The sequence below is a fragment of the Ranitomeya imitator genome, chromosome 9 (genome assembly GCF_032444005.1).
Source record: "Ranitomeya imitator isolate aRanImi1 chromosome 9, aRanImi1.pri, whole genome shotgun sequence".
NCBI lineage: Eukaryota > Metazoa > Chordata > Amphibia > Anura > Dendrobatidae > Ranitomeya > Ranitomeya imitator.
The window spans coordinates 10,740,648-10,812,736 of record NC_091290.1 but is presented as its reverse complement, the minus strand read 5'-3'; the positions used below and the strand labels follow the sequence as shown (position 1 = coordinate 10,812,736).

The 72,089-nt window shown below is 45.4% G+C and overlaps 4 protein-coding genes and 1 long non-coding RNA gene across 6 annotated transcripts; 2 read left to right on the top strand and 3 right to left on the bottom strand.

Annotated features, from left to right (window-relative positions):
• The first annotated feature begins 3,412 nt into the window (after positions 1–3,412).
• FGF19 (fibroblast growth factor 19) lies at positions 3,413–8,499 on the top strand. Its single transcript, XM_069738474.1, has 3 exons — positions 3,413–3,753; positions 5,037–5,140; positions 7,483–8,499. Exons 1-3 carry the CDS (start codon positions 3,537–3,539, stop codon positions 7,786–7,788), a joined length of 627 nt encoding a protein of 208 aa, XP_069594575.1. The 5' UTR covers positions 3,413–3,536; the 3' UTR covers positions 7,789–8,499.
• An 11,993-nt stretch (positions 8,500–20,492) lies between these two features.
• Positions 20,493–21,348, bottom strand: LOC138649401 (uncharacterized). Its single transcript, XR_011315304.1, has 3 exons — positions 21,070–21,348; positions 20,919–20,978; positions 20,493–20,810 (listed from the first exon to the last, which is right to left on the bottom strand). It is a non-coding gene; the product is annotated as an uncharacterized lncRNA (long non-coding RNA).
• A 1,646-nt stretch (positions 21,349–22,994) lies between these two features.
• Positions 22,995–33,726, top strand: LTO1 (LTO1 maturation factor of ABCE1). Of its 2 annotated transcripts, XM_069740567.1 has the most exons (6): positions 23,022–23,152; positions 23,348–23,392; positions 27,559–27,664; positions 30,044–30,114; positions 31,626–31,743; positions 32,720–33,726. In XM_069740567.1, exons 1-6 carry the CDS (start codon positions 23,103–23,105, stop codon positions 32,786–32,788), a joined length of 459 nt encoding a protein of 152 aa, XP_069596668.1. In that variant the 5' UTR covers positions 23,022–23,102; the 3' UTR covers positions 32,789–33,726. The 2 variants fall into 2 exon arrangements, with proteins under 2 accessions (XP_069596670.1, XP_069596668.1); XM_069740569.1 differs by lacking the exon at positions 23,348–23,392 and having other exon boundaries at positions 22,995–23,152.
• Positions 33,727–35,499: 1,773 nt separating this feature from the next.
• LOC138649521 (spidroin-1-like) lies at positions 35,500–36,408 on the bottom strand. The gene has a single exon (XM_069739994.1). It carries the CDS (start codon positions 36,406–36,408, stop codon positions 35,500–35,502), a length of 909 nt encoding a protein of 302 aa, XP_069596095.1.
• A 12,345-nt stretch (positions 36,409–48,753) lies between these two features.
• CCND1 (cyclin D1) lies at positions 48,754–70,824 on the bottom strand. Its single transcript, XM_069738668.1, has 5 exons — positions 70,462–70,824; positions 67,376–67,591; positions 66,780–66,939; positions 54,896–55,044; positions 48,754–49,056 (listed from the first exon to the last, which is right to left on the bottom strand). Exons 1-5 carry the CDS (start codon positions 70,651–70,653, stop codon positions 48,898–48,900), a joined length of 876 nt encoding a protein of 291 aa, XP_069594769.1. The 5' UTR covers positions 70,654–70,824; the 3' UTR covers positions 48,754–48,897.
• Positions 70,825–72,089: the final 1,265 nt, after the last annotated feature.

Below are 72,089 nucleotides of genomic sequence, written 5' to 3'. Positions count from 1 at the left end.
TATGGGAGGACCTGCAGCCAACACTGTATATGGAGGGACCTGCAGCCAACACTGTATATAGAGGGACCTGCAGCCAACACTGTATATGGGGGGACCTGCAGCCAACACTGTATATGGGAGGACCTGCAGCCAACACTGTATATGGAGGGGACCTGCAGCCAACACTGTATATGGGAGGACCTGCAGCCAACACTGTATATGGAGGGGACCTGCAGCCAACACTGTATATGGAGGGGACCTGCAGCCAACACTGTATATGGGAGGACCTGCAGCCAACACTGTATATGGGAGGACCTGCAGCCAACACTGTATATGGGGGGGACCTGCAGCCAACACTGTATATGGAGGGGACCTGCAACCAACACTGTATATGGGGGGACCTGCAGCCAACACTGTATATGGGAGGACCTGCAGCCAACACTGTATATGGAGGGGACCTGCAGCCAACACTGTATATGGAGGGGACCTGCAGCCAACACTGTATATGGGAGGACCTGCAGCCAACACTGTATATGGAGGGACCTGCAGCCAACACTGTATATGGGAGGACCTGCAGCCAACACTGTATATGGAGGGACCTGCAGCCAACACTGTATATGGGGGGGACCTGCAGCCAACACTGTATATGGAGGGACCTGCAGCCAACACTGTATATAGAGGGACCTGCAGCCAACACTGTATATGGGAGGACCTGCAGCCAACACTGTATATGGGGGGACCTGCAGCCAACACTGTATATGGAGGGGACCTGCAGCCAACACTGTATATGGGAGGACCTGCAGCCAACACTGTATATGGGGGGACCTGCAGCCAACACTGTATATGGAGGGACCTGCAGCCAACACTGTATATGGAGGGACCTGCAGCCAACACTGTATATGGGGGGACCTGCAGCCAACACTGTATATGGAGGGGACCTGCAGCCAACACTGTATATGGGAGGACCTGCAGCCAACACTGTATATGGGGGGACCTGCAGCCAACACTGTATATGGAGGGAACCTGCAGCCAACACTGTATATGGAGGGAACCTGCAGCCAACACTGTATATGGAGGGACCTGCAGCCAACACTGTATATGGAGGGACCTGCAGCCAACACTGTATATGGAGGGACCTGCAGCCAACACTGTATATGGGGGGACCTGCAGCCAACACTGTATATGGGGGGACCTGCAGCCAACACTGTATATGGAGGGACCTGCAGCCAACACTGTATATGGGGGGACCTGCAGCCAACACTGTATATGGAGGGACCTGCAGCCAACACTGTATATGGAGGGACCTGCAGCCAACACTGTATATGGGGGGACCTGCAGCCAACACTGTATATGGAGGGACCTGCAGCCAACACTGTATATGGGGGGACCTGCAGCCAACACTGTATATGGGGGGACCTGCAGCCAACACTGTATATGGAGGGACCTGCAGCCAACACTGTATATGGGGGGACCTGCAGCCAACACTGTATATGGGGGGACCTGCAGCCAACACTGTATATGGAGGGACCTGCAGCCAACACTGTATATGGCGAGGACCTGCAGCCAACACTGTATATGGGGGGACCTGCAGCCAACACTGTATATGGAGGGAACCTGCAGCCAACACTGTATATGGAGGGACCTGCAGCCAACACTGTATATGGGGGGACCTGCAGCCAACACTGTATATGGGGGGACCTGCAGCCAACACTGTATATGGGGGGACCTGCAGCCAACACTGTATATGGAGGGACCTGCAGCCAACACTGTATATGGGGGGACCTGCAGCCAACACTGTATATGGAGGGACCTGCAGCCAACACTGTATATGGAGGGAACCTGCAGCCAACACTGTATATGGGAGGACCTGCAGCCAACACTGTATATGGGGGGACCTGCAGCCAACACTGTATATGGGAGGACCTGCAGCCAACACTGTATATGGGGGGACCTGCAGCCAACACTGTATATGGAGGGACCTGCAGCCAACATTGTATATGGAGGGACCTGCAGCCAACACTGTATATGGGGAGGACCTGCAGCCAACACTGTATATGGGGAGGACCTGCAACCAACACTGTATATGGGGGGACCTGCAGCCAACACTGTATATGGGGGGACCTGCAACCAACACTGTATATGGAGGGAACCTGCAGCCAACACTGTATATGGAGGGGACCTGCAGCCAACACTGTATATGGAGGGGACCTGCAGCCAACACTGTATATGGAGGGGACCTGCAGCCAACACTGTATATGGAGGGACCTGTAGATGACAATGTATGTTAAGAGGACCTGCATCTGACATGGTCTATGGGAGGACATGCTTCCGACACTGTATATGGAGGGACTTGCACCCAACACTGTATATGGAGGGACCTGCACCCAACATTTTATATGCAGTGGACCTGCAGCCAACAATGCATAAGCAGGGACCTGAAGTTGACATTGTATGTAGGGACGACCTGCATCTGATACTGTGTATGCGGGGACCTGTAACTGACTGTCTATGGAGGCGGACCTGTAACTGACACTGTATACGGAGGGGGGCTTTCATCTGACACTATACATGGGAGGACCTGTGTCTGATATTGTACTGTATATGGGGGTACCTGCATCTATCACTGCCTTCTGGCATCGGCAGCAGTTGTGCAAGGGGAAATGTTCAATTCCGAAGCAAACCCGCCCTGTGGGAACCTACACTAAATCCACGGCGCTGATCAATTTACCCATTGGGGTTTCCTTACAATGTGTTGACATGATTTCCTGGATATCCCATCCACAATCTGGTACTGGAAGTTTTCTAGTTGGTTTTGGAGCAGAAACTCTCCAAATCCTCCTCAAAAACTTGGTCGGTTCTGGTCTGAAAACTGCAAAAAAGACTCAGAGTAAACGTATCCTAAGACAACGCAGGTTTCCATGTGGGACATTGCCCCGGATGCTCGTATCTGCCCTCTTTTATACATACAAGGTGCTGGTGGTGTCATCATTTGGGCTCTTAGCGAAGAAAATGAAGCCTACCTCTAATCTGCTGTGGAGACAGTGCGTCCTCCGCTCTCAGGGTCTTAAACTTCTTTGTTGTCAGCCAGGAGAGGTCTTCCCTGGGAGAGGACAATTAGAGCGTCCATGGAGTTTATTAGGTTTATGAAAGTCCAAACTTTATGCAACTTTTTGATTCTACAAGATAATAAACCATAAGAAAAGTATCAGAATTAGGAACGTCCTGACTCTAAATGCACCCAGATCGTAAATCAGCAATACTGTGACAGTCTGGGTCAAAGCCAAGAGAAAAACTCAAAGAAATTCCTGAGAGTGATGTAATATAATGACGGATCAATATTCGGGGCTGTCACTGTGACTACTATGAATATCTACTGCTTCATCTAAACAGCTGATAAAGGATCTATAAAAGGCAGGGGATTGGCTTTGTATTTACTACAGCCCTGAGGCAATTAGGCAAAAAGCATTACTTGTCTTAGTCTGTGTCTCGTAACGATAGTGTCACACTGTGTCGGGTGTCTTTGAGCTCTCAAATTGCAATTTCCAGCCCCGGAGAAGATGTGGAAGAAGACGCTGCCTCAGATACTGGGATGCCTAGTGCTGGTGGTCCACACGTTGCCCCTTCCTGACGCAGGGCCGCACGTGGCCAATGGCTGGGAGGAGAGTATACGGATCAGACGACTGTCTACGGTCAGGAAGCACGGACAGGAGAGCTACTATCTCAGGATACACAATGATGGCCGAGTGGACGGAGCAAAGCATCCAAGTTCTCACAGTGAGTATGGACGAAAGGGACGTCGTTGTCGCCGCTTATCCCTTTTAGTGGGTTGGGGCAAAAAAAATAAAAAATTGTAGGAAACTTTTTGCATTGCTCCCTCTGTTATAGATCTGGAGAAACACTAAATAGTTTGCAACTTTTTGCACAAGATCAAAGTTTAAAAAGTTTTTGCATAGCTCCCTCTATACTAATACAAAGTAGAAGGAAATCGATCTTGTTCACAAAGTCGCAAAGTATTTCCTTGTACTTTGTATTCGGTATGGAGGGAGCGATGTAAAAAACTTTTTCTACTTAGATCTTGTGCATAAAGTTGCAAACTTAAGTTTAAAAAGTTTTGGCACAGCTCCCTCTTTACTGATACTAATACAATGTAGAAGGAAATAGTTTGCAACTTTTTGCACAACTTTTCAAAGACGAGACATTAAAAAGTTTTGGTGCATCCACTCCATCCTAGACATACGGTGTCAAAGAATGGGAACATCTGGCGAATTTTTTTTATTTTTACCCCTGTCCGTCCTTCAGGTGTGACAGGAGACTAGTTAAAGTATACGACTGTATGGGTTTCATGGGTGACGGATGTGCCAAGAGGGTATTTGCCCCCATGGTGGACTATCAGGGGAGGGTGGGGAACACCAAACAATTGTTGTGTCTTGGCATCTAGATACAGGGCTAGTGTGGTAAACTGGGTGTGTGCCCTGGGTGAATCAATTCTCGTGGGTTCTGAGTGATCTTTTGGGCTGATACTGAATACAGGGTGGGAAAAATATGTCAGATTGCTGCATTAGCTCTGTATCTAATCCTCCGACCATTACAGAGGGGTTTGTAAATAACCTCTCCTTGGTCCCTAAGACCCGTGGCACATGCTCTGCCACCCACCAGATCTACCCCTGCAGGAATGATCTCCTGCTTGGAACATCACCCCCATCATTTTTCCCTAGCATATGATAAAGAATACTGGAAGACTGTGGGGATAGGGCTGCGAGGCACAAGAGGTCAGGAAAGCAATATCATTCTTACTATGACTTAGTACATAAAATATCAAAGGCCAGCGCACCCTACGGGCACCGCCATGTCTGCAGCCCGTCACAACTTACAGCCCAAACATTAGGATTGTTCTCTATGACGCTGACTGCACGGGACTATTGTAACAATGACAGTTTCCCCATAAGGACTCAGATGTTACAGTAAGGCGCCAAACAGCACAAACCCAATGCAAAGTAAGTGAACCCATCCTGATGTGCATGGAGCGTACAGTGACAATTATCTATTTTTGCAACCAGGTTTACTAGAAATCAGAGGCGTCGCGGCCGGACTGGTGGCCATTAAAGGATATCACTCTTCTCTCTACCTGTGCATGGCAAGTGATGGCACGCTTTATGGAACGGTGAGTTTTAAAGGGCACATCCAACACCCCAATCCTGTCGGTAATCATTCACAGGAAGGTTCGATCATTTGGTCAGTTTTTGTGTTTCATGTCTGTACTATCAGGAAGGGCACTAGAGAAGAAGCTGAGAAGACTAAATGCTTCACCTACAGCTCTTTCACATCTTAAAGGGTTATTCCTAACATTTAAAGCTTTGTAAATGGTGGGTGTGCGGCTGATGGGACCCCCAACAATCCTGAGAGCAGGCCTTAAAAATGTCCCATCGACGATGCCCATGTGTACACCGTCAATCTATTCACTGTCCATAGGGAATTGGTGGGTGTCCCGGTGGTCAGACACCTACAGGAGCTGAAGGTGTCTCCTTATGGTAAAAGATGATTACAGTCAGTGCATCCTGCAGCAGGGACCCCCAGCGATCAGCTATGGGGAAGCACGGGCAGCAAGTGTGCAATTCTTCTGCAGCGCCGCCACTGGGGGAGTGAAGAATTACACAGTTCTCATTCAACTCAATGGATGATCAGACCAGTAGTGATGAGCCAGGTCCTCCGTGGTGGGAGATCCTCTTTATACTCCTTGCTTTGGCTTGCTGAACGCTGTGTGCGGTGTCTGTATAGGACACCGGTATTTATAGGGGGTTATTACAGGTGTTGTGCTAGGTTATAATGCACATGTGCAGGAGGGAGTGATTTATGATTCCTTCCAATATAATCAGCACTGCTCTACACTAAAAGGTTATACAAGGTCAATGCGGTGTACTTTATACAGACATATGTCTGACGGCTCCTTATAGCAAGCAGTAATGGGACAGCAGCATGGGGTTCAGAGGTAGAAGCCGCAGCAAGGTCTCTGCGTATAAAAACGCAAAAGTGGTATGGCTGGCGGTACCAGGGGTCTGACCCTTCCAACATTGCACCATATTGTGACTGCATCCTATAGATTACTGTGCATTACACAGCTGTAAGGGGCGCAGGGGTGAAAGTTGCAATCACACCTCAGGGCTACATAGTAGCGGCACAATCAATAGGAGGCTGATAAAATACACACATACAATGTATAAGCCTCTCCATCGATATAGATGTATATATGGGCTGGGTGTGCCCCCCCCCCAATAGGTACACAACCCCCTCGGCAATATTTAGAGAGCGGGTGTGGATTCCGGCAGGTAATGAGTTGACCCTTCCTTTACCTTTGCACGGTCGCACTTTATTTTGGCGCAGGCACAGTAAAGTGAATGAACTCGCGTTCAATAGAACAAGCAGCCGATAAGCAGCTGATAATGTGGCGGCTCCGACAGCGAGAATAATTCACGTCGCTGGGGGTCAGGGATGTCCTAAGCTGCTCAATAGCCGAATATCAGACTCATTCTACAACCATGGAACCTACCAGAATACATTGTAACAGTTACCAGGTTTATGTTACTGTTGAATTGCATCGACTGGAAACATTGTAGCAAACCCTCAGCTGCTGAATACATTACACTATGATTGCATAAAAGCTACCACGTAATTCTGAGGCAGAAAAACGCAGATTTACAGCTCAAGGCTTAAAGGGGTGGTCTCATTTTGTTAAAGAGGTAAAGTGGTTGTAAAACAATTCCCTTTGTCACTTCCGTCTCAGGAACAAAGAGATTTTTATTTATGTGGTTTGATGCAATTTGCCTAGATTACCGCCCACCGTTGCAGTCTAATAGAGGCAGGTTTCCTAGGAAAGGGGCGCGCACGTGCTCCCTCTAAGCTATAGAGCTTGTGAGCGCTGCACTTGGTCAGATTCAGTCCCACATGCAACGTCCGCACAGTTTGGACCTTGAGAGCAACTATGCCGCTGGTCCGAACAGTCAATCATCAGGAGCACCCGTCCTCCCTGGTAAGAGGGACGCCTGGAGGCAGAGGGGTGGTGCACTCCTGAAGAGGAGTACCCCTTTAAATGGATTGTCCCGGGCTTCAATATTAACAGCATATCCTTAGATCTCACACCCACAACCCCGACTAATCATATGTTTGCAGCTTCTGCGGCGACCGGATGTAAAACAGTGTATTGACGCGAAATAGCACAGCTCTTAACACTGTAGAAAACAGCCACTACACAGTGTATGGTTCTCTGCACACTGCATACATCCAGTGACCGGGACCAGGTAGCAGCTCATTAGTGGGCGGGTGACAAGTGTCAAATCCCACCAATCTGATAATTCTCATCAATAAATAAGTCTTTAATCCTTAGTTTCTCTGTAGGAACCCATGCTACTTTTTTCTGGGGGCGCCAAAGTCCCCCCTCCCCCAAGATTTCTTCTTCTGAGTGACAGAATGATGACCGTCCTAATCATTATCATCTTTTCCTCCCCTCAGCATACTTATTCTCTCGAAGACTGTTCCTTCAAGGAGGAAATCGGCCGTGACGGATACAACGTGTATAAATCGCCAAAATACGGGATGGAGGTCTCCCTGAGCAAAGACAAGCAGAGGCAGCAGTTTAAGGGAAAGGGCTTCTTGCCCCGATCCCAATTCCTGCCGGTCTTTCACTGGTCGCCCTCAGACCTGACCCCGGACGTGGAGGAAGGTGAAGAATATCAATATGACAGTAAAAACATCCCTGATGTTGAGAGTATGGACCCCCTGGGGCTCGTGGATATGCGGAGCTATCACAAAAAGTAGCCGAGGGGGGATTTTATGAATTTATGGACTCTTATTGTGATGGAAGATGAAGAAGAGGCAACTGGGGAAAAGACCATAGAAAGATGCATGGAAAGCACTGGGCAGCCACTGACTACAACCACTGCAGAGGCCACGACACTGGGGAAGAGAAAGGTCAAGTCACCAGAAATGTAGGGAAATCAGAAGATGCCGTGAAAGCGACCCAACGGAGATCATGGATTTAATATGCAAAATGTAGTGGCCACTGATCTCTTATAGTCCTTAGGATGGAGATGGGGTCATCATTGTGGGGGGCCGCTTCGGAATATATTGTGTCTTGTGCAGTGTACAGAGTATACAGATCCATATGAATGAGCGCCAGGACGTCCTCCTAATTATGTTACTATACAAGACGACGCTTAGATTCTTCCCACAGAAAAGATGTCAAAGAGAGAGAGAGTATTAATAATGGAAGGGGTTTTATTATTATTTACAGCCAAAGGGAAAAAAAATGTTTGTCAGATTTTGGCATTTTTTTTCCTTTTACTAAGCACTTGGTTCTAAATGCACTATTTATATTTAATTTATTGTATGTGGACAGTTCTTATTTTTTACTTTATTTATATACTGTATTTATATTTGCTTACTTTTCTAAATCCATTCTCAATTATATAAAATGATTTGTTGTATCCTCGTCTTTGTAACTTTTTGTAAATAAATGACCATATGTTCATGGGATGCTCCTGAAAGTTTCCTTATTAAACTCATGAGTCATGGTGACATCTAATGGGGGCCCTCATAAAAACAAGTCAGCGGGTGCAGTGCTTACTGTAGTTCCATCCTGTACACTGCAGAGCTGCACTCACTATTCTGCTGGTGCAGTCACTGTGTACATACATTACATCACTGATCCTGAGTTACATCCTGTATTATACCCCAGAGCTGCACTCACTATTCTGCTGGTGCAGTCACTGTGTACATACATTACATTACTGATCCTGAGTTACCTCCTGTATTATACCCCGCAGCTGCACTCACTATTCTGCTGGTGCAGTCACTGTGTACATACATTACATTACTGATCCTGAGTTACATCCTGTATTATCCTCCAGAGCTGCACTCACTATTCTGCTGGTGCAGTCACTGTGTACATAGATTTCATTACTGATCCTGAGTTACATCCTGTATTATCCTCCAGAGCTGCACTCACTATTCTGCTGGTGCAGTCACTGTGTACATAGATTTCATTACTGATCCTGAGTTACATCCTGTATTATACCCCAAAGCTGCACTCACTATTCTGCTGGTGCAGTCACTGTGTACATACATTACTGCTCCTGAGTTACATCCTGTATTATACTGCAGAGCTGCACTCACTATTCTGCTGGTGCAGTCACTGTGTACATACATTACTGATCCTGAGTTACCTCCTGTATTATACCCCAGAGCTGCACTCACTATTCTGCTGGTGCAGTCACTGTGTACATACATTACATTACTGATCCTGAGTTACCTCCTGTATTATACCCCAGAGCTGCACTCACTATTCTGCTGGTGCAGTCACTGTGTACATACATTACATTACTGATCCTGAGTTACATCCTGTATTATACCCCAGAGCTGCACTCACTAGTCTGCTGGTGCAGTCACTGTGTACATACATTACATTACTGATCCTGAGTTACATCCTGTATTATACTCCAGAGCTGCACTCACTATTCTGCTGGTGCAGTCACTGTGTACATACATTACATTACTGATCCTGAGTTACATCCTGTATTATACTGCAGAGCTGCACTCACTATTCTGCTGGTGCAGTCACTGTGTACATACATTACATTACTGATCCTGAGTTCCATCCTGTATTATACCCCCTAGCTGCACTCACTATTCTGCTGGTGCAGTCACTGTGTACATACATTACTGATCCTGAGTTACCTCCTGCATTATACCCCAGAGCTGCACTCACTATTCTGCTGGTGCAGTCACTGTGTGCATACATTATATATGTTGTACTGATCCTTCTACAATATCGGAAACAGTCAGCAAGCATGCACATAGACATTTTCCTATAATCATCTCTTATATACCCGGGGGAGATGCTGTCAGTTTCATTTACATCCATGACTGTTTGGTAGAATGACTACATATCCCATAATGCCAACATGAGATTGCTGTATAGAATGTGTTCAGAAGCTGACTGACAGATCTAGATTTCCCTCAAAGTCATCAAGGAAAGACGGAGATTTCAGCTATAAAATACGCAGAATTGTGAATACAGCTCTGCAGTAAAATAGTCGATAACCAGTTATCAGCACAAGAAGCCTCCAGAATATACAGTGATTACTAGCTGTAATATCATCATCTCCTGGACTTCTGTGGAGTTACAGAGCTCGATTTAAAGGGGCTGTCCACTTTGGGCAATCCTCTTCCATTATGACGTTCTAGCAGCATTTCATTAAAGGGATTGTCCGGCCAAACTGTGCAGCCAATAATATAACATCGATACAGATGGATCCAGTGGTAGAGCAAGGAGCGACAGTCCTTACACCACAGAGGACGTCAGCGTCCCGGCACAGCAACGTCACAGCATTGCCATACTCGTGCCGGGTGGCTCTATGTGCAGGCGAGAACAGACAAGTCCAGAGTATAGGAAGGCGAGGCATCGAGGCTCAATAAACACCAGGGTCCCAAGGCTGGGAAAAATTGATCTAATGTCATTTTTGGGCGTGCCACCTGCGCAGCTGCATAGGGACCCTCCAAAAAACGAGGTCCATTCCTGCCTTAGGGCTCATTCACGCGTCCAATCATCCAGTGCGAGTGCTCTTTGTGGTTTGCACTCATATCTATGATATTCTATAGGGCTGTGCACGCCTGACGTTTCCCTCGGTCCAAGTGGTGCGTGGAAAACATCGGAGACATATCCGATTTGGACCTGAGGGTCGGATCAAAATCTGCAATGCACATTTATGGGTCCATGAAAAAAAAATTGAGCACTTGGATGACATCCCATTTTCACGGACTCGCAGAATAGAGAAACCTTTTTTTTTCTCTAACTTCTCTATGCAGGAGAAAAGCAGAGACACTCGGACCGCACCCTGATCAGAATAATCGGTCCGTTTTTATCGTACGTGAAAAAAAAAATGGGTGTGAATGAGCCCTTAGGATATTAACAGCTATTCTTACTGCCCACTAGATCTAAGCTGATGGGTCACAGGGACCGGCCCGTGTCCGTATGATGCAGAGATCCCGGGAGCCCACCATGCTTTCAGCTCTGGGTGGCCCTATTAAAGAAAAAAGGGATTGTCCAAAATAGACAAATAGTGTGCGGGCACTATATATAAAGCATTAACACAGTGTTACACTATAACCCCCTTTTTACTGGCCACATGGCCTCTGTACCAGCTCCATGGGGCACCTGAGGGCTGTCGTTACCCGTCAGGACGGTGCCCAGCACCGGCACCCTGTGTTTAGGCACGCAGCTTCTTGTATGTACGGGCTATATCTGTGTTATCGAGGTGTTAACCTCCCGTAAACAACTACCTGAATTACTTATATGGCTGTTTACTTCAAAGCAGAAATGTCTCGTAACTTTCACAAGATGGTACTGACACAGATCAAAGACAGGATAATGAGGAGTGTGTTGCTTTCAGCATTACCTCTAATCATGCGCAATTGATTACAAAGCAATCTCGCTGCCGAGACTTTGACCTCTGCCCATTGCTTTGACTCCATCACTACTTGATTCATCAATTGCCCGGCATTAGAGAGGCGCAGGAACCGCCATTAATCAAATGATTACAGAACAAAACTTCATTGCAAATTTTCCTTTTTTTGCGGTTTTATAAAACAAGAAAATTTGGAAAACTTCCCCAAATAATTTTCTCTGATTAAACTCTCTTAAATTTTTGAAGATTTTGCAGCCATTGCAAGGGGTAAAAACGGCCCGGAAGATGACACAGCCAGATTTCCAAGGTCTGTACACGTCACCGGTACCTAAATGTTTTTAGGTAGTTTGGACATAATTTCTTACACTGTCTCGATACAATTTTAATGTAACACTTCTGGAAAATAATAATCTATAATAATAATAATCTTTTTTTCATATAGCTCTAATATATTCCGCAGCGCTTTACATACATCATTATCGCAGTCCCTGATGGGGCTCACAATCTAAATTCCCTATCAGTATGTCTTTGGAATGTCGGAGGAAACCGGAGAACCCGGAGGAAACCCACGCAAACACGGAGAAAACATACAAACTCTGTGCAGATGTTGTCCTTGGTAGGATTTGAACCCAGGACTCCAGAACTGCTGTGCTAACCACTGAGCCACCGTGCTGCTCAAACACATAAGGGGTAAAGTTTTTTGAGTGAATCCTCTCCAAAATCCTCCTGAAAACCTGCAGCAAAAACTCTTCCAAGTCATTTATATGGGAAATCCATTTTGCTGTTCATACGAGGAGCTTATTTTTTTATTCCTTAAGAGATTTTCAAAAACTCTTGATGGAGAAAAAAGGAGCAGGTGACATCTATCAAACGCCTCCTCAAGGAATCCGCTCCAAACTCCACACTGTCCAATCAAAAGGCTGCAAAAAATGGTTCAGAAGTATGTGGGGGAGGGAAACCCCCAAAAGCACAACTCTTCCAAAACCGCTTCAGGAAAAGAGAAACTAAAAAAAGAAGCATTTCCTAAAACTGTTTCTGCATGAAAAATGTGTATTTTTTGAGTTTTTTTTTTTTTTTTGAGGATGGGAAAAATCGCTGAATTTTCCAGTGGAAACTCCTTCACACATGCTCCTCTCCTCTGGGAGTTTTTGAAAAAGTTTTTGGTTTCCAGAAAACTTTTGAAAGAAGCTGTTTTATTTTGCAGCCTTTTGATTGGACAGTGCCTTGTTTGGAGCAGATGCCATCGAGGGTGACATGCACATTTTTTTTCCCCCAGGAAAAGTTTTTCAGAAACTAAAAGTGTGGAAAAATGGTTATAAGACAGAATAAGAGCTGCAGAGTAGTTCAACATTAGAAATTATTATTTTTTTTTCAAGCACACCTGCTCCAAGAATCTCAGTGTGCACATACCCTTCCAGCAAGGAAACCCTCGCCACTACAAAGCCAACGTGCCGAGCTAAGAAAGGTGGGAAAGAACAGGTCCAAACTGCAGTAATTGCAAGTTGCCAGAAATTGACTTCAAAACCTAATTCCCAAACTAGTACCCTGTAGTCTGGCAGCCCCTCTTCAAAGCCCTGGGAGTAGATGTCACTTCTGGCTATGTAATCACACAGAAGTTATCCAGGTGACTTCACAAATACCTGCTGTTAATGCTATTGTCCGCCGGCTGACAAAGCAGCGCATAGTTCCTCCAGATTAAGGAGGCAGTGGAGGATTTCCCTCCGCTCTGAGCCCAGGAGAAGATGAAACGCTCAGATATATGATCCTGAAACGTGAGGAAGTCATTGTGAGGGGGAATGGGGGATGCAGCTCAATAAAAGGCCTCACAGCCTGCCGAGAGGCAATAAAACAATGGGGCGGATTTATTAAGGGAGAACGCAGAACTCGTGAGGTCAGTACCATCAGTGACAAATGGAAAGTTCTGCAACTTTAGATTATATTTTCATACTTGTTTTTTTGTAGTAATAGGCAGTATTTCTAGCATTCATTTTTTTCTTGTTTCCATATATTCCCTCTGGTACTGCAGAAGTGGATATTGGACAGAGCAGTCTCCTTCCCCCTCTGGCAGCTGCCCTCCCATGATCACTATTGAAAGACCTGGCTATGGGTGTGACAGATTAGACATATCTATCTCCTTCCCCCTCTGGCAGCTAACAATATAGCCTTTTATTCCTTGCAATACTGCCAGGTAGTACTGAGGATCTTCCTATTGGCTGCCCTCGTGTGATCAGTATTGAAAGACCTGGATGAAGGGTGTGACAGATTAGACATATCGATCTCCTTCCCCATCTGGCAGCTAACAATATAGCCTTTCACATCTTGCTATACTGCCAGGTAGTACAGAGGATCTTCCTATTGGCTGCCCTAGCGTGATCACTATTGAAAGACCTGGCTGTGGGTGTGACAGATTAGACATATCAGTTTCCTTCCCCCTATGGTAGCTGGCTACATAGACCCTTACCTCATGCTATACTGCCAGGTATAGAGGCGATTCTTATTGGCTGCCATCCTGTGACCACTATAGAAAAGCCTAGCTGTGGGTTTGACAGATTAAACATATCTGTCTCCTTCCCCCTCTAGCAGCTAACAACATAGCCTTTAACTTCTTGCTATACTGCCAGGTAGTACAGTGGATCTTCCTTTTGGTTGCCCTCCTGTGATCACTATTGAAAGACCTGACTGTGAGTGTGACAGATTAGACGTATTGGTCTCCTTCCACTTCTGGCAGCTGATAATATAGCCCTTTACCTCATGCTATACTGCCAGGTATAGAGGTGATTCTTATTGGCTGCCCTCACATGATCACTATGGAAAGGCCTGGCTGTGGGTTTGACTCCACACTAGGTGGCGCCATACAAAGTGAGTAAATCACTGTTCACATTATCTAAAAATGATTTATGATCTTTACAATCAATATATTTAACACTAGGAGATCCCCATCAATAACACAAGTCTTACTATTTTAAAGGGAATCTGTCAGTAGAATCAACCCTACTAAGTGAACTATATGGGCATGTAGGTCATAGGTAGCTGAATAAAATGACACCTTGATATGTGTGATGTGATGAATGGTTTGTGAGAAATCTACGTTTTTCTTAATATGTAAATGAGTTGCTAAGATTTATGGGTCGGACATAGATCTCCCCGGGGATCCGCCTCTAGTTTATTTTAAATTAAAAGGGGCGTTACCAGTGTGAGATATCTATATCAGGAGAGCAGACTGTTAGTCATTACATGTCTCATACTGGTTAAGGGGGCCATATCATTTAAAATAAACTACTCTGGAGGCAGAGTCTTGGGGAGATCTCTCTCTGGCCCATAGATCTTAACAGCTCATTTACATATAAGAAAAGTGTGGATTTCTCAGGAATAAGACATCGAATTGCAGATATCAAGGTATAATTACATTCAGCTTTCTATGACCTGCGTGCCCATATCGACGGCTCAGGAGGGGTGACCCAATACTAAAGACCAGAAAGAATTCGGTAGGGTAAGTATATTGCACAGTTATATATATATATATATATATATATATATATATATATATATATATATATATATATATATATATATATATATATTTTTTTTTTTTTACACAATTTCTGGAATGGATAACATCACTAATTAAAAAGAGCTGCAGGATAATCCCTTTCCATATCTCAAGTTATGGGTTACTTGATAGACCCCTATAACTATAACTTAAAGGGGACCTGTCATTTTCCATAAATATGCATTTTTTTTAACCCGTGTAAATGCTGTTTTTCTCCTGAATCCGGCGATGTTTTTCTTTTTTTCCTGCGCCTCTCTGTTACTGAGATATGGCCTCCTCATTCTTGTATGGGAATCTTGTGTTTTTAGACAAGTGGGAGGGATCTTTAACTCTTCTCTGTGGGTGTCTCCTTGACTACCACACCCATGATTTACATACAGTAAAGAAGGGGCCATATCTCAGGAATGGAAAGGAGTAGGGACAAAAGAAAAACATCCCTAGATTCAGGAGAACGCCTTGCGCAGGCGTGTACTATGGAGGACAGAGAATGAACTTCAATCCAATATTGCAGCCAGCATGCAGCCAGCGGGTAAGGAAAGGGTGAATCAAAAACCCCCAAACCCCGCCTCCATGGCTGAAGATTGTTCCCTCCAAATTCAGGTGACAGTGTCCCTTTAACAGGGACTTAATATACACTGCTCAAAAAAATAAGGGGAACGCCTAAAGAACAGAATCAAACTTCTGTGAACTCAAACCGTCCACTTAGGAAGCAACACTGATTGACAATCAATATCACATGCTGTTGTGCAAACGGAATAGACAACAAATGGAAATTATTGGCAATTACCAAGACACCGTCAATAAAGGAGCGGTTCTGCAGGTGGGGACCACAGACCACATCTCAGTACCAATGCTTTCTGGCTGATGTTTTGGTCACTTTTGAATGTTGGTTGTGCTTTCACACTCGTGGTAGCATGAGACGGACTCTACAACCCACACAAGTGGCTCAGATAGTGCAGCTCATCCAGGATGGCACATCAATGCGAGCTGTGGCAAGGTTTGCTGTGTCTGTCAGCGTAGTGTCCAGAAGCTGGAGGCACTACCAGTAGACAGGCCAGTACACCAGGAGACGTGGAGGGGGCCGTAGGAGGGCAACAACCCAGCAGCAGGACCGCTACCTCAGCCTTTGTGCGAGGAGCACTGCCAGAGCCCTGCAAAATGACCTCCAGCAAGCCACAAAAATGTGCATGTGTCTGCACAAACGGTTAGAAACCAACTCCATGAGGATGGTCAGAGTGCCCGATGTCCACAGATGGGGGTTGTGCTCACAGCCCAACACCGTGCAGGACGCTTGGCATTTGCCACAGAACACCAGGATTGGCAAAATCGCCACTGGCGCCCTGTGCTCTTCACAGATTAAAGCAGGTTCACACTGAGCACATGTGACAGGCGTGACAGAGTCTGGAGACGTTGTGGAGAGCGATCTGCTGCCTGCAACATCCTTCAGCATGACCGGATTGGCAGTGGGTCAGTAATAGTGTGAGGTGGCATTTCTTTGGAGGCCCGCACAGCCCTCCATGTGCTCACTAGAGGTAGCCTGACTGACATTAGGTACAGAGATGAGATCCTCAGACCCCTTGTGAGACCATATGCTGGTGCGGTTGGCCCTGGGTTCCTCCTAATGCAGGACAATGCCAGACCTCATGTGGCTGGAGTGTGTCAGCAGGTCCTGCAAGATGAAGGCATTGAAGCTATGGACTGGCCCGCCCGTTCCCCAGACCTGAATCCGATTGAGCACATCTGGGACATCATGTATCGCTCCATCCACCAACGTCACGTTGCACCACAGACTGTCCAGGAGTTGGCGGATGCTTTAGTCTACGTCTGGGAGGAGATCCCTCAGGAGACCATCCGCCGCCTCATCAGGAGCATGCCCAGGCATTGTAGGGAGGTCAAACAGGCACGTGGAGGCCACACACACTACTGAGCATCATTTCCTTGTCTTGAAGCATTTACACTGAAGTTGGATCAGCCTGTAACTTCATTTTCCACTTTGATTTTGAGCATCATTCCAAATCCAGGCCTCCGTGGGATATTAGTTGTGATTTACGTTGATCATTTTTAGGTTTTATTGTTCTCAACACATTCCACTATGTAATGAATAAAGATTTACAACTGGAATACTTCATTCAGTGATATCTAGGATGTGGGATTTTATTGTTCCCTTTATTTTTTTGAGCAGTGTATATTTGCCCCACACTGCACTGAGGCCCACAGGTACAATGTTGCCAACACACCCACAGGGACAATTAAATGCATCATAAATGGGACTTCAGGGGTTAAAGACCAGGTAAAAATTAAACCTGAAAAAGCTTTTTTTTTCACCCTTTTTGTCTACTGTGTGTGGGCAGTATTCTTCCCCACTCACAATAGAAGGCTTAGTGCACAAATTAAGAAGGTTAAAGGGTTTATCTCCGTATTACACAGGGAAGAAGCACAAAAAAATGTGCAAAACGAGTCTAAATATCAAACGCAGCGGAAACAATAGAAAAAAAACAGGAAAATGAGATCATATTACACGTAAAGACGGACTGGATATCCTGAGAGGCGCGCGGCTTAACACGGATTACACACCTTTGTGCCGTCCTGCCTGGTTTTACACCTTGATACCTTCTTCTCCCGAGGAGGTCTCCCTCTCTTTGATGGACAGCCACCAGCACACTCACGACTTTCAGGAGCTACAACTTTTTTTTTAGTTTTCCATCGACAAAGCCATAACGAGGGATCGGTTATTTAATAATTTTATTCATTTATTTTTTTTTTTAGAGGTTTTGATGACACTGTAATGGATGTAAAAAAAAAACTAAGGGAATTAGAAATAACGGCGATACTACTAACGTTTTTTGTTTTCACATTCAGTGTATGGTAAAAATGACATTTACTCCAGGGCAGAATTCCGGCAGGAACAAATTTATAATTTTTTTTGTGTATATTTTCCAGCTTTAATTAAAAAAAATTAAAAAAAATTGTTTTGTGTTCCATATTCCGAAACTCATGTCTGTATTTTCGCTTGTCGGAGCTTTAAGGGTTTTTTTTGTTGTTGCTGAGACTGAGATGTCTTTTTTATTGGTATTATTTGGGAGGGGGGGTACAGGTGACTTTTTGATCACACTTTTTGGAGAGGTGATGATAAATGAAAAACCGCAATCAGCCTGCAGTGATCCTCAATCTACTGAACCTCCGCACAACCTGCCCTACCCTCTCCTGGTGTATCCTCACCCATCCCCTGCAGACTGTGAGCCCTCGCGGGCAGGGTCCTTCCTCCTTATGTACCCGTTAGGCTGGTTTCACACTTGCGTTTCAAAACGCATGCGTTTAAAAAAAAAAACGCATGGTGAAAAAACGCATGTAAATGCGTGCAAACGCTGCGTTTTTTTGACGCATGCGTTTTTTGCATGTGGTGAAAAAAACGCAGTGTTTTCACGCGTTTACATGCGTTTTTTCATGCGTTTGCGTTTTTTAAACGCATGCTGAGAAATGTGTGACAGCTGCCAATCATCAAAATAAAGTTAAAAACCCACTATAAACAGAAATAGTTAGGGTTAGGGGTAAGGATCATAACCCTAACCCTAAAGGGATCCCAACCCTAACCCTACCCCTAACCCTAAAGGGATCCTAACCCTAACCCTAAAGGGATTAGGGTTAGGATCCCTTTAGGGTTAGGGGTAGGGTTAGGATCCCTTTAGGGTTAGGGGTAGGATCCCTTTAGGGTTAGGATCCCTTTAGGGTTAGGGTTAGGATCCCTTTATCACCTTTATGGTGGGGGGTGGCATATCAGTGTTTTCTGTTTTTTTTTTTAAATAAAAACGCATGCGTTTTTAAAGCAAACAAACGCATGTGCTTAAAAACGCATGCGTTTCCATTGACTCCAATGTATTTTTTGACACAAAAAACGCATGAAAACGCATGCGTATTTATGTGTCAAAAAACGCCTCTCAAAAATACTACAAGTTGCATTTCTGAAAAAGAACGCATGCAGCAAAAAAACGCATGTGTTTCAAAACGCAACCAAACGCGTACAACAAAAAACGCATGCGTTTTCAATGTTAAATATAGGGGGGGTGGAAACGCATGCGTTTTTTGTGCAAAAAACGCTGCAGACAAAAACGCAAGTGTGAAACCACCCTTAGTGCCTTGTTTTTTGCTCATGTTTAAATGTATTTGTCTACATTTGCCCCTTATTCACATGTAAAGCGCCATGAAATAAATGGCGCTATAAAAATGTATAATAATAATTCCGCCATCTTTTTTACATAATAGTTTAGATTATTACGGACGCAGCAAGACCACATTTTTTTTTTTATCTGATGAGTGGTATAAAGAGGAGTCATTTAAATTACCGTAGATTTTTGCACAAAGACATACCTAAGGGTGTAAACTGACATGACAACCCACTGGAAACCTGCGACAATAGGGTGACAGCTGCCTTCTCCTAACTGCAGAGCTAAACTGCCAGGATTGGAGCAGGCTCAGATCACAGCAGCTACAGACTGGGGTTAGTCTTGGCCCCTGCTATCTATGGAGCAGGATCAGCTTCTGAGTACACACGCCCAGGTACGCTGCATGTCGGGAATGGGTTAACTGGAGTTGAGATGCAATACTAGACAACCCATAGACTGGGGAGGTGCAGCTCCTGGAAGACAGAGCCCATGGGTTTTGTTTTTTTTCAATCCTCCACAACTCCTTTTGCAACAATGTACTAAGGTGGGAAATTATATTTTTGCACTTGGGTGGAGAAAGAACAAACTTGAAGGATATTTAGGGGGGGAGGGGGGAAAGAGTTGCAAAAATCAACAAATAATGAATTACAGCAGCTGAGCGTTGCTGCCCTTTTTCGCCCTATTTATACAGTTTTTGGGAAAACCTCTTTATGGAGCAAAACCACTTTTTTTTCTGAAATTTAACCATTTAATTGGATGCGACTCCATGAAAACTCCTGCCCAGCGTGCGGGAGACGCTGAACTGTGCACTTTTTGATGCTTTTTTTCCCCCCCGCCTTTTAGGCTATGTGCACACGTTCCGGATTATTTGCGGATTGTAAGCGTTTTTGCGCTATAAAAACGCTATAAATCCGCAAATAATCCGCATACTTTAAGCATCCTATCATTTAACATGAATTCCGCAATTTTAATGCACATGCTGCGCTATTTTCCGCGCAAAAAACGCTTTGCGGAAAAATGAGCATGTCCATTAATTTTGCGGAATTTGCGCGGATTTCCCACTGGCTAAGCAGTGAGAAATTTTGGGGAAAATCCGTGCAAATTCCGCAGCAAATCCGCGGTAATTCCGCAGCCGCGGTAATTCTGCATGCAGATTTGGTGCGGAATTCTGGCAGAAATGTCCGGATTTTCTCCAGAAATTTCTGCTAGAATTCCTGAACGTGTGCACATAGCCTGAGGTTTTTTTTCCGTGCAGATTCCCAGATATAAAAAATTATAAAAATCACCAGACTTTTAGATCTGCACCAAGGTTCACACAAGCACCAAACGTTGATGTGAACGCGGCTTAGGCTAGGTTCACATTGCGTCAAGTACATGGCGTCAAACGGATGCGTTAAACGCATGTACAGAAACGGAGCAAAAATATGTGAAATTCGTCGTCACGGTAACGCTAGCGTTAACGCATGTGATCGCGTTTTTTCATTTTGATGTCCGTTTACGAAGTATCCGTTTGTCTGCGTTTGTCACTGTCAATAAAGTTGTTCTTTTTTTTTTGTTGGTAAATATTGGATAGAATATTTCTATTTTATATTTACCACTGGCAGTTGTGGCGACGACAGACGGCTAGGGACCTTTTTTCTTTTTTTGTCCTCCTTGTGCCACAACCTATTGTGTATGTAAAATGTAAAAAAAAATATTTTAACATTAAATAATGTTAACATTCATTGGATCAATAAATTTATGCCTGAAAAATTCAACATGTGTGCTATGTACCTTTGTTGTTTTTGCGTGTTTTTTTGGGGGAGGTCTAACAGCCTTGGGCTCAGAAGACTCCTATTCACAATAAAACAATAAACAGGATTGTTATGCCTAGCTCAATACAATGGAGTTTCACACAACATGGTTTTTTAAAGTGCAAGCCTACCGACTCAGAAGAAAAAATCGCAGACACGCTGCTGCTGCTGACATCTGTATCCGACATCTGTGTGCAACAAAACAATACATTTTTAGTACACACACATCCGACGGACATTACAGACTCCCATGATGTATACAGAGATATATAATATATAGAAATGTACTTACAATTTAGCTACGGCAAAACACTCTGTCACGTGCAGGAGACTTTGTGTGAGTGGGATATTTTAATGGCCGAAGTCACATTTCCTGTCACATGACCACATGTGACCACCTTCAAAAGCTATTAAAACGTGTGGTTCTATTTGGAAATTTTTCATGATTTGCGTCTGACTGCGTTTGCCATAGCCTTCTATGGCAGAATGAACGCTTCCGTTAGTAGTGCGTTAGCTTGGCCGGACCCGAAAACGCTGCAAGCCGCGTTGAAGGTCCGTCAGAAAAAAAACGTTATGTGACAAACGCATACCAATTTAGGGATGCGTCACGATGCGTCAGACAATGCAAGTCTATGGGCGCGTTAGTATGTGCGTTACATTGCGTTTTTACTACTTAAAAACGAGTCCGTTAGACGGACACACCTAGCGCAATGTGAACCCAGCCTTAGGCTAGGTTCACATTGCGTCAAGTACATGGCGTCAAACGGATGCGTTAAACGCATGTACAGAAACGGAGCAAAAATATGTGAAATTCGTCGTCACGGTAACGCTAGCGTTAACGCATGTGATCGCGTTTTTTCATTTTGATGTCCGTTTACGAAGTATCCGTTTGTCTGCGTTTGTCACTGTCAATAAAGTTGTTCTTTTTTTTTTGTTGGTAAATATTGGATAGAATATTTCTATTTTATATTTACCACTGGCAGTTGTGGCGACGACAGACGGCTAGGGACCTTTTTTCTTTTTTTGTCCTCCTTGTGCCACAACCTATTGTGTATGTAAAATGTAAAAAAAAATATTTTAACATTAAATAATGTTAACATTCATTCTACGGCAAAACACTCTGTCACGTGCAGGAGACTTTGTGTGAGTGGGATATTTTAATGGCCGAAGTCACATTTCCTGTCACATGACCACATGTGACCACCTTCAAAAGCTATTAAAACGTGTGGTTCTATTTGGAAATTTTTCATGATTTGCGTCTGACTGCGTTTGCCATAGCCTTCTATGGCAGAATGAACGCTTCCGTTAGTAGTGCGTTAGCTTGGCCGGACCCGAAAACGCTGCAAGCCGCGTTGAAGGTCCGTCAGAAAAAAAACGTTATGTGACAAACGCATACCAATTTAGGGATGCGTCACGATGCGTCAGACAATGCAAGTCTATGGGCGCGTTAGTATGTGCGTTACATTGCGTTTTTACTACTTAAAAACGAGTCCGTTAGACGGACACACCTAGCGCAATGTGAACCCAGCCTTAGGCTCCTGTCCTAGCACAGCCCAGACACAAGGGGTTACACTGCCCCCTACAGCCGAGAACATATATAAAGTAAAACAAACTATCTTTTAAATAGAAAAATATTTAAGAGAGTTTGTTTTACTTTATATATGTTATATCTTTTTATTTATATATTTACTTGTTTTAAAGATATATATAAAAAAAACTTACTTTATTTAAAAAAACATAAAAGGTAAAAAAATTTTATATTTACTTTTAAAAGTAAATATATAGTAAAGTATATGTAAAAATAAATACAGTTTACTATATTTTTATATTATAAGTTTACATATTATTTTATAATTATCTATATTTACCTTTTATTTTTCACTTTTTTATATTACACACATTATACATATTTTTTTTCTTTACACAAAGCGCCATACATCATCTTCACTGAGTGAGAGACCACCGTGTAGGCCGCAGAAGACCCCGCAGCGGCACCGTCGCCCCCTCATTCCCTCACGGCAAGTCCCGCCTGTGAGACTCGTCATACCTGCGTAGTTCCGGAAGTCTGCTCGCATCTACTTCCTGTTCTGTGCTCGGCTCTGCGTCTTCCCCCGACAACTCGGTCCGGTAATGTCAGGTTCCCTTTCTTTCACATCTCGTCACCATGGAGTGCGCGGACGACCTGTTCGGGGGGATTGTGATGTGTGAGGAGAGGTGAGCGGGCGATGCCACGGGGGAGCGGGCGCCATCTAGCGGCGACTTCCTGAGTGACCCCCACAGCACGGATGTGGAAACAGGAAGTTCTGCACGTCTGTAATATACTTCCCCCTACTGTTTCAGGATATCTGCTTGCTGCAGTGGCTAGAAATTAGAAACATCTATTATTATTATTTTTTTTTTTTTTTGCAGTGGAGCTGGCATTGTTGTGTTTCCATTCACTGACAGCAAGCTCAGGTACTGGAAAGGGCGAGAACTCACAAAGTTCAGTGTGCTCCGGGGCCGCAGGGGAAGGCGTAAAAGAGATTTAAAAAAAAAAGGCGTAGAGGAAAAACATTAAAAAAAATAGAAAAAAGGCACAAATGCAATAATGCAAGAAAATCCAGCACATTGGGAAGATTAGTGATCCTGTGTCAGGAATCATTAGAGCCGATGCCGCCTCACTAGTGTCACTTAGTAGCCGGAGTCGTCACATCTGACGATTTCTGTGGTGTCACGGACGTAACACGGATATGATGGAGGCGCCGTCGCAGGTGACTCGCTCTGGACATGATGATGATGATGATGATGGGTGATAACTGGCTGACTACTAGAGGTCTGACCACTGCGACCCCACTGATACCGGCCGATAACTGGCTGATTACTAGAGGTCTGACCACTGGGACCCCACTGATACCGGCCGATAACTGGCTGACTACTAGAGGTCTGACCACTGGGACCCCACTGATACCGGCCGATAACTGGCTGACTACTAGAGGTCTGACCACTGGGACCCCACTGATACCGGCCGATAACTGGCTGATTACTAGAGGTCTGACCACTGGGACCCCACTGATACCGGCCGATAACTGGCTGATTACTAGAGGTCTGACCACTGGGACCCCACTGATACCGGCCGATAACTGGCTGATTACTAGAGGTCTGACCACTGGGACCCCACTGATACCGGCCGATAACTGGCTGATTACTAGAGGTCTGACCACTGGGACCCCACTGATACCGGCCGATAACTGGCTGATTACTAGAGGTCTGACCACTGGGACCCCACTGATGATGGGCGATAACTGGCTGATTACTAGAGGTCTGACCACTGCGACCCCACTGATACCGGCCGATAACTGGCTGATTACTAGAGGTCTGACCACTGGGACCCCCACTGATGATGGGCGATAACTGGCTGATTACTAGAGGTCTGACCACTGGGACCCCCACTGATGATGGGTGATAACTGGCTGATTACTAGAGGTCTGACCACTGGGACCCCACTGATGATGGGTGATAACTGGCTGATTACTAGAGGTCTGACCACTGGGACCCCCACTGATGATGGGCGATAACTGGCTGATTATTAGAGGTCTGACCACTGGGACCCCTACTGATGATGGGTGATAACTGGCTGATTACTAGAGGTCTGACCACTAGGACCCCCACTGATGATGGGTGATAACTGGCTGATTACTAGAGGTCTGACCACTAGGACCCCCACTGATGCTGGGCAATAACTGGCTGATTACTAGAGGTCTGACCACTGGGACCCTCACTGATGATGGGCGATAACTGGCTGATTACTAGAGGTCTGACCACTGGGACCCCCACTGATGATGGGCGATAACTGGCTGATTACTAGAGGTCTGACCACTGGGACCCCCACTGATGATGGGCGATAACTGGCTGATTACTAGAGGTCTGCCCACTGGGACCCCCACTGATGATGGGCGATAACTGGCTGATTACTAGAGGTCTGACCACTGGGACCCCTACTGATGATGGGTGATAACTGGCTGATTACTAGAGGTCTGCCCACTGGGACCCCCACTGATGCTGGACGATAACTGGCTGATAACTAGAGGTCTGCCCACTGGGACCCCCACTGATGCTGGGCGATAACTGGCTGATTACTAGAGGTCTGCCCACTGGGACCCCCACTGATGCTGGGCGATAACTGGCTGATTACTAGAAGTCTGACCACTGGGACCCCCACTAATGCTGGACGATAACTGGCTGATTACTAGAGGTCTGACCACTGGGACCCCCACTGATGCTGGGCGATAACTGGCTGATTACTAGAGGTCTGACCACTGGGACCCCCACTGATGATGGGCGATAACTGGCTGATTGCTAGAGGTCTGACCACTGGGACCCCCACTGATGACGGGCAATAACTGGCTGATTACTAGAGGTCTGACCACTGGGACCCCCACTGATGATGGGTGATAACTGGCTGATTACTAGAGGTCTGACCACTGGGACCCCCCACTGATGACGGGCAATAACTGGCTGATTACTAGAGGTGTGACCACTGGGACCCCCACTGATGGTGGGCAATAACTGGCTGATTACTAGAGGTCTGACCACTGGGACCCCCATTGATGCTGGGCGATAACTGGCTGATTACTAGAGGTCTGACCACTGGGACCCCCACTGATGCTGGGCGATAACTGGCTGATTACTAGAGGTCTGCCCACTGGGACCCCCACTGATGATGGGTGATAACTGGCTGATTACTAGAGGTCTGACCACTGGGACCCCCACTGATGCTGGGCGATAACTGGCTGATTACTAGAGGTCTGACCACTGGGACCCCCACTGATGCTGGGCGATAACTGGCTGATTACTAGAGGTCTGACCACTGGGACCCCCACTGATGATGGGCGATAACTGGCTGATTGCTAGAGGTCTGACCACTGGGACCCCCCACTGATGACGGGCAATAACTGGCTGATTACTAGAGGTCTGACCACTGGGACCCCCACTGATGATGGGTGATAACTGGCTGATTACTAGAGGTCTGACCACTGGGACCCCCCACTGATGCTGGGCCATAACTGGCTGATTACTAGAGGTGTGACCACTGGGACCCCCACTGATGCTGGGCCATAACTGGCTGATTACTAGAGGTCTGACCACTGGGACCCCCATTGATGCCCATAATGGGACTCCAGAGCCCCCTGTTAGAAGAGAGCTGCACTCGCATCCAACAGACAGTGATTGGGCGCATGCGCAGCATCCCCTGTCGTAGCCAGGTTGTGGGGGTTCCAGCGGTCGGACCCCCTAGTAATCAGCACTTTATCTCTTATTCTGTGCTTTTCATGAAGCCAGAAACCTCCATTACATTGCAGATCTATTCCTGCTGCTCTGCAGACCCGGACGTGCGGCTCCGCTCCGCACATTGCACACGTCTTACGTGCCCAGCGACGGCTGCATTCTATAGGAGCTGTGTAATGTGATGAGTCAGGTGACGCTGCATATCTCTGCCGTGTGACCCCGCACTGTTACACACACTTTCCATTCACTTCATTGGTAGAAATGTTGGCAGTACCTCTTTTTCCAGCTGGGGGTTTGCTGCAATTACATCAGCTCCTTAAACATTAGACCAAAGTTCACTGAAGTTGCCGATTACAACTGACGGTGGTGTCATGGCTCTCAGGTGATCTTGTGAATGAAGGATCAGGCATGTTGGATTTTAGATATGCCCAGTCCTTTCTTCTTACAGGATATTATTACCATTTCTGAGAATGCAGCGCTGGTTTACTGTCAGATCCCTCTCCTGTACGGCTGGTGAGTTCATGCTCATGTAAGTGAATGCGGCCCACTGCTCTCCACAGTCAGGTGACCAAGAGCGCTGCTCTGGAGCAAACTGCAGCCTACATGCCCTTACATGCTGGAAACAGGAACACATGGGCTACTCGCACAGTGAACAAGTCTGTAGGAACATGCTCACACACCACCAAGAAACTTGAAGACACAAAAGAGCATAGTAGAACCAAAAACACTCATTTTCAAAAAATCACAGTAATCCGCAAGTGCTAGTAAAAAGATGTAAAAAACAGGGTATTTGGTTGATACGTTTTTTGCAAAAAATGTATACTAAGCTGCTCTACCAAACGTCAAGGTATACCCATATCAGAGCAGTCCTAACTGATGTATGCAATCCCTATCTGATGTTCCACTCAGCATGTCCACATGGACTTTTCCTCTCTGAACCCTGTTCACACAGGTATTATACAGATGATCAGGTTTTTAAATACATCAGATAGGGATTGCATACATCAGTTAGGACTGCTCTGATATGGGTATACCTTGACGTTTGGTAGAGCAGCTTAGTATACATTTTTTGCAAAAAACGTATCAACCAAATACCCTGTTTTTTACATCTTTTTACTAGCACTTGCGGATTACTGTGATTTTTTGAAAATGAGTGTTTTTGGTTCTACTATGCTCTTTTGTGTCTTCATGCCCTTACATGCTGCAGCTTTCTTACAAGGGGCCGCATTAGTAACCCACGCCCTGGACCCCTTTATTGTCAGGCACTTGGGGGGTCCCTGATATCCCACGTCAGGGGTTGATGAAACCTTCCTAGATTTTCAGCAGTTTATCTGATCTTTGTCTTGTGACGCCTGCAGATACCGAGGGGAAGGATATGAAGAAGGATTTGCTGAAGGAAAACACATCGGTGAGACGGAGGGGAAGCAATATGGAGCCATGTATGGGGCGAGAGCTGGATCTGAGGTAAAGGCGCGCGGCTCCGAGGGATCGATACGTGTCACATCATTTCTGTGTCACCGGGTGCCACTAATCCGTGTTGTCATCCAGCACTACTACTCCCATTATCTGTGATCACACCTCCAGTGATATATTTAGCTCCTGGGGCAGTGATTGCTCTCCAGTCATTTCCTCTATCGCCTTTGGTCTTATGACTTCAGGTTTAGTGCTGACACCAGGTCTGGACGCGTCACCAGGACAGAGCGTTCCCTCTGCTCATTACAGCCTCTCCGAGACATCGGCGCCTCCTGCAGCGTTATCTGTCACTACATCATTGCCTCACTGCGTCCACAGTACAGAGACTGACCTGTGCGCCCCCCGCGCCTCTGCGTCTACTGTGCCCCGCACCTGTACAACACCTACACCTGTGCGACCCCTACACCTGTGTGACCCCTACACCTGTGCGTCCCCCGCACCTGTGCAACACCTACACCTGTGCGACCCCTACACCTGTGACCCCTACACCTGTGCGTCCCCCGCACCTGTGCAACACCTACACCTGTGCGACCCCCGCGCCTCTGCGTCTACTGTGCCCCGCACCTGTGCTACACCTACACCTGTGTGACCCCTACACCTGTGCGTCCCCCGCACCTCTGCGTCCCCCGCGCCTGTGCATCCCCTGCGCCTGTGCGTCTCCGTATTGCAATATATTGTGGTTAGCCATAATATTAAAACCATCTCCCATCCTTGGACCAATTTTGGTAGATTAGTAGATACTAACTACTACACACATACCAGGAACACCCCACAAGACCTGCCATATACTGGGAACACTCCACAAGACCTGCCGTATACCGTGAACATCCCACAAGACCTGCCATATACTGGGAACACTCCACAAGACCTGCCGTATACCGTGAACATCCCACAAGACCTGCCATATACTGGGAACACCCCACAAGACCTGCCGTATACCGTGAACATCCCACAAGACCTGCCATATACTGGGAACACCCCACAAGACCTGCCGTATACCGTGAACATCCCACAAGACCTGCCATATACTGGGAACACCCCACAAGACCTGCCGTATACCAGGAGCACCCCACAAGACCTGCCATATACTGGGAAGACTCCACAAGACCTGCCATATACTGGGAACACCCCACAAGACCTGCCATATACCGTGAACATCCCACAAGACCTGCCATATACTGGGAACACCCCACAAGACCTGCCGTATACTGGGAACACCCCACAAGTCCTGCTGTATACTGGGAACACCCCACAAGACCTGCCGTATACTGGGAACACCCCACAAGACCTGCCGTATACCGTGAACATCCCACAAGACCTGCCATATACTGGGAACATCCCACAAGACCTGCCGTATACCAGGAATACCCCACAAGACCTGCCATATACTGGGAACACCCCACAAGACCTGCCATATACTGGGAACACCCCACAAGACCTGCCGTATACCGTGAACATCCCACAAGACCTGCCATATACTGGGAACACCCCACAAGACCTGCCGTATACCGTGAACATCCCACAAGACCTGCCGTATACTGGGAACACCCCACAAGACCTGCCATATACTGGGAACACCCCACAAGACCTGCCGTATACCAGGAATACCCCACAAGACCTGCCATATACTGGGAACACCCCACAAGACCTGCCATATACTGGGAACACCCCACAAGACCTGCCGTATACCAGGAACACCCCACAAGACCTGCCATATACTGGGAACACCCCACAAGACCTGCCGTATACCAGGAACACTCCACAAGACCTGCCGTATACCGTGAACACCCCACAAGACCTGCCGTATACCGGGAACACCCCACAAGACCTGCCGTATACTGGGAACACCCCACAAGACCTGCCATATACTGGGAACACCCCACAAGACCTGCCATATACTGGGAACACCCCACAAGACCTGCCGTATACCAGGAACACCCCACAAGACCTGCCGTATACTGGGAACACCCCACAAGACCTGTCATATACTGGGAACACCCCACAAGACCTGCCGTATACTGGGAACACCCCACAAGACCTGCCGTATACTGGGAACACCCCACAAGACCTGCCGTATACCGTGAACACCCCATTTTAGAGATGCTCTGACTCAGCCATGGAGCCATCACATTTTGCCGCTTGCTCATTTTTCCTGCCTCCTCTTTGAGATCTGACCGATCCCTTGCTGCCTTATATCTCTCTCCGCTGACTGGCGCCGTTGTTGCCTGATAGTCGATGTTATCACTTCACCGTTTGGTGCTTGTAGTGTTTTGGTCGTTCTGTTTTTCCTCTGCCGTGATGTTTAGTGTCAGGTAATGATGGATCTGAGGAGGGTTGTCAGTTAATCTTATCATTTCTGGCGTTTTCCAGCTCGGTTGTTATCTGGGATTTGCGTCCACGTGGAGACTCCTCCTGTTGCCCACCACCGATGAGAAGCAGAGGTGAGCCCGTGGGCCGTGGCGGTGCTGCTGGTGGTCCTAAATGTCTCGTGTATTATCATTTACTCTCCGTCACACACGTTCTTTAGAGCTGAGTATGAACATTCGCAGGGCCGTGATCCCATCTAATGAGTCTGGTGACCGGACAAGGGTCGTGAGGACCGATGTCGTCAACCAGCGCTCGAATGCCGGCACCTGGTCACGACATCGCGGGGGGCCGAGTAATCACAAGAAACCTCCCGAGGTTGGCATTCGTGTGACGGTGAAGGACGTTCTCGTGGCCCTGGTCTGGCGGCCACAGGCTGCCGACAACGTCTGCTCTGGACCGGGGTCCTGCAGATGTTTTTGCTCAACGCTAATATTCTTATTTCCAAATCTGTTTTCATTTTCTGATTTATTGTGTTGGTTTTTTTTTTCATTCTATTTTCTGTTTTGCTCAATGTTCTATTAACTCCATTTAGGGAAGAGTCACCCGGCCGTATAACACAGGCGACGATCGATCACAGCACGGTGCTCGGACTGGCTGGCGGCTCTCCTTACCTGAACGTGACGGCTGCATAGAAGCACATGCTGTCACGCTCGGCCCGGGAGAGCTGCCGGCCAGTCAGGAGCATTGTGCTGCCATCCTTGTCCGTGTCACAGCCATAGCCATCAGCATGACTTCCATGTGGGAGTATTCTGGGCATGCTCTGCGACCTGTCAGGTCATTGTACAGGAGGAGGAGGAGGAGGTGAGCTGTGACATCATCCCACCTGATGAAGGAGCCTCTGTGCTCTGAAAGCATGTACGTATCATTTTTCTGGTTAGCCAATAAAGGTATCAGTCTTACTTTTTTTTTTACCTTTTGGGCGTAGATTTTTCTGGCTAACTCGGTACCAAAATACAATCAATTTTTAGTGTCCATCCGATTTCGGTTGTTTTTTTACTTTTTTAGATTTCGGCACAATAAGTCACTTTCTGATGATACATTGATCAACTGATTGGAGGGACGGCCCCGTATACAGTGTAGTGGCTGAGAGCTGCAGTACCACGAGCAGCCACCACACAATGGAGGGCGCTGTCCTCTGCCTTCAATCGGCTGATCGACTCCTGGGCGTCTGACATTTATATAGACGTATGACTAGTGATGAGCGAATATACTCGTTACTCGGGATTTCCAGAGCACGCTCGGGGGTCCGCCGAGTATTTATTTAGTCCTCGGAGATTTAGTTTTCATCGCCTCAGCTGAATGATTTACGTCTGTTAGCCAGCTTCATAACATGTGGGGGTTCCCTAGCAACCAGGCAACCCCCACATGTACTTATGCTGGCTAACAGATGTAAATCATTCAGCTGAGGCGATGAAAACGAAATCTCCGAGCACTAACAAATACTCGGAGGACCCCCGAGCGTGCTCGAGAAATCTCCAGTAACGAGTATATTCGCTCATCGCTACTTATGGCCAATTACTCGCTGCTATTCTGCCATTTACGATTTAGTCAATTCTGATTTTATATTGTTTTCCATTTCTTACAGAAAAAAAATAAAGATCCTGGATTCCCTGATCAAAATGATTCAGAGCTTCCCCACAGAAGACCCCACTAATGAGAAGCTCCAGGACGACCTGTCCAGGGTCCGGGGGAAAGTGAAGCAGGTGAGTGTCGGGGGGCTCCTGCGCTCGTCCTCCTTCTATAAGTGACGCTCCGAGAAGTTCCGTCAGAACATTCCGAATCCACCCTTTATTATTGTCGTTTTTCTCTGCGCCATTTTTTTTTGTATGGTGATTCTCCAGGTCGGTATGATTATGGCATCACCGGAACATTTTTCTTTTTTCTCCCATCGATGGAGCTGTTGTTTGGGGTTTGTTTTTCTGTGTGGCGAGCTGACTCTTTTATCGCTATCATTTTAGGGTACAGACGACGGTCTGAGCCTTTTTTTTTTTTCCAGGGGCGGATCATCTCGATTCCAGGGGCGGATTTCTCCATTATTACTTTTTTTTTTTTTACCTATACCTCTCAATTATTTTTTTTTTATATCTTGATTGTATATTTATATATATATATATATATATATATATATATATATATATATATATATATATATATATATATATATATATATATATTAATTTTCTTTGTATTGGGAAAAGCAAGTAGATTCAGACTTATGTGTTTATTATTTATTGATTTTTAATTTTTCACTTTTTTAATCTCCCTTCCCTCTGCACTTGATAGCGGCATTTAACTGGTTAAACGGCAGCGATTGGAGCTCTGATCGCTGCTGTTACAGGCAGGTGCCGGCTGTGTAACGCAGCTCCTGAGCTCCTCCCCGACACATAAAGTTACTCTGTGCGGTCATGAAGGGTCAATGTGATAACCCATTATGGGTCGGAGGGTCCTCTGATCCGGTGCAGCTGGGGAGTATCATGCGGAGCCCGTGGTGCTGCGGGGGTCTGTAAGGTGCCATATTGTAGAGGGGGCTTCCTCGGCTCTGCCGTGTAGCACTGAGGTCCAAGCATTGTTAAAAGAAAAATGGTTTCTTGCAAGGAAGTAGCGGGGAGGTTAAAGGGGGTCTACGATGGTCCTACAATATTTGCAGCTTGTGTTGTGACTCGAGCTTTGCTCCTGCAGGTTTGCTCCATTCTGAACGTTCAGCCCGACTTCTCCGTGACCTATGAAGCCTCCGGACTCTCGTTCTGATCTGGGCAGCGCTGACAACGGATCCTCCTACTGTGCGGGTGCTGGCCCGGCCCCGGAGCCATGACCGAGTCCAGTGCAGAAAGATGAGGACTGAAAATGCTGCTGGTGACGCAGCCGTACCCCAAGTGTCACAGTCCATAACGAGCCGTAACCTCCTGAAGGTCCACGCCGAAACCTGAGCGCACCAAGAACCTGAAGGACCTCCTGTGAAGAAGTCAGGGCTTGCTGAGACTTGTAGTTTGTGCTGCCATCCCCCCCATAACAGATGGATATTGTCAAATAGTTCTTGTAAAAACGAGCACTTTTGCATTTTCCTGCCTATTAAAATTTGCAGCGGATCTCATGAGATTAACATTTGTGTTTACAGCTTGTTGCCTAGGAGACCGACCACCGCTGCTGTCTATAGCTTGCCAGCATTGCTGGGATTAGGAGGTAACGGCGAAACCCACCGGCTTCAAAACAGTGAAAAAAATAGCGTGTAAATACTACACATGTTGTGCCGTCTATCAGGCGGTGGTCGGTCTCCAAGGCAACAAAACAAAAACGGAACTTTCTTTGCCCACATGTGATTAATTACTCGCCGGCTGCATCCATGGACTTTACCCCATTTTTATACATTTTTAGTTGTTTGCTTTTAGCCACCTAATAATGAATCTTGGCCAAGTGCGATGATTTCTGCACATGATTTAGGGGTCTTGCTGAAGGTGGATATCCTGTGCATACGACAGACCTGATGAGGGGGACCCCCGACTGATTGCGTCATTGCCCACCAGATAGGGCTAGAACAGAGCTCTGGGAAAATATTAACGTTCCTTAAAGGGGTGTTCCTGCATCAGTTAGTGATGGCGTATCACCAGGATGTGAACTCACTCAATCGTTGCTGGGGGTCCAATCACTGGGACCCCCAAAGATCCTGAGAATAAAGTTTAATCAATGGACTTGCACCTTCTTTGTCTATATATAGTTGGTGTTTAGTCAGTTTTGGTGTTTTCCAGTTTTTGTTTTTTTCAGTTGATTCATCAATGGTGATTTTTTTTTTTTTTTTTTTTAACCCAAATATACTCCAGTTTCTCACTTCTATGGAGTGAAAAAATAGAAAAAAAAGGTTGTAGACAAAAAAAGAAATAATTAATTTTGCACAAAATTCAGGATATTTTGCAGAATTTGATGCAAAAAAAGTCAACAAATATGGCAAAACAATAAAAAAAGGAAAAAAGAAAAGTAACTAAATAAAGGAATGCAGATGATGAATTGGTCTTTATTTGTGCTAAGGCAGATGTGTTCTGCAGTACCGGAATGTGTCCAGTAGGTGTCAGCATGCAACAGCACATCCTGCTAAGCTGCGCCCAGCTGTTTGTTTGTTTTGTGGAGCTTGGGCGCCACCTACAGGATCAAACCTGTATTGCAAAACAAAAATGCTCTGCATCCCAGCCATTATTATTCTGGACTCAAACTCAACTGGGTTTGGAGCACCATGAGGATCCTACAATACCTCCATCTTAAAGGGGTGGTGCAGGCAGCGAAAGCGTGAATTATTTCTCCAAAAACTATTCACTTCATTGGATCTGAGCTGCCATTCCAAAAATGTAATGCAGAGGTTAAAGGATGTGGCACTGGAAGGCGCTGACCACTTCTGTTGTGTCCTGCCCGCCGGACCACCTATATACAGCGCAGCTTCATGCTGAAGGACGCAATCCCGGCTCTGGGGATCGGCCCTCGCTCTGCCGGGAGACGGCCGTGGCCTCGGCCATGTTCACATTAGAGGATATTGGGGCTGTGCATTTCGGCTCATGTCCCGGACCCATCGTTACCCGGCTGTATGGAGACGCTTCTTCAGATATGATGGAACTAGGGTTGAGCGAAATTTAATTCTGCAGATTCGCTCATTTCAGGGGTCAGAGATGAGTTCAGCGGGAATCTAATCTGGCAGGAAGAGTTAAATAAAATGGTAATCTCTTCTCTTCCTCGGCCCGCTCCCCTCGTACCTCTCCGGTGTCTTTCCAGTGACCAGGCCTCACACGGTCACATGTTGGAGCGCGACCAACATCGTCGACCATCAGAATCCAAATTTTGTGTGAAAATTTGTAGCAAATTGTATTAGCTTAGAAGAACGGATTCATTCCCTTCCAGTTGTCACAGGAGCGACAGTAAAATCTATGCGAAAGTGCGAGGAACACGAAAGACGTGATGACAATAGTGAAAAGACCGCGGCTCTGTAACGACTTGTACGGCCCTATCTAAACAATGGAGTCAGACAGAAAACCAAGATGTCAGCCGCAGCATTCCTGCTGATACAATGGCTGACGCTCCCCTCCGATCTGCCCGCTCACTCCCCTCCGATCTGCCCTACCCCTCCCTCCGATCTGCCCGTTCACTCCCCTCCGATCTGCCCTACCCCTCCCTCCGATCTGCCCGTTCACTCCCCTCCGATCTGCCCTACCTCTCCCTCCGATCTGCCCGTTCACTCCCCTCCGATCTGCCCTACCCCTCCCTCCGATCTGCCCATTCGCTCCCCTCCTATCTGCCCGTTCGCTCCCCTCCGATCTGCCCGCTCACTCCCCTCCGATCTGCCCTACCCCTCCCTCCGATCTGCCCGTTCGCTCCCCTCCGATCTGTCCGATCGCTCCCCTCCTATCTGCCCGTTCCATACCCTTGATCTGTCCGATCGCTCCACTCTGATCTGCCTGACCTCTCACCTCCGATCTGCCTGCTCACTCCACTCTGATCACCTCTGATCTGCCAACTCGCTCCCCTCCGACCTGCCCACCCGCTCCCCTCCGATCTGCCCACTCGCTCCCCTCCGACCTGCCCACTCGCTCCCCTCCGATCTGCCCACTCGCTCCCCTCTGACCTGCCCACCCGCTCCCCTCCGACCTGCCCACTCGCTCCCCTCCGATCTGCCCACTCGCTCCCCTCCGACCTGCCCACTCGCTCCCCTCCGACCTGCCCACCCGCTCCCCTCCGATCTGCCCACCCGCTCCCCTCCGATCTGCCCACTCGCTTCCCTCCGATCTGCCCACTCGCTCCTCTCCGACCTGCCCACTCGCTCCCCTCCGACCTGCCCACCCGCTCCCCTCCGATCTGCCCACCCGCTCCCCTCCGATCTGCCCACTCGCTTCCCTCTGATCTGCCCACTCGCTCCCCTCCGATCTGCCCACTCGCTCCCCTCCGATCTGCCCACTCGCTCCCCTCCGACCTGCCCACTCGCTCCCCTCCTCAGACCTGCCCACTCGCTCCCCTCCGACCTGCCCACTCGCTCCCCTCCGACCTGCCCACCCGCTCCCCTCCGATCTGCCCACCCGCTCCCCTCCGATCTGCCCACTCGCTTCCCTCCGATCTGCCCACTCGCTTCCCTCCGATCTGCCCACTCGCTCTCCTCCGATCTCCCACTCGCTCTCCTCCGATCTGCCCACTCGCTCCCCTCCGATCTGCCCACTCGCTCTCCTCCGATATGCCCACTCGCTCTCCTCCGACCTGCCCACTCTCTTCCCTCCGAACTGCCCACTCGCTCGCCTCCAATCTGCCCACTCGCTCCCCTCCGATCTGCCCACTCGCTCTCCTCCAATCTGCCCACTCGCTCCCCTCCGATCTGCCCACTCGCTCCCCTCCGATCTGCCCATTCACTCCACTCTAAACTGCCCACTCGCTGCCCTGATGTTCATTAGACAATACCGGAAATTGAGTGAAAACAGAAGTCACAATGGCGGCCCATGAAACATAGGCGTCCTATAGGGACTCATTGATTAGCATTGACCATGGCGAATATCTGCATGGAGCTTATATGTGTACACCAAGGGGCTAAAGTGGTGCCCCTCCTCCGAGCTGACAGCTGAGGGTCCCTAAATCACCCCCTATTTCCGCTCGATTAATTAGCCAAAATCTAGCACGACTACAAAGAGCGTCTCTTTCTCTGGAGGACCCGGCATTGCATGCGGCATGCAGTCCTTCTATTCTCCTCTGGAGGCGCTGCAGGAAAAGTGCTCCCTTATTTCCAGGTTACAGATGATCATTTTATTTTAAGGGGTTCCTGCTACAAAAAAAAGAGACTGTGAAATATTGAAATAATTTTTTAAAAAGGGTTTTGGACACTTGCTAGGAGGGTTTCCAAAAAGTGTCTTCTGACCGGATCTTCTAGCGATCAGCCGTGAATGTCAGAATGAGGAGGTCACATCCTCTGTACAGTTGTTCTTATATTTCCAGGAGGAATAACAGAGGGACTAACCAATGCAAATTTATACAAAAAATCCTCTAGAATTAAAGTTTTTTTTTATGGGGAATACAAGAGTTTAGTGAGCGGCGGGGCGAGTCGGGGGCCGGGTAATATTGAGGGTCCTATTGTCCCGGCACAAAGCCTCGCTGCCATTGTCCAGTGTTGGTCCAGCTCACGTTTAGTGGACTGTGGGAACGGATTAGAGTTTCAGTTTTTTTTTTCTTTCCTCTCTTGCAAAAACTCCTGATCAAAGGCATTCCTAAGATGACAAAACACTGTATACGGTGTCACATGGCCTGAGCCGCCTGCACCAGCACCAGTATAGAAACACACGCCGCCATTGTTCTCCGGCCCCGACATCTTACAATGGAATTGCAAGAAAAAGTCCCCAGAGGTCGAAGGAAGAAAGAATTCCTCTTCTCCCAGAGATGAGCGGCTGCAGCTGCCGCATGGCGGGCGAGGAAGAATAATGCAGAGAATAAGGCCTCATTCACATGGACAGAACGCCGTGCAGATGTGTGTATAACGTAGAGCCTGTTTATGTCCGTATTGTGTGCAGGGATATATACACTGCCCAAAAAATAAAGAGAACACTAAATCCCACATCCTAGATATCACTGAATGAAATATTCCAGCTGTAAATCTTTATTCATTACATAGTGGAATGTATTGAGAACAATAAAACCTAAAAATGATCAATGTAAATCACAACTAATATCCCACGGAGGTCTGGAGTTGGAATGATGCTCAAAATCAAAGTGGAAAATGAAGTTACAGGCTTATCCAACTTCAGTGGAAATGCCTCAAGACAAGGAAATGATGCTCAGTAGTGTGTGTGGCCTCCACGTGCCTGTATGATCTCCCTACAACGCCTGGGCATGCTCCTGATGAGGCGGCGGATGGTCTCCTGAGGGATCTCCTCCCTGACCTGGACTAAAGCATCCGCCAACTCCTGGACAGTCTGTGGTGCAACGTGACGTTGGTGGATGGAGTGAGACATGATGTCCCAGATGTGCTCAATTGGATTCAGGTCTGGGGAACGCGCGGACCAGTCCATAGCTTCAATGCCTTCATCTTGCAGGAACTGCTGACACACTCCAGCCACATGAGGTCTGGCATTGTCCTGCATTAGGAGGAACCCAGGGCCAACCGCACCATCATATGATCTCTCAAGGGGTCTGAGGATCTCATCCCGGTACATAATGGAAGTCAGGCTACCTCTGGCGAGCACATGGAGGGCTGTGCGTCCCGCCAAAGAAATGCCACCCCACACCATTACTGACCCACTGCCAAACCGGTCATGCTGAAGGATGTTGCAGGCAGCAGATCGCTCTCCACGGAGTCTCCATGCTGTCACGTCTGTCACATGTTCTCAGTGTGAACCTGCTTTCATCTGTGAAGACCACAGGGCGCCAGTGGTGAATTTGCCAATTCTGGTGTTCTGTGGCAAATGCCAAGCATTCTGCACGGTGTTGGGCTGTGAGCACAAACCCCATCTGTGGATGTCGGGCACTCAGACCATCCTCATGAAGTCGGTTTCTAACTGATTGTACAGACACATGCACATTTGTGGCCTGCTGGAGGTCATTTTGCAGGGCTCTGGCAGTGCTCCTCCTTTTCCTCCTTGCACAAAGGCGGAGGTAGCGGTCCTACTGCTGGGTTGTTGCCCTCCTACGGCCCCCTCCACGTCTCCTAGTGTACTGGCCTGTCTCCTGGTAGCGCCTCCAGCCTCTGGACACTACGCTGACAGACACAGCAAACAGACGTGCCACAGCTCACATTGATGTGCCATCCTGGATGAGCTGCACTACCTGAGCTACTTGTGTGGGTTGTAGAGTCCGTCTCATGTTACCACGAGTTTGAAAGCACGACCAACATTTAAAAATGACCAAAACATCAGCCAGAAAGCATTGGTACTGAGATGTGGTCTGTGGTCCCCACCTGCAGAACCGCTCCTTTATTGCTGGTGTCTTAATAATCGCCAATAATTTCCATCTGTTGTCTATTCCATTTGCACAACAGCATGTGAGATTGATTGTCAGCAGTGCTACTTCCTAAGTGGACAGTTTGATTTCACAGAAGTTTGATTTACTCTGAATTCTATTCTGTTGTTTGTGTCCCCTTTATGTTTTTGAGCAGCATATATAAACAGCACTGAGCAAAAGTTTTAGGCAGGTGTGGAAAAAATGCTGCAGTACTGCTCTGCAGGTCCTTTTTATTGAATAGGGCACAGCCAGGTGACCAGGTCGATCATTGTGCTCTGAAAATGTAGAAGGTGGTGCAGCGCTAAATGATGATCACATGTGGATTTGCGCCATTTTCTTTACTCCACTTAGAATACGCCATCAGTTTGGTCAACAACAAAAAATTTTTTTTCTGGTGTCCAAAATATTTTAATGAATTTGGGGTATTTTTGGGGTGCTGATTCTGAATATGCTATCAGTTTTGCCAGATTGGCTCAAGTTTTTGAGATTTTTGGTATCTTATTTATAGCACTTGTTGGTAAATGCGACGCATCATCTCATTAATTTCTTTGGATTAGTACTTGAACTGAGCAGTTCTCAATATAGTTTTGTGTTAATTAGTGTTCTAAAAGTTTGTTCATAGCTTGATTTTTGCACTAACTTTATGTTGTTGTCTGTTTTCCAGTGAAAAGCATGAACTCATCAAGAAGAAGTTGTCTTAACGATCCAGACTCATTCTGTTACATTTGTGGTGAATACACATTTCATCATCATCAGGTGGGGGAAGGTCAGGTAACATGGTAAACACAGGTACAGGCACATCTTCACAATGAGGGACAGGCCTTCTTGCAGATTCCATGTTAGGATACTCCCATTTTCGTTTCTTATGCTTATTGAATCCTTGCACTTGCACTGCACAGAAATAACAGTCATCATGATGATTTTTTTGCTCTCTCCACACCATTGGAACACCAAATTTGAAGCTTTTTCTTTGTCCTTTGCTCCATTTTCGTAATAATTCGATACATGCTTTGCACACTATGTGTGGTGCCCAAAACTTGTCTTGGTCCCCAAGCATAACCCCAAAATAGGCAAAATACACTTTTTTTACGAAGTCTGTTATGTTTCTTCTATGTTTTGGCAGTGTGTATTCACCACAAATGTAACAGAATGAGTCTGGATCGTTAAGACAACTTCTTCTTGATGAGTTCATGCTTTTCACTGGAAAACAGACAACAACATAAAGTTAGTGCAAAAATCAAGCTATGAACAAACTTTTAGAACACTAATTAACACAAAACTATATTGAGAACTGCTCAGTTCAAGTACTAATCCAAAGAAATTAATGAGATGATGCGTCGCATTTACCAACAAGTGCTATAAATAAGATGCCAAAAATCTCAAAAACTTGAGCCAATCTGGCAAAACTGATGACATATTCAGAATCAGCACCGCAAAGTTACCCTAAATTCGATGTAATATCTTTGGCACCAAAAATGCTGTTGACCAGTGTTATCATGGTGATGCCCGGGACTGTGCAGGGAAATACAGAGGGTGCTGCACTAAACTAGCGCTGTGCCCCCTTTACTACAAGCAGCGGTCCCCCATATGGCATCACTTATCGGAAAAATCCCTTTAAATTGAAGGGATAAGGAACATGAAAAACGCTCAGGTGGATTAAAGGTCGAAACACGCCAAATTTATTACAACGCCTGCGGTGCATATCTAACCATATTCAGTCTCCAATTTGATGCTGAATAATGAAATCGTGGAAAAAAAACTATAAATAACAAATGAATCGAGAAAATTAATTGCAACAGTGTGATGTGCGATTTTCACAAATTGAGTCCTGCAGTTCCAGACAGTGACCAGCAGAGGGAGCACGCGAGCAGTTATCTCTGCCCTTTATGCTGCTGCACCTGCTCAGTGACAGCTGCAGCAGTCAGTGGATAAGTTCACTGAGCCAAATCTTAAAGGGGTTGTGTAAGAGTGTAAGAAATTTAAAGTTCCGGCAGGAAATATTTTATAAAATGATAATCCGACTCACTTTTTCACAGATAACGCGCTGTACATCCATGTGACCGCTGCAGCCAATCACTGGCCTCTGAATCGAAGCTTGCATGCATAGCGCTGGAATGCCAAGACTGATGATGGTCTGCAGCGGTCAAATGGATGTACATGACATTATCGCTGTAGGAAAAGTAAGAAAAGCCCAGTCAGCGACTACCAGAGTGTGAATGGCAGCAGAGCCATAGGTAGGGCGATCAAGGGCGAAACATGGAATGTGAAGTGAAGGGGGCACTTACTAATGATTGTGGCACCCAAAAAAATCTAATTAGCAATTGGCAAGTTGACCCAATACTGCCAGGTTTGCCCAATAACCGAGCCCATCTTTATTATCAGACGCTCATCTGTTCCAGGACTTTGTTTCATACTCCACATTCTGTCTGTGATCCCCTCATCACATGGATGCAGCGTAAAAATGCACGCATCCCGTGTGGGCAAGAATCCCCGAAAGGCGCCTCCCGCACAGCTGTCAGGTCCCTGGAGGATAATTCACTTATAAGGCAGCGGGCACGGATTTATGTGTTGAAAAGCTCAAATAGTTGGATATTGGTCCGATAAGAAACTCAGAATCCATTAGTGCTTTAACCCCCTACATTACACCACTCACCGGAAACAGTAATCGAGCAGGCTAGTTTACTGATCGCAATAAAAACACATAAAAAGTGTAACCAAGTACTGTGAGTGTACAAGGGTGTAAAGTTCTGAATAATACATGGGATACATTAGTAACTAAGTACTGTGAGTGTACAAGGGTGTAAAATTCTGAATAATACATGGGATACATTAGTAACCAAGTACTGTGAGTGTACAAGGGTGTAAAGTTCTGAATAATACATGGGATACATTAGTAACTAAGTACTGTGAGTGTACAAGGGTGTAAAATTCTGAATAATATATGGGATACATTAGTAACTAAGTACTGTGAGTGTACAAGGGTGTAAAATTCTGAATAATACATGGGATACATTAGTAACTAAGTACTGTGAGTGTACAAGGGTGTAAAGTTCGGAATAATATATGGGATACATTAGGATTTTCTGCAGTCGTGCTCAACACATTGAGGCATTTATATGTAAACCAGGACTTGTAGACACAATAGGAATATAAAGATCTGTCCGTGGGAACTACTGATGGTTTCTAAAGTCTTAAGGGGGCATATGTAAAGGGTTTTGAGACAGTGCCCCGTGCAGGCTAGGACTTGGTCAGTAGAGGATCACCTCTTTGCTAACTTGAATGAGTCTGTACTTGACTTTTTCTAAACCTCCCTGTAAATGTGACACACTGGACACGAGCGGAGAACCTAGTTATTGCCTTGAGTGGTGGCGCCCAAGTCACCCATTGTTGTTCCTTTAAGTTCGGAATTGAAACTTTGGGGTGAGGCGGGCGCCTTCGCTCTGCAGGACAACCATAATCTAAAGCTTTTGCCCAGATTATTACTTTAAATCTGACCCCAAAATTATTTTGAATTACGGTACAAGGAATTTTCTGTCTACTTAATTTTCCACTGACTTTCTGTCCTGTATCGGCAAATAGCGGAGCATCAATCACTCACCGCTGCCCACTCGCTAATTTATGTGGCTACGTACGCCGGGGGAGGAGGAGGGATAGCACAACGTTGGCAAGGCTGTTCAGTTCTAGATGCCAAACTGTCCAAAAATTATCAGCGTAGTCTGTGACTTATTTGATGGGCAAAATGCTAAGAGGCCAAAACATGACGTGCCCAGTCCAGGAAGCGGTCGAGTACTCAGCTCAGTGGTGCTACCACCCGTGATGCTGAGATAGGGCACATTATGAAGAAGGCCCTGATCGGGATATTTGACAAATTATCCCTCTTTCTGGAGAACCCAACAAGTATATGCATTACACGGAAATCCCACCGATTTCAAAAGGTGTGATGCTCACCTTCTCCTGTAGGGTCACCGCAGAGAAATCTAACATTTGCTGCCAAGTTCTCCCACATTTTAACAAAGCGGCAGGACACTTCGATCAGTTTATTTTTAGGGGAAACATCTAAAAATTAGAGGGAGCTTCAAAGCAAAAAAAAATAACTCCTGTAAAAGAGAGAGGTCTTAAAATTACACAATTGCGAAATGAAAAGATAGAACTCTCTTAAAGGGATTATTCCAAATCTAGACTACAGGATAGGTTATAGATGTATGATCTGTTTCGGGTCTGTTAGATCCTTAGAAATGAGGTCCACAAGTCTCATGTGAATGCAGCATTAGTGTGCATGATGATAGTCAGGGAATGCACACGAGCACTGCCGTCTCATTCACCAGGGGTACACAGGCCCCGTAGGGATCTCCCCACCTGATCATACATACATTTATCACTTAATATTTTTGTAGGGATAATTTGTAACTGTAGGCAAAATTTTAAACTTTTTTTTTTACCTGCCGCTGTTCTCCTGAATCCAGCATGGTTTTTCTTTTATCTCTGCTCCTTTCCGTTCCTGAGATCTGGCCCTCTCTTCCCAGAATACAAATAATCTGTTTAGCTAACTGGGAGTTGTCCTCAAAAAGACGTCCCCTGAGGAGCCGAGAACCACACCCACTTGGATAAAATTAACCAGAAAGACAGGGAAAGAGGGGCCGTATCTCAGGAATGGAGAGGCGCAGGAACAAGAAAAAAATGTCGTTGGATTCAGGATAACAGCGGCATTTATACAAGGTAAAAAAAAAAACGCATATTTATTGAAACTCAAAATAGTTTTGAACTATTCAATTGAAAGTTTTCTATCTCTGAGTGATGCATTTCGTCTCCTCTGACTTCTGTGGGGCTACTGCCAATTTGGGGAAGCAATGTCCGACCATGACAAATCAGAAGAACTAGTCTATATGCACGAAGAACGCCACTAGTCCAATAATCAGACATCTCTGGTATTTTCATCAAGTGTGAAAAAAAATAACACCACAAGAAATTGTTTTGGGTTTTTTTCTGTACGGTTTATTCCTAGTTTTTTTTTTTGTCATTCAATTCAAAATATAATGTATTACATAACGGTCTGTTGGTGACAATGTGCGTTTCAGACCGACCATCATGAACAAGATGCAAAAATATTGACTGATTGGCTAATTAACAATAACAAAAAAAACCTGTAAATAAAGTAACATTACCCATCTATTAAAACATGAACCAACAGACTTTGGCCTTATAGGAGTCACAATAGGTGAGAACAAGAGTTGTTCACATGCTGCCCCAGCAAAATAAAATAAAAATCAAACTTAAACACATAAAAATTTTGTAAAAAATTACCGGGACGTTATCACATTTGGTCCAGGAGAGAGAGAAAAAAAAAAGTTTTAGATCATATGGAAGTTTTTGAGGTAAACAGTAAAATAAAAGCAAAAATATTCCTGGAATTTTTGGACAGGATGCGCCACGTACTTGTGGATCCTGGCAGTAGAAAATAAAAAAATTAAATTAACCCTCAATTATTTTTGTAAGTTCTTACTCCCTACCAATTTGGATTTGGTTTAGCAGCATGCAGAGCCCAGCTGAGCTTTTATTAAATATTTTTTTTCCATGTAAGAGCATTAGCTGGTTTGCGGTGATACATTTGAGATGTTGATGCCTTCTTTTCATTTTGGCACTGAGCACCTTCCATCCGATCCAGACCAACAGTACCTACTCTACTGACATTTCCATGTGACGAGCTTCATCTACAAAAACAGTGGTATCAAATGTAAAGTAACATTCTACGAACAACCTAAAACTTGACTTCAATCACAAAGAGGTGCAACGTGGAGTTTTTCCCCCCCCCCTTCGGACTGTGCGCAGGCCTGGTGTAACTCACTTTACTGTAGTCATGTAGCTATAAGTTCCGCCATGTAGGCCCACAACAGTCCCATAAGGTTCCTAAACTCACAATGGTCATTTTTTTTCTAATAGTAGTGACCCTTAAAGATAAATCCCAAAAAAAATTTTAAGTACTGTCTCATAACAATGCCAATTCCTCCCTTGGATTGTGCACGTTGGCCATGTCCCAATTTATTCCACTGCAGTCATGCATCTAAAAGTTTTCACATACTGGCCTCCTCATCCCCACAAAGTCGTAAAAAACACAAATGTATTGGCCCACAATGGTCATTCCAGAAATTTCTTAATAGAATTGACTCCTAATGAGGTCATTCAACTCATTCTACGGTCATCGAGTGGCTTTGATTTCCAGCATGATGATCCACAAAGGCCACCAACAACTAAAAAGCTCATTGCCTCCCCCCCCAAAGGTCAATCCAAAAGAAGTCTCAATAGTATTGACCCCTTATGATGTCATTAGGCTTCTGCAACTCACTCTATGATCACTGGTTGGCTACGAGTTCCAGCATGCTGAACCACACAGTCGTTATCACCATCTAAAAAGTTCATTGACCACCAAACATCAATCTAAAAAGGTCTTCATAGCGTTGACTCCTATTGACGTTGTTGGCCTTATCCAACACAATCTATGGTCATTGAGTGGCTATGAGTTTCAGCATGCTGGGCCAAAGTCCAACACAGTCTAAAAATATCGTTGACCCCCAAAGGTCAGTCCAAAAATTTCAGCGTTGACTCCTAATGAGGTCTTCCAACTCACTCTACGATCATTACGTGGCTCCGATTTCCAGCATACTGAGCCACAAAGTCCAACATAATCTAAAAAGTTCATGGACCTTCAAATATCAATCCCAAAATTTCTTAATAGCTTCGAATTCCTAATGAAGTACTGGGCCTTATCCAATGCAATCTATGATCAATGAGTGGCTGCGGGTTCCAGCATGCTGGGCCAATGTCCACCACCATCAAAAAAGGTCAATGATCCCGAAAGATCAATCCAAACAAGTCTTGATAGTATTGACCCCTAAGTACGTAATTGGCCTTATCCAACGCAATCTATGGTCATTGAGTTGCTAAGAGTTCCAACATCTTGAGCCTCAAAGTCCGACAACATCTAAAGGTAATTTATCCCCCAAAAGTTAATCCCAAAAATTCTTAATAGTAATAAACCATAATGATGCCAATGAAACTTCTGGACTGTGCACATCCAACTCATGCTTTGGTACAAGGTCCAGCATGTTATCCCATTCAGTCCAACAATAACCTAAAAGTTTCTCGACCCCCAATAGTTACATCAACAAAATACCCCTTAATAGCATTGACCTGAAATGAGGTCTTGTTTTTTTTTTTATATATATTTCCAACCGTACAAGGTTACTAAAGAACAATGGCCAAAGGGCGGAGGTCTCAGTTGCACCTCAACAACCAACAATAATGGGGCCAACCAAGGTCAATGCCGGTAAAGCCAACTTTACACACATTCCAATGGAAAGTCGAAAGTCTCTAGAACGATTGAAATACATATTTAAAAAACTAAAAATAGACCAATAATGATAATTCTGGACCCAGGGTGCAATAAAAACCTGGACGTGACAACAATGAGACATGAGGTATTGTGAAACAAGAACTTTTTTTTTTCTTTTTGGAATTGAGCAGTAATCACAATAAAGTAAAAACTGACATAAAAAAAAAAATCATAAAAAAAAAAAAAAAAACACATGGAAGTCGACATTATAATTTTCTATGAGAAAATTAAATTCTAGAAATTGGCAGTATAAGACAATACATAACAAAAAAGGACTACGACATAATAGCAGCAAAATAAAACAATGACGTAAGATACAGAAAAGCACTGGTTTTTTTTTTTCTAAACTTTTCAAAACCATACTGGGAGTTTAAATCCATAGCAGCTTTAATAAAACTGGAGAAATCCCCCCTTTTTTTTTTTGACATTTTTCCTTTTTTTTTTCCTTATTATTTTTTTTCTTTAAAACAATCAACACCGTAAGGACATTTTCTCACATGCGCAGCTCATCATCAATACATTCTCTTCCGAAGTCAACCGCTACCCTTCAAAAAACAATTTTTTTTCCATAAAATACAAAGGTTTAGAGGTTCATTGTGCAAATTTTTTTTTTTTTTTTATAGATTTTTTTTTGTGTGTCTTTTAGCCAAGAACAAAAAGTGGTGGGACAAGGACTTGGGTGGGATGAGGATGGAGAGGGCGAGGGGCCGATGGAGGGAGAATTTTAAGATGGCTAATTTCAAGTACACAATCTCCGCGATTAAGATTGACAGTGCTTTGTGTGAGCGACGCGGAATCGTCAGTGTTGACAGCCGCGATGGGTGGTGGGAACCTCCAAAAAGTATATTTCAAGGGGGAAGTTGCAATTTTTTTTTTAATTTATTTATTTTATTTTTTTTAAGGTGGTACTGGCCTTGTAAGGATCTCTTGCAATAAATATTTACTTAAACCTTAGCGATAAATTATATAGTTTAGTGTTGAAAAAAAAAAAATGAGAACAAAAGCTTCTTTGACATAAACCTGTGATAAAGCCTTAACGCTAACTTGCCCTTACGCAAACATATAAAACTGAACACAGCATACACCTTAGCATGGCGAAGGGAGGAAATCAAACAGGATCTATTTATGCTGTGTTCACATTTTCTAATACCTAGGTATGATCCCGAGACCGTACTCATTACAGACACCTAACTAAGACGGCCATTTTGAACCCTTGACATTCTTGAAAATGCAACCCGGTCGCCAATCCTATCCCTTTAAGACCGCAACGGCCCACATTATGGCCAAACTACAACTGCCAAGAATACTCTGAGCCACAGATCTCTCCTTACCCCATCCCCCGCCCATTTGAGCTTTATAGTAGTAATCACTTTCTTTGCCGTCCAGTTCCGAATTCCAAACCATTCCATTTTTATTTTGTTATTTCCCATGTATTCTCTAAAAACTTAAAAAAAGGACCCAAAGTGCTTTGAAATGGAATGGTTTTAGAATAGAACACACAAAAAAAATGGTCTGTGGATTAAATTCCTGACTATTTTAGGCTTGGGAGAAGGGGTTAGGATGGAAATCGGGTGCCCAAGGTGGGCCGATGCCAGTTTTTGGATTTTTTTTTTTTTAAACACAGAGGGAGTTACAAAAATACCAAAGATTATAAAAAATATAATATATTACCATCACTATCTCTTAACAACAGTAAAATAGAGGTCAGGAAACCTAAGGCTTGAGACGTAAAGAAAAAAAATAAACCAAAACTGGCATCCTAACAAGCCATAGACACAGGCAATCCACAAGGCCATACAATAATGATTAACATATAGTAATGCACTATACTAACATATGCTATAGTATGGGTTACATTGACCATTTATAAAGTGAAGAGGATACAAAAACTAAAAAAGGTAAAATAAAAAATAATAATAAACACAGAGAAAGAGTATAAAGTGACTACATGCAATAGCAAGCAGACTATAGAGACGCCGAGAGCGGAAAAAGCAAAAAAACAAAAACATTATAATAAAAAAAAAAAAAAAGAAGATCGTGGAATTTTTTTCCCCAAACAATTCTAACGAAAAAAACCTCTTCTACATTAAAAATGGCTGCATACACATAAGGAACCAATTTTTTTGTTTTTTTTTAGTACCTCCCCTGGAGACATTGTGTCTTGTGTTAATGTCTATTCTTACAACATATAGACATGAACACGTAGAATATAAAACTAGTTGATTATAAAAATTCTCTTTTTTCCAAGCACAAACCCCAATGTCGGCCTATGCGAATACTATTTTCACTTTTTGTTGCTTTTTTTTTTTTTAAAGAATTTTTTTTTCTGGGTGTTATTGTACGTCACAGGTATATAGGGAAAAAAAAAAGTTATATTTCTTCCCGAAGATATATGTCCATAGGATTGGCTCTTTTTGATGAGGATTATGGGCGAAGTTCATTTCCGGGAGACATATGCAAACCTCACATTCCGTTGCCAGAAAGTCAAAAAAAATTGATTTTTAATTATTTTCTTCCCCATCCGTCATCAGATGTTCACATCCCGGACATCGGTTGGGGTGCAGGAAAGGTCTGTTTCGTCTATGACGGATTTTGTGTCTGATGAGCTATTGATTGGTTGGGATGCTTGGCGCAAACTGGACTCGAGGAGCAGCTCGATCTGTTCTTGGCATGCCCGTAAACAGTCCTAGAAAAGGGAAAGAAGTTGTTAGGATCCACAGTTAACAAAAAACGGCGAGATCGCGCCTAAGGCTATGTGCACACGTGAGGATTTTCTGCTGAATTTTCCTGAACGAAACCGGACTTTTTCTGTAGGAAATCCGCATGCGTTTTTTTCCCCCGGAGCTTCCCAATGCATTAAATAGCGTGAAAAACGCAAAAAATCCGCAAAATTAATGAACATACTGCGTTTACCACGGTGCGTTTTTTCGCGGAAAAAAAATGCATCATTTGCACAAAAATTGCAGAATGCATTAAAAATTATGGGATGCTTATGTATGCGTTTTTTTAAGAGTTTCTCCCGCAGAAAACGGCCGAAGAAACGCGAAAAATCCTGAATATGTGCACATAGCCTAAAAGCGTTCTCTGAATTCATTACAATAAAGCTTATTGGAACCAAAATCATATGGGCCGCAACAGAAGCCTGGGCCTGGTGGCTTTAGCAACCAATCACAGCTCAGCTTTCATATAGTTAACCCCCTTTTCCGCTACGGCCATTTTTTTGTTTTTTTTTCCCCCTTGCCTACTTCCAAGAGTCATAACCTTCTCTGTTATTTTTTGCATTGAAATAGCTGCTTGTGGCATTTATCCCGGAATAATAATTTGTCCGAAACAATTCGGGAAAACTGTGTACGACACTCAATTCTCCCATTGATTTTTTGGGTTTCGTCTTTATTGCATTAATCATGTAGTAAATATGACTGTACAGGTTAGTGCAATCATTGTGATAAAAACACACAAAAAAAAAAATATATATATATATAAATATATATATATATATATATATATATATATATATATATATATATATATATATATATATATATATATATATATATATATATATATATATATATATATATTCAATAGTGACCGTTCCCCTATCAGGCTGTGTGCACACGTTGCTGATTTTTCGCGTTTTTACGCTATAAAACCGCAAAACACAGCATACATTATGCAACCCATCATTTAGAATGAATTCCGCAATTTTTGTGCACATGATGCATGTTTTTTCCCACGAAAAAAACGCATCGCGGTAAAAAACGCAGCATGTTCATTAATTTTGCGTTTTTTTTGCGGATTTCCCACTATAGAATGCATTGGGAAATGTCTGGGGAAAAAAAACGCACCAAAAACGTGCAAAAAACGCATGCAATTTCTTTAAGAAAACTTCAGGTTTTTATCAGGAAATTTCTGCAATAAATCCTGAACGTGTGCACATAGCCTCAAACCTAGACTGGAGTTCGCAGGAGGACCAAGATGGCGGCGGGGATGGGCCTTTAGGAGCCCCACTGCCAATGTAAAAATGTGCTGCACTCCACAGATTCTAGGATGGCCGTCGTAGTCATGTAACTGCCTGCTCAGCGATAGCAGCATAAGTCAGTCACAGAGGGGAAAAAAAACAAACAAAAAAAAAAAACACAGCTAGGCAGGAATTGGTTGCTATGGGCAACAAGGTCCTATTTAATTTGATAAAATAAGGCCCTATACACTCATATTTTGTAATTCAGTACACCATGTGAACGCCGACACATTTCCCTGAACTCCGGACTCTGTGACTAAATCAGCCCGGCCTACATTATATAGAATGCTCAGTCTCTTTTGAAAGTGCTTTTTTTATATAGACATTATCAATAAAGTTTGATGATGACAGGACAGCTGTATCATTACTGTCTTTGTAGCCCATAGCAACCAATCACAGAGCAGCTTTCATTTTACCAGAGTATCTTTAGAAATGAAAACTGTGCTGCGATTGGTTGCCATGGACCTGTCAATAAACTTTATTTAAAGCACAGCCAATGCACAATGAAGTCCTTGTTGTTTTCAACCATTCGTTTTTGTTATTGTTTGGCAAAGTCAAATTGGCCCCTAGAAAGGTCTAATATGACCACGTTTTGTTCGTCCCCGTGGGATAGTGTTCTAGACAGCTCTTTTAATTGTGCATGCTACTATAGACTGAAAATTGGTATCGATGAGACCAAAATAAAGACTTGAGACGTTCCTCTGTTATTCCTCCTGGTGATATATTGAATAATCTGACATCTGGGCGTTACCAAGTTGTAAGTTTACCCATTACATTTCCAGAAGGACTAACAGAGGAACGGCTCCACATTGCATGAAAACAACAAAAAAAAAAAGCTTCAGGATTGATATTTTACAGGAATGTCAGATCAGAAGCAGAACGTCCGCAGCGAGGAAGGCAGATATTTTTCTGGATCATAACAGAACAACAAAACTAAAATGTGGGGCAGTGATCTTCTGCCGTGACGTGCGTGCAGCCCTCACATGAGAGAACTCTGGGGTCAGATGGAAACTGACAGAGGCAGGGAAACAACAGGCGCTTACTTTACCCTTCACCACTTTCTGCCAAAAACTTTTCTGCTTGACTACTCAGATTTTCACTGCCCACAATGTGCTCAACCCTAAAACCCTCTGTAGATTAATTACAAAGAGTGAAAAAAAAAAAAAAACCAAACAACTAACTGGCCTTTCCTAATTACTTCTATGGCCGGAACGTTCTATGCCAATAAATGCACAGTGGATTAGGCCGAAAAGTCAGGGCACAAACAGGAGGGATAGAAAGTGGACCAACTGCTGGGATCGGAGGGAGCTCTGATCACAGCAGTCTAAGGCTGCTTTCACATTGTGCTGGGTCTCCATCGGACCACATTTCCCTTGCAAATCAGGGTCCGGACGCATGCGCCAACTGGGCCATAGGCTGTAACGGTGAAGGCAGAGTGAACATGCGCTCTGCCGTGCATCATTTTCATGTACGCCTACATGAGGCGGACACTCACATGTAGTAGACTACGTCTTAAGGCTATATTCACACTTTGCGGATTTTGCCGCGGATCCGCAGCGGATTTGACCGCTGCGGATCCGCAGCAGTTTCCCATGAGTTTACATTTCAATGTAAACCTATGGGAAAAAAAAAACGCTGTGCACATGCTGCAGAAAAATCCGCGCGGAAACGCTGCGGATTACATTCCGCAGCATGTCACTTCTTTTCTGCGGATTTTCACCTGCTCCAATAGAAAACTGCAGGTGAAAATCCGCAGAAGAAAACGCAGTAAAAACCGCGATAAATCCGCAGTAAAAACCGCGATGGGTTTTCACTGCGGATTTTGCAATTCCGCTGCGGAAAAATCCGCAGTGGAATCTGCAAAGTGTGCACATAGCCTAAGTGTTCGGATCCTGTTGACGTACACTCCAGAAAAAAAATGCACAGTGGAGCACATGCTTGCTCTGCTGTCACCACTGCAATCTATGGCCCCGCCGGCGCATGCGTCCGGACCCCGTTTTTGTGGGGAATTTCAGACATGTACCCCGACAGGGACAGAGAACGCAATGTGAAAGCTCCCTTAAACGTTGTGATCAACTGTGACAGCAGCATTTAAGAGGTTGGAAATGGATAAAGGTGTTGAACTTGTCACGGGGCTACCGCGACAGAGAGGTTCCAGAGAACCGCAGCGCTCTGGGCCTCGTTCACACACGATGAACAGAAGCTATCCTCCTGAATTCTGACCTGGCTGTCTTGTGCCAGCAGGGCAGGAGTTAAACCTTGTTATTATAGTTACTGAGAGCTGTGTCTCTCAGCTGATTTGGTTTTGGTAATCTCTATAGACTCAGCTTTGTCTACAACTGTTGTCAGTGATCAGTTCTGTTGCCTGGCTTGGAGTGAGAAGGAGCGTGGTATTAGGAGCTTGGAGGTCTATTTACAGAGATTGGTGTCTGCTGTTTTGGTTGCATGTTAAACCTGTTTTCCTTCCTAGTTTATTCCTTCTCTTCCCTTCTCTGTGTTTCCTCTGTGGTTGTGTGAGCATTTGGTGAGTTTGAGACTTTTAGTTACCTTGTCTGTATACCCTGTTTAATTGTTGTATTTATACACTGGTGCAGTCCACCTCCCTTGGGGGGAGAGGGGGCCACTGATGGGGTCTGCACAGGAGACAGGGATACGCTGGCGGCTCAGGCCTCCTAACCATTATAGGTACCCCTGAGATAAGGGAAAGTCAGGGCCCCATTATAGTGGCAGGGACAGGTGCGGGTCCCAGTACGCCGTCCTGCCCCTTTATCGCCGTTAACAGCATGACAGGTGTCTGACAATCATCGGCCCCACACGGATGCAAATATGAAATGCCAATGGTATTGTTATGGCAACCGAGGGTACTACTGAAGACCCCAATGTCTGCCAAGTTTGTACTCCCATGAAGCCTCATCGTGAAATCAGTAATTTTGCAATGCACTGCAATATTACAGGATTGCAGTGTATTGTACAAGTGATCACAGGTCCGAGTCCCTTGCGGGGCACCAATTTAAAAAAAAAAAAAAAGTGAAAAATATAAAGAAATAACACCCATCTAAAAAAAAAAATTATTGACATAATTGCTATGTGTGCATAGTCATCCAAATAAACTATTATAATATTTATCCCATATGGTGAACGCCAAACTAGAGCAAAATCTAAATGGAGCAGTTAATGTTTTTCGATCACGTCGCCTCCCAAGGAAAATTAAATAAAAAGATCAAAAAGTCATAAAGACCCCAAAATGATAATGATAAAATTTAGAACTTGTACTGCAAAAAAACTTGCCCATTATCTGGAGAATTCAAACAATTATAGATCTTGGAAGGTGAGGAAGAAAAATTGAAAGTTAAGAGGGGCCCATTGGGACTGTGTCTTCCAGGGGCCCGAATGCACCTAGACTCAATCTTGTGGTTTTTAGCTCCTCACACAAATTTGCGGCCGGGAGGTTATTTTTAACACTTGCTATAGTAAGCAGTCCTCAGATGGGTCTAATGTGGTGTTTACCGAGGATGGGGAACGAGAACGTGGTGCGAGTGGCCTAATGTGGAAAAAGGACTTCAATTCCTAGAAAGTAAGAGGCAGGTTCTGTTGTTTTCCAGCTCAAACGTTTATTGATCAGCTAACACCATGTGTCAGGTGGTTGCGTTATTGATTAACTCTACACTTGGACGGCACATAGGACCACTGCTCACAGTGCCGGCCCAAGGGTGGAAAAAACAAAGAAGCTGACCAGGTTCCTGCTATGGGAAATTAGGAGAGAGGCAGCCAAAAGGGAATTGGGCCATGAAATGGTTGTATAGAAGGTGAGACATCCTTTTGGGAGCCTACTTTTATCTTTACATTTGGGTCCTTTCTCTATCCACACCAACGAGTTGAGTTGGCCACCAGTAAGGCGATGCCATAAAGCGACCTGATTGCCGCACTGCTCCGCTTAGATTTTGACACCTTTGTTTCCCATTGGATAAGCGATGCTAAAAAGTGCCTGACAGCTGCTTATTCTAACATGCACCGTCTAAGCTGAAAACCATCATCTGCAAATGGCTGACTTTACCCATCAGTCATTCACTACAGACCTTTAAGCCTCTGTGGTCTTACAAGACACTGGAGTACATCACTTAAGATCTGAGCGGGCAGGTGGTCAAAGGGCAGGAGCGGCTACCGAGAACTACATGAATGCCGTAGGTCCCCAGCGCCACGCCGATCACAAACGATTAGGGATGAGTGGAGCCATGAAAGTTTGGGTTCTTCTACCCAACCAAAACTTTATTTCAGAACTGTACCCAAATTTGAACCTCTCTCTCCGGGCTTCCCCCAGATCTCCAAACATTGCAATGCACGTCCGCTAGAACTGACACAATAGACTATGGGTTTGTATAGGACTTCCGGTAGAAGTCTGTTTTCAGCGTTTAGCACTGGACACCAACTGTCTGGTACGAACCTCAAACTTTTAAAGTTCAAGTTCATTCATCTCTAACTATCTATATATTTGGGGTGGACTTACCGGGTCGCATTTGATGACTTGTGCTAAGAATAGAGTGAGGTGTTGAGAAGAGAAGTCGCCGTCTGTGTTCCCCAAATTTAGACCCTGTATGGCGGCTGCTACGCTCCCAGCTGCAATCATTGAAGGGGGGTTGGAAATAAACTTTACATCTGCAATGAAGAGAAAATACGGATTAGTTAAAAAGTTGAAAAAAAAAAAAAAACTTTAAACAGTTTTCAAAATTAAAGAAAAAAAAGCATTTCAGAAAAAAAAGGATCTTATAGTCTAATCCGGCTACGTCAATCATCGATGGTGATGAAGACTTTTTTTCCCCCAACATGTTATTGCCAAGTTGCCTGCTGGAGAACCTCAGGCAGATGTCAAATTGTCTTCTAATAGCCTAATCCAACGCTCGCACCCCCGCCGGTGCCCCTGCTCTGGGTACAGTAGAAGTCATGTAACACAATCGAGTCACTTTTGCTTCCCCGACACAAAAGAATTCGCTCTGTGCGGCTTTTCAAAGTGACCTGGTAACGCTCTCGCTTCTCTCCCGGGCACAGAACAGACGCCGCTTCCAGGATTAAGGACCTGAATTGTTTCTGGGCTTTTGCAAAGTGACAGCAAGCAGTTAGTAATAAATATCTGGACGCTTTCACAAGCCGGCAATGGCCTATTCCGGCCAAGATCGCACCTTTAGAAAGGCTTTGTCATGGCCCGAGCTGCCAGTCACTGGCCGTCATCCATCACGACAACAGAGGCTCAATGAAATGTGCCAGAGCTAAGTGCCGGGGATCCCAACACAGGCGGCACTCGGCTCCATTCTGCTGTGACACAATGGTGCCAGGATACTGGGACCCCATCCAAGCTGCATTGCTGTAGGTCTATACAAAGCCGGTCTCGTGTTTCCTGAAGAGGCCGGACCACCACATTCAGCAGCCTCGCCATTCTCTTAGGAATAATCCACATTTTTAAAGCTTTTCTCCCTCGCTTTTTTCTTTCCCTCCCTTCAAGCAACAGATTGCAAGTAGAAAATCACTTAAAACATGGGCAGAAGAGCTTACGCACCGTCCCAACCCACCTAGTGAGGGACCAATTATTCAGCCGGACAGACTGGGAACACTCCAGAAGGTTCAGAACCAATGGAGATGCATGTCCCCAAAAGGGTCTTGTTCCACTTATGCCATCAAATTTCACTTCCTCCTTCACACCCTGCAAATCGCAGTCCCGAGACACCCAAGAACTTCTTGGGGTGCACAGTCGAAAGGCCCAAATAGCGCTGAAAAGTTTGCAAAGTAATTTCTTAAGTGTTTTAGGAACCTGCTCTGAAAAGTGATCTGTTGACACAAAGCACCGACAGCGCCTCTACATGTCAGCGCCTGTTAACTCACTGTTCCTATAAGTCCTATGATAAAATAATGAACTGCTGGCTTCAGTAATCACAGTGCACCGCCGATCACCTACCAAGAGGGGAGGACGGGAGCTCTGACCAATGCCAAAGCCACTCCTGACCTCATTCATTCCTACTGCGTGCACAAATATGGCTGCCTACAGGTAGTCACCCGCTACACAGATCCATAAAAGCCAATGTCATATTAAGCAGGTCATTACGTTCAACGTAGTAGGTGATGTGCCATCTAAAGAGCTCAAGCACCTAAGAAATTCACGCACCATCTAATAAGCTCTTTTTGAGAAAATCATGCACCATCTAAGTTCTGTTTGAGAAGCTGATGGACCATCTAAGAAATTCATTCAGCAACTAACAGGGTAATTGATGTGCCATCTAAAAGTACATACACCATCTGACAGGGGTCAATATTGACTCTTAGGATTGCGACATCCAATAGGTGGAGCTAGAAATCAAGTCCTCTTCCATCTGAGTAGCTCACTCAGAAGAAACTCTTGCACCATCTAAGTTTTTTTTTTTTTAGAAGATCATGCACCATTCAAAGAGGTTGATGACCCATCTAAGATTTTTATGCATCATCTGAGAAGTTCATGTGAAGAAACTTATGCAATGACAGGTTCATGGACTAAGCTGGTGCCAGATCTTCTCAAAAGAACTTCTAAGAGACTCTTGCTCCATCTGAAAAAAAATCATGTACCATCTGAGATGTTCCTTTTAGGAAACTAATGCATCATCTGAGAAGTTCATTTGAAGGCACTAATGCACCATCAGAGAAGTTCACTGGAAGGAACTAATGCACCATCAGAGAAGTTCACTTGAAGGCACTAATGCACCATCAGAGAAGTTCACTTGAAGGAACTAATGCACCATCAGAGAAGTTCACTTGAAGGAACTAATGCACCATCAGAGAAGTTCACTTGAAGGCACTAATGCACCATCAGAGAAGTTCACTTGAAGGAACTAATGCACCATCAGAGAAATTCACTTGAAGGAACTAATGCACCATCAGAGAAGTTCACTTGAAGGAACTAATGCACCATCAGAGAAGTTCACTTGAAGGAACTAATGCACCATCAGAGAAGTTCACTTGAAGGCACTAATGCACCATCAGAGAAGTTCACTTGAAGGAACTAATGCACCATCAGAGAAGTTCACTTGAAGGAACTAATGCACCATCAGAGAAGTTCACTTGAAGGAACTAATGCACCATCTGAGAAGTTCACTTGAAGGCACTAATGCACCATCAGAGAAGTTCACTTGAAGGCACTAATGCACCATCTGAGAAGTTCACTTGAAGGAACTAATGCACCAGAGAAGTTCACTTGAAGGAACTAATGGACCATCAGACAAGTTCACTTGAAGGAACTCATGCACCATCTGAGAAGTTCACTTGAAGGCACTAATGCAACATCAGAGAAGTTCACTTGAAGGAACTCATGCACCATCTGAGAAGTTCACTTGAAGGAACTAATGCACCAGAGAAGTTCACTTGAAGGAACTCATGCACCATCAGAGAAGTTCACTTGAAGGAACTCATGCACCATCAGAGAAGTTCACTTGAAGGAACTCATGCACCATCAGAGAAGTTCACTTGAAGGAACTAATGCACCATCTGAGAAGTTCACTTGAAGGAACTAATGCACCATCTGAGAAGTTCACTGGAAGGAACTCATGCACCATCAGAGAAGTTCACTTGAAGGAACTAATGCACCATCAGAGAAGTTCACTTGAAGGCACTAATGCACCATCAGAGAAGTTCACTTGAAGGCACTAATGCACCATCAGAGAAGTTCACTTGAAGGAACTAATGCACCATCAGAGAAGTTCACTTGAAGGCACTAATGCACCATCAGAGAAGTTCACTTGAAGGAACTAATGCACCATCAGAGAAGTTCACTTGAAGGCACTACTGCACCATCAGAGAAGTTCACTTGAAGGAACTAATGCACCATCAGAGAAGTTCACTTGAAGGAACTAATACCCAGATAGATTAGCGAAATTAGGATTATTTAGTCTAGAAAAAAGACGACTGAGGGGCGATCTAATAACCATGTATAAGTATATAAGGGGACAATACAAATATCTCGCTGAGGATCTGTTTATACCAAGGAAGGTGACGGGCACAAGGGGGCATTCTTTGCGTCTGGAGGAGAGAAGGTTTTTCCACCAACATAGAAGAGGATTCTTTACTGTTAGGGCAGTGAGAATCTGGAATTGCTTGCCTGAGGAGGTGGTGATGGCGAACTCAGTCGAGGGGTTCAAGAGAGGCCTGGATGTCTTCCTGGAGCAGAACAATATTGTATCATACAATTATTAGGTTCTGTAGAAGGACGTAGATCTGGGTATTTATTATGATGGAATATAGGCTGAACTGGATGGACAAATGTCTTTTTTCGGCCTTACTAACTATGTTACTATCTGAGAAGTTCACTTGAAGGAACTAATGCACCATCTGAGAAGTTCACTGGAAGGAACTCATGCACCATCTGAGAAGTTCACTTGAAGGCACTAATGCACCATCAGAGAAGTTCACTTGAAGGAACTCATGCACCATCAGAGAAGTTCACTTGAAGGAACTCATGCACCAGAGAAGTTCACTTGAAGGAACTAATGCACCATCAGAGAAGTTCACTTGAAGGAACTCATGCACCATCAGAGAAGTTCACTTGAAGGAACTCATGCACCATCAGAGAAGTTCACTTGAAGGAACTAATGCACCATCTGAGAAGTTCACTTGAAGGAACTAATGCACCATCTGAGAAGTTCACTTGAAGGCACTAATGAACCATCAGAGTGTTCACTTGAAGGAACTCATGCACCATCTGAGAAGTTCACTTGAAGGAACTAATGCACCATCAGAGAAGTTCACTGGAAGGAACTCATGCACCATCAGAGAAGTTCACTTTAAGGAACTAATGCACCATCAGAGAAGTTCACTTGAAGGAACTCATGCACCATCAGAGAAGTTCACTTGAAGGAACTCATGCACCATCAGAGAAGTTCACTTGAAGGAACTAATGCACCATCAGAGAAGTTCACTTGAAGGAACTCATGCACCATCAGAGAAGTTCACTTGAAGGAACTAATGCACCATCAGAGATGTTCACTTGAAGGAACTCCTGCATAATCTGTGGAACTTCATTTTAAGAAGCTGATGCACCATGTAAAGAGCTGTTGCACCATCAGGAATATTCATTCACCATCTAAGAAGTTGTTTTTGAGAAGATCATGCACCATCCAAGAGGCTAAGGCAGAGGTCCCCAACTCCAGTCCTCATGGCCCACCAACAGGTCATGTTTTCAGGATTTCCTTTGCATTGCACAGGTGATGCAATTATTACCTGGGCAAGACTAAGGAAATCCTGAAAACATGACATGTTGGTGGGCCTTGAGGACTGGAGTTGGGGACCCCTGGGCTAACGCATCTTTTAAAAAATTCATGCACCATGTGAGAAGTTCTCTTGAAGCTCACGCACTAATGCACCACGCAAGACATGTATGCATCATCTAAAAAAATTTTTAGGAAGCTCATGTACTTCAGTTCATTTTCAGAAGCTGATGCACCATGTCAGGAGCTCATGACATGACGCCAACTTACAACATACAATGTCCCCACTGATATTACATAACTATGATGCGCAACCATCGCATAACAACAACTGATGGGGGATATCCGCCCCGTATGAAATCTTCAACATGCTGAATCCTAACAGTGTGCAGTGCATGCACCTCTAGCATTGGCCTGCCCGTTCCAGTGGCCATCATGTCATCTACATACTTGCGGTCAGGTTCCATCATGAGTCTCAGTTCCGCATCTCGCGGCCGAGACTCAAATCGGCAAATCACAAACGACTGACGTGACGTGACACCTGACGGAACCGGCAAGCAGAACCAAATCCAAATGGTGCACGTATTGACAAACATTTCACCAGGGGTGGACAACCCCTTTAATTGCGAGTACCCTTAAAATCAGTACATTTGCTTTCCTATCGTCCTGCAATACATTTTTGTTTTAGGGATAGGAATTTCTCTCTCGTTTGCACCATTGCTCTCATATATTCAATCTTGATCTCGGGGGTGAAGGGGGGGGGGTCTCACTACTGCAAAATTCCATAAGGGGCAGAGGAATCGCAAAAAGCATTACTGGCCGACATCAATGGGCGTTTATTGATTCCGATGGATATCAGAGGTCCTTTGTACATGGCGTCCGGTGACTGGTTACCACAAGGGTGTAGCATGGTGGCTCAGTGGTTAACACTGTATGGTGGCTCAGTGGTTAGCATTATTGTTTTGCAGCACTGGGGTCCTGGGTTCAAATCCCAAAGACAAGATCTGAAAGGAGCTTGTAAGTTCTCCCCGTGTTTGTGTGGGTTTCTTCCCAAAGACTGATAGGGAATGCAGATAGCGAGTCCCCAATGGGGACAGTGATGACGACACCTGTGAAGCGCTATATAAGCAAAGCAATAATTATAATATTAACATATATATCTATCTATATCTCTCAAGACAAAAAAAAAAGCTAAATATTTCCTTTGTTGCTTTCACCATGGTGGGCTGCCAAGGGGGTCCACTATAGGTCATTTCTGCTCCAGACGAGCAGCACGTCTAGGCGGTATCATTTATTTTTTTTACATTCAGGATGAAATGACCCCACTAATTTCAGCATATTAATCAAGGGGGCCCCGGCCCTGCGATCGGAGCGTGTCAGTATTGTCAGACCCCATTGCTTCATCTTGCGCCATTGATAGCTCAGAAACAAGAGAGAAGCGGCGAGATGAATTGAACCTGACACGGGCACAAAAGAGAAGGGGCCGCCGCACATCCCCGGCAGCCCATCCGAGACTTCATCCAAAAAGAATAAACAAGTTCAGCGCCAATAAAGAAAAGAGTGCCAGCCACCATGAAGGGACACAAAGCAGCGCCCAGGCTGTGCAACGCTACGGGCGGGGGAGGGGGGCGATTCCCATTTTACAGGAGTACCCCCCACTCCTCCTCTGCACCCCCTCCTGTAAAAGGAGCCATTCCATCCGTCTGAGACCCATGAATGAAAATCCTTTCAAGCAGCCAAATCAAACTCGAGGACATCAATCATGGCGAGAAGAGGCAACAGGCGGGAAAGGGCCTCATAGCTCAACGTGGAGTTGCGCGCTGCTGCTGCATGCCGCGTCCCGCGGTTGTTTAGACAGCGCACAATCACTGGCCCCTTATTGTACAAGACCCGCGACTCAAAGAAAGGATCAAGATCCTACATTTTAGTGGCACATGCCAAAAAGAATAAGCATGGCGGGAGAGATAGAAATAGAGAAGAAAAAAAAAGAAAGATGAAGATAGATAGATAGAAAGATGAAGATAGATAGAAAGATGAAGATCGATAGAAAGATGAAGATCGATAGAAAGATGAAGATCGATAGAAAGATGAAGATAGATAGAAAGATGAAGATAGATAGAAAGATGAAGATAGATAGAAAGATGAAGATAGATAGAAAGATGAAGATAGATAGAAAGATGAAGATAGATAGATGAAGATAGATAGATGAAGATAGAAAGATGAAGATAGAAAGATGAAGATAGAAAGATGAAGATAGATAGATGAAGATAGATAGATGAAGATAGAAAGATGAAGATAGATAGAAAGATGAAGATAGATAGAAAGATGAAGATAGATAGAAAGATGAAGATAGATAGAAAGATGAAGATAGATGGAAAGATGAAGATAGAAAGATGAAGATAGATGGAAAGATGAAGATAGAAAGATGAAGATGGAAAGATGAAGATGGAAAGATGAAGATGGAAAGATACGGATGAAGAAAAAGATAGATATAGAGAGCGAAAGAAAGGAAAAAGAGAAACAAGTGATAGAAAACTACAAAGAAGGAAAGAGAAATAATTATAGAAAGATAGCTAGAAAAAAGGTAAAGAGAATGAAAAAACTATAGAAAGCCAAAAAGGAAGAAAGTGATAAAGACAGAGAAAGAAAGAATGCTATGAATAGATGAAGATAAATGGAGAGATAGAAAGATATAGTGATAGATATTTTCTACTCAAACTATTTTTGTTTTTATCCAATAAATAGATGAAGAAGGAAGAAGATCTAATTTACTTGTTTCTTTCCTTCTCTTACTTCTTGTTTTTCACTATATACATATTATTATTATTATTACAGCGTCCATTTATTCCATGGCGCTTTACATGCGAGATCAATCAGAGAATAATGAGATATTTCTCCTTAATTTTCTCTCTATCATCTCATAGATAAGGAAAAAAAGAACTCAAGAAATGTGACATAGATAAATGGATAGATGACAGATAATGATAAACGATAGATAATAGATAAACAGATAATAGATAAATAGATGGATAATCCAATACTTCAGCTCAATCTGGTGTAAACATTAAACCTCATTACAGATAATAAAACACACAATTGAAATGAAGAACGTTCCGCCCATAGAATGTTCCGCCCATAGAACATCTGCCACCTCGCGGCTTCCGAGCAAAATCAAAAATCATCCTAAAATACCAGATTCTTATCCTTAATGTGACCATCACCCGGCCTCTCCAGCTATCACAGGACTACAACTCCCAGCTGCAGCCTCAAGGGCATGCACAGGCTTATTTGGCAGAAGCTGCTGCCTGACTTTGCCTGCTGGGAGTAGTAGTTGCGGCAATCATTGCTGTATGTTATGGACCTCAGCCTCCGTTGCTGGTATATGGGGGGGGGGGGATGATGACGCTGCGTGCACCTTAGCCTGAAACAACAGGGAAACAGATCAAAGTGCCGGAGTCTTAACAAGCCGAGTCGGCAACCTTTGAACCGGCGGCGTGTTCATTCAGCAGGTTCACTGGTCACAAAACAGGTCACCCCGGCCTGCAGGAGCGAGGCCGCCGGAGAACACGCCGCAGGGCTCCAGGGCAAAGTCATGGCGGGCTGCAGCACTTCGGGGGTTAACAAAAACCTACATGACCTGAAACGCGCTGCATTGGGCTACTGACGCGCTTATATGGCACCGCGGAGAACGCCAGAGCCAGTTATGTGACATTCCCGAAAAAAGACGAACGTGCCACCTAATAGGGGTAACAAAGTATCAAGAACGCCAGCAACTCTATGTAAAGTCTTGTCTAAAGTCCACTTTAAGGGAGGATATTAGCGAAGGGAATGAGGATGTCGAGTCCATATGGGTTGAAATTCATGGAGGGAAAAATGGTAACAAAATTCTCATTGGGGTCTGTTACAAACCCCCAAATATAACAGAAAGCATGGAAAGTCTACTTCTAAAGCAGATAGATGAAGCTGCAACCCATAATGAGGTCCTGGTTATGGGGGACTTTAACTACCCGGATATTAACTGGGAAACAGAAACCTGTGAAACCCATAAAGGCAACAGGTTTCTGCTAATAACCAAGAAAAATTATCTTTCACAATTGGTGCAGAATCCAACCAGAGGAGCAGCACTTTTAGACCTAATACTATCTAATAGACCTGACAGAATAACAAATCTGCAGGTGGTTGGGCATTTAGGAAATAGCGACCACAATATTGTGCAGTTTCACCTGTCTTTCACTAGGGGGACTTGTCAGGGAGTCACAAAAACACTGAACTTTAGGAAGGCAAAGTTTGACCAGCTTAGAGATGCCCTTAATCTGGTAGACTGGGACAATATCCTCAGAAATGAGAATACAGATAATAAATGGGAAATGTTTAAGAACATCCTAAATAGGCAGTGTAAGCGGTTTATACCTTGTGGGAATAAAAGGACTAGAAATAGGAAAAACCCAATGTGGCTAAACAAAGAAGTAAGACAGGCAATTAACAGTAAAAAGAAAGCATTTGCACTACTAAAGCAGGATGGCACCATTGAAGCTCTAAAAAACTATAGGGAGAAAAATACTTTATCTAAAAAACTAATTAAAGCTGCCAAAAAGGAAACAGAGAAGCACATTGCTAAGGAGAGTAAAACTAATCCCAAACTGTTCTTCAACTATATCAATAGTAAAAGAATAAAAACTGAAAATGTAGGCCCCTTAAAAAATAGTGAGGAAAGAATGGTTGTAGATGACGAGGAAAAAGCTAACATATTAAACACCTTCTTCTCCACGGTATTCACAGTGGAAAATGAAATGCTAGGTGAAATCCCAAGAAACAATGAAAACCCTATATTAAGGGTCACCAATCTAACCCAAGAAGAGGTGCGAAACCGGCTAAATAAGATTAAAATAGATAAATCTCCGGGTCCGGATGGCATACACCCACGAGTACTAAGAGAACTAAGTAATGTAATAGATAAACCATTATTTCTTATTTTTAGTGACTCTATAGCGACAGGGTCTGTTCCGCAGGATTGGCGCATAGCAAATGTGGTGCCAATATTCAAAAAGGGCTCTAAAAGTGAACCTGGAAATTATAGGCCAGTAAGTCTAACCTCTATTGTTGGTAAAATATTTGAAGGGTTTCTGAGGGATGTTATTCTGGATTATCTCAATGAGAAGAACTGTTTAACTCCATATCAGCATGGGTTTATGAGAAATCGCTCCTGTCAAACCAATCTAATCAGATTTTATGAAGAGGTAAGCTATAGACTGGACCACGGTGAGTCATTGGACGTGGTATATCTCGATTTTTCCAAAGCGTTTGATACCGTGCCGCACAAGAGGTTGGTACACAAAATGAGAATGCTTGGTCTGGGGGAAAATGTGTGTAAATGGGTTAGTAACTGGCTTAGTGATAGAAAGCAGAGGGTGGTTATAAATGGTATAGTCTCTAACTGGGTCGCTGTGACCAGTGGGGTACCGCAGGGGTCGGTATTGGGACCTGTTCTCTTCAACATATTCATTAATGATCTGGTAGAAGGTTTACACAGTAAAATATCGATATTTGCAGATGATACAAAACTATGTAAAGCAGTTAATACAAGAGAAGATAGTATTCTGCTACAGATGGATCTGGATAAGTTGGAAACTTGGGCTGAAAGGTGGCAGATGAGGTTTAACAATGATAAATGTAAGGTTATACACATGGGAAGAGGGAATCAATATCACCATTACACACTGAACGGGAAACCACTGGGTAAATCTGACAGGGAGAAGGACTTGGGGATCCTAGTTAATGATAAACTTACCTGGAGCAGCCAGTGCCAGGCAGCAGCTGCCAAGGCAAACAGGATCATGGGGTGCATTAAAAGAGGTCTGGATACACATGATGAGAGCATTATACTGCCTCTGTACAAATCCCTAGTTAGACCGCACATGGAGTACTGTGTCCAGTTTTGGGCACCGGTGCTCAGGAAGGATATAATGGAACTAGAGAGAGTACAAAGGAGGGCAACAAAATTAATAAAGGGGATGGGAGAACTACAATACCCAGATAGATTAGCGAAATTAGGATTATTTAGTCTAGAAAAAAGACGACTGAGGGGCGATCTAATAACCATGTATAAGTATATAAGGGGACAATACAAATATCTCGCTGAGGATCTGTTTATACCAAGGAAGGTGACGGGCACAAGGGGGCATTCTTTGCGTCTGGAGGAGAGAAGGTTTTTCCACCAACATAGAAGAGGATTCTTTACTGTTAGGGCAGTGAGAATCTGGAATTGCTTGCCTGAGGAGGTGGTGATGGCGAACTCAGTCGAGGGGTTCAAGAGAGGCCTGGATGTCTTCCTGGAGCAGAACAATATTGTATCATACAATTATTAGGTTCTGTAGAAGGACGTAGATCTGGGTATTTATTATGATGGAATATAGGCTGAACTGGATGGACAAATGTCTTTTTTCGGCCTTACTAACTATGTTACTATGTAACTGTAACGAGCTTGGCGTATGGATACAGTTCTTAAAGGGGCAGCTCAGATCATAAAAAGGTCATGCCGGGCCGGCCACCATCTTAGGTCAACACATGGACTCAGTACGGGTCTGCACAAGAGGCGCTACCCCACCCCCGAAACGTGCCTCTACACCACGGCACAAAGCATTAGCTGTGCAACTAGCGGAGATGTCAGCGGCAGACGTCAGCGGCGGGTGTCAGTTTCACCAACACTGTCAGGAGTGTGCGGTGGCGGCTGCAGGGTCCGGGCCGCTGACCATTAGCGCACAACGATATACTTGGCTGAACTGACAACTTGCCGGGTGCTACAATGGCGCTTTTATTATCCAATAAGTTTACAGATGGCAAAACAAAAAATGGTGGCACAAGCGCTGCCCTGTGCCAGATAAAAGCGGCGGCGCGCTTCCGAACAGCGCAGCTGCTCTTACATTCACACACTTTGATCTGCTACATCATTTTTTTTTTTTCTTCAGTGCAATAAGTTAGAAAGTTAGGAAAACTTTTGCTCCTTCATAACTTACCATTTCCGGCACATTTTTTTAACCCCTTATAGTCAGTAATCCACCAATATAACCTGACGGGGTGTAAAATGTGCAAATGGGGGGAGGGGTTTACAGTAACAGTGGGAATAGCAGGGCGAGCATCAGCAATTCCAGAACATGCCTTTCATAACACCCGTACCTGTAGCACAGAGAGCCACAAAAGTCTGGGCGTGTTTGCGGATGATCTGCTTGGTGTCGTCAGTCAGTGGCATTTTGTAAAGAAAGTGTTCAATAAAGTCATGAGGCGTCACGGAGGCCATGTCCCACTTCAGCTTGTTCAAAATTAACAGTTCCATGATCTGAGAGGAGACAGAGGAAAAAAAAAGGGCGAGACAAAACGTTACAATTGGGAATACAGAGAAATAGACAATGTCTAATGCAGAAAGAATTAGCTGCTGCAGAACTACAACTCCCAGTATGCCTCTGGCCTGCCCCATAAAAGCAGCGGTGCAGTTCCTGCATGCATCCACTAGGGGGCGCCAGATGCCATGGAATGTTCGCAGCATGTGGCAGAAGCGTGGCCTAGAACTGTTACATTGTTCCCCAGCTCTTTGCATTAAATGCTCTTTTTTTTGCCCCCTCCCACTGTTGCACGAGGCATTGTGACCACCACAAGCGGTGACCTACAAAGGGGTCTCTCTAACCAAAGCGCAAAAAAACCCCCCAAAAACCCCTAATATCCCATTAATGGCACAAACGTAAGCGCAGCCCGATGTACAGTAAACAGGAAATTACCAGTAACTCCTCCGGCCTGATGGAATTATCCGTGTAAATACAGAGCTTCTCCGCAGTTAAAGGGATGGTCTCCTTCATCTTGGATGCCAGGAACATGCAGGTCGCCCCCAGCAGCTGTAATCGGTTTTTCTTTAGCGGCTCCACAGAAAGGAATCGGTCCAAATAGTTCATGGCGAGCGGGAAGACTTCCTCCTCACACTTCTGTTCTTCACAGACCTGGTGGTGGGAGACAAGATGGTGGCACTGGTTAGAATGGGACCTCTCCTGAGCATGACGACCCCCCTCCCCCCATCCGCCTGCGTGCCACACACTCAGCTCTGCTGCACCCGCCTACGTGCCACACACTCAGCTCTGCTGCACCCGCCCACGTGCCACACACTCAGCTCTGCTGCACCCGCCTACGTGCCACACACTCAGCTCTGCTGCACCCGCCTACGTGCCACACACTCAGCTCTGCTGCACCCGCCTACGTGCCACACACTCAGCTCTGCTGCACCCGCCCACGTGCCACACACTCAGCTCTGCTGCACCCGCCTACGTGCCACACACTCAGCTCTGCTGCACCCGCCTACGTGCCACACACTCAGCTCTGCTGCACCCGCCTACGTGCCACACACTCAGCTCTGCTGCACCCGCCCACGTGCAACACACTCAGCTCTGCTGCATCCACCTATACACAGCACTCAGCTCTGCTACATCCACCTATACACAGCACACTCAGCGCTGCTGCACCCGGCTACGTGCAACACATTCAGCTCTGCTGCACCCGCCTACGTGCAACACATTCAGCTCTGCTGCACCCGCCTACGTGCAACACATTCAGCTCTGCTGCACCCGCCTACGTGCCACACACTCAGCTCTGCTGCACCCGCCTACGTGCCACACACTCAGCTCTGCTGCACCCGGCTACGTGCAACACACTCAGCTCTGCTGCACCCGCCTACGTGCCACACACTCAGCTCTGCTGCAGCCGCCTACGTGCCACACACTCAGCTCTGCTGCACCCGCCTACATGCAACACACTCAGCTCTGCTGCACCCGGCTACGTGCAACACACTCAGCTCTGCTGCACCCGCCTACGTGCCACACACTCAGCTCTGCTGCAGCCGCCTACGTGCCACACACTCAGCTCTGCTGCACCCGCCTACGTGCCACACACTCAGCTCTGCTGCACCCGCCTACGTGCCACACACTCAGCTCTGCTGCACCCGCCTACGTGCCACACACTCAGCTCTGCTGCACCCGCCTACGTGCCACACACTCAGCTCTGCTGCACCCGCCTACGTGCCACACACTCAGCTCTGCTGCACCCGCCTACGTGCCACACACTCAGCTCTGCTGCACCCGCCTACTTGCAACACACTCAGCTCTGCTGCACCCGGCTACGTGCCACACACTCAGCTCTGCTGCATCCGCCTACGTGCAACACACTCAGCTCTGCTGCATCCACCTACGTGCAACACACTCAGCTCTGCTGCATCCACCTATAGACAACAATCAGCTCTGCTGCATCCACCTATACACAGCACTCAGCTCTGCTACATCCACCTATACACAGCACTCAGCTCTGCTGCATCCACCTATAGACAACACAATCAGCTCTGCTGCATCCACCTATACACAACACAATCAGCTCTGCTACATCCACCTATACACAGCACACTCAGCTCTGCTACATCCACCTATACACAGCACTCAGCTCTGCTGCATCCACCTATAGACAACACAATCAGCTCTGCTGCATCCACCTATACACAACACAATCAGCTCTGCTACATCCACCTATACACAACACAATCAGCTCTGCTACATCCACCTATACACACTCAGCTGTGTGCATCCACCTATACACAGCATACTAGCTCTGCTACATCCACCTATAGACAACACACTCAGCTCTGCTACATCCACCTATACACAATCAGCTGTGTGCATCCACCTATACACAGCACTCAGCTCTGCTGCATCCACCTATAGACAACACACTCAGCTCTGCTACATCCACCTATACACAATCAGCTCTGCTACATCCACCTATACAGAACACACTCAGCTCTGCTGCATCCACCTATACACAATCAGCTCTGCTACATCCACCTATACAGAACACACTCAGCTCTGCTACATCCACCTATACACAATCAGCTGTGTGCATCCACCTATACACAACACAATCAGCTCTGCTACATCCACCTATACACAACACAATCAGCTCTGCTACATCCACCTATACACACTCAGCTGTGTGCATCCACCTATACACAGCATACTAGCTCTGCTACATCCACCTATAGACAACACACTCAGCTCTGCTACATCCACCTATACACAATCAGCTGTGTGCATCCACCTATACACAGCACTCAGCTCTGCTGCATCCACCTATAGACAACACACTCAGCTCTGCTACATCCACCTATACACAATCAGCTCTGCTACATCCACCTATACAGAACACACTCAGCTCTGCTGCATCCACCTATACACAATCAGCTCTGCTACATCCACCTATACAGAACACACTCAGCTCTGCTGCATCCACCTATACAGAACACACTCAGCTCTGCTACATCCACCTATACAGAACACACTCAGCTCTGCTACATCCACCTATACAGAACACACTCAGCTCTGCTGCATCCACCTATACAGAACACACTCAGCTCTGCTGCATCCACCTATTTGATAACCATCACATTGCTACATTGCCCATTATGCCACATAACCCTGCGCAGCCTCCCTCCAGTCCTGCAGGGGTTAATGCAATGACTTTGGAAAGTTCTGCGACTTTTTCTGCTCCCTTCACTGATTGGCAGAAGCAGGAACTTCGGGTTTGGGGCCACAGATAAAATGTGGACCTGCTCCCCCCCCCCCCGCAGGTGATGGCCGGGGACAGAGGTGACCCCAGGGGGGCAGAGGTGACCCCAGGGGGGCAGAGGTGACCCCAGGGGGGCAGAGGTGACCCCAGGGGGGCAGAGGTGACCCCAGGGGCAGCAGTAGCAGCGGGCCCGGAGCTCAGCCTGTCCCCGGGGGCTCCTCGGTGCTTCCAGGCCGGTGACCCCCCGCCCGCAGAGCCGCCCGCGCACCTCCAGCATCCAGGTGGCCACGATCTTCCGCATGTAGGGCAGGATCTCCCGCTGCACGCACTTGAAGTAGCTGGTGGACGGGCCGCACGTCTCCTCCGCCTTCAGCATGGTCCGCAGCACGCGCTCCGTCAGCAGGTTCCGGTCCACATGGGCCCTGCGGATCGTGTCCACCTCACAGCACAGCAGCTCCATGCCGCTCCCGAGCCGCCGCCGCCGCACGGTGTGACTGAGCCGCACGGTGTCACGGAGCCGCACGGTGTCACGGAGCCACACGGTGTCACGGAGCCGCACGGTGTGACTGAGCCCGTCCTGCAGGAGCCTCTGCCCCGGACCACAGAACAGAGGGAATGAGAGAAAGAGAAAGAGGAGCAGGGGCCTGGCCGAGAGTACATGGCCGGAGCCGCCTCCTCCTCCTCCTCCTCCTCCATGATGATGATGAAGCCGGGGGAGGGTCCGAGGCGCACAGAGACCACCACTAGTGGGAGACAGAGCTGCAGCCTGCACGGCGGTATATACACTGTACACTGGGTGTATATACTGTACACTGGGGGTATATACTGTATACTGTACACTGGGTGTATATACTGTACACTGGGTGTATATACTGTACACTGGGGGTATATACTGTACACTGGGTGTATATACTGTACACTGGGGGTATATACTGTATACTGTACACTGGGTGTATATACTGTACACTGGGTGTATATACTGTACACTGGGGGTATATACTGTACACTGGGTGTATATACTGTACACTGGGGGTATATACTGTATACTGGGTGTATATACTGTACACTGGGGGTATATACTGTACACTGGGGGTATATACTGTACACTGGGTGTATATACTGTACACTGGGGGTATATACTGTACACTGGGTGTATATACTGTACACTGGGGGTATATACTGTACACTGGGGGTATATACTGTATACTGGGTGTATATACTGTACACTGGGTGTATATACTGTACACTGGGGGTATATACTGTACACTGGGTGTATATACTGTACACTGGGTGTATATACTGTACACTGGGGGTATATACTGTATACTGGGTGTATATACTGTACACTGGGGGTATATACTGTACACTGGGGGTATATACTGTACACTGGGTGTATATACTGTACACTGGGGGTATATACTGTACACTGGGTGTATATACTGTACACTGGGGGTATATACTGTACACTGGGTGTATATACTGTACACTGGGGGTATATACTGTACACTGGGTGTATATACTGTACACTGGGGGTATATACTGTACACTGGGTGTATATACTGTACACTGGGTGTATATACTGTACACTGGGGGTATATACTGTACACTGGGTGTATATACTGTACACTGGGGGTATATACTGTATACTGGGTGTATATACTGTACACTGGGTGTATATACTGTACACTGGGGGTATATACTGTACACTGGGTGTATATACTGTACACTGGGGGTATATACTGTACACTGGGTGTATATACTGTACACTGGGGGTATATACTGTACACTGGGGGTATATACTGTATACTGGGTGTATATACTGTACACTGGGGGTATATACTGTACACTGGGGGTATATACTGTACACTGGGGGTATATACTGTACACTGGGTGTAT

Coding starts and splice junctions, on each gene's coding strand:
- LOC138649521 (XM_069739994.1), bottom strand. CDS start 36,408: ATGGGCAGATCGGAGGGGAGCGAGTGGGCAGATCGGAGGGGAGCGAGT.
- LTO1 (XM_069740567.1), top strand. CDS start 23,103: ATGGAGTGCGCGGACGACCTGTTCGGGGGGATTGTGATGTGTGAGGAG. Junction 27,665..30,043: donor GGGCGAGAGCTGGATCTGAG/GTAAAGGCGCGC, acceptor GGCGTTTTCCAG/CTCGGTTGTTATCTGGGATT. Junction 30,115..31,625: donor ACCACCGATGAGAAGCAGAG/GTGAGCCCGTGG, acceptor CATTTCTTACAG/AAAAAAAATAAAGATCCTGG.
- CCND1 (XM_069738668.1), bottom strand. CDS start 70,653: ATGGAGCTGCTGTGCTGTGAGGTGGACACGATCCGCAGGGCCCATGTG. Junction 66,940..67,375: donor TCAGGCCGGAGGAGTTACTG/GTAATTTCCTGT, acceptor GTCTCCTCTCAG/ATCATGGAACTGTTAATTTT. Junction 55,045..66,779: donor TGTGGCTCTCTGTGCTACAG/GTACGGGTGTTA, acceptor TCTTCATTGCAG/ATGTAAAGTTTATTTCCAAC.
- FGF19 (XM_069738474.1), top strand. CDS start 3,537: ATGTGGAAGAAGACGCTGCCTCAGATACTGGGATGCCTAGTGCTGGTG. Junction 3,754..5,036: donor AAAGCATCCAAGTTCTCACA/GTGAGTATGGAC, acceptor TTTTGCAACCAG/GTTTACTAGAAATCAGAGGC. Junction 5,141..7,482: donor ATGGCACGCTTTATGGAACG/GTGAGTTTTAAA, acceptor TCCTCCCCTCAG/CATACTTATTCTCTCGAAGA.